At 40.4% G+C, this 56,997-nt stretch overlaps 1 protein-coding gene across 1 annotated transcript; it reads left to right on the top strand.

The window, feature by feature from the left end:
- Nucleotides 1-6,225: 6,225 nt before the first annotated feature.
- AADAT (aminoadipate aminotransferase) lies at nucleotides 6,226-32,095 on the top strand. Its single transcript, XM_088019499.1, has 13 exons — nucleotides 6,226-6,517; nucleotides 7,159-7,327; nucleotides 9,315-9,447; nucleotides 12,950-13,024; nucleotides 20,621-20,830; nucleotides 22,660-22,725; nucleotides 24,047-24,129; nucleotides 24,583-24,679; nucleotides 25,496-25,557; nucleotides 25,823-25,887; nucleotides 27,930-28,036; nucleotides 30,726-30,827; nucleotides 31,769-32,095. Exons 1-13 carry the CDS (start codon nucleotides 6,451-6,453, stop codon nucleotides 31,808-31,810), a joined length of 1,278 nt encoding a protein of 425 aa, XP_087875625.1. The 5' UTR covers nucleotides 6,226-6,450; the 3' UTR covers nucleotides 31,811-32,095.
- Nucleotides 32,096-56,997: the final 24,902 nt, after the last annotated feature.

Raw genomic sequence — 56,997 nt, forward strand, 5'->3', positions numbered from 1 at the left:
GTGGAGCCAAATGTAGGGCTTGAACTCACAGCCCTGAGATCAAGGGTTGGACGCTTAACCGACTGAGCCACCCAGGTGCCCCTGGATAACATTTTAATGCTATTTTACAAGCTAGGTGATCCAGAAATAAAGAGGTTAAGTAATTTGTGCAAGAACACACAGAATATAAGTGGCAAAGCTGAGATTTGAAACCAAGCAGTCTGATCCCAAGGCTGTAATCACTCACTGCACTATATTACATCCCCTCCTTTTAAAAGGGCTGCAGCCATAGGTTTCTACTTTGGAGATATATATATGTATGCTCCTATTCGACCCAAACCTCCTGAAGATAAATATAAGTTCTGCACAAAATGCGAGAAGGAAGGAAGGGAGGGAAAAAAAAAAAAACCCTGGAGTCTCGAGAGAGTGAAAAAAGCCTGCAGAATCTGGAGGAAATCTATACTTGAAAGAAGAGATTCCTATTTTTACAACTTCCTGTATAAGAACAGGCCAAAATCAACACCCCATGAGGCAGTTAGCTCCAGGGGAAAAACCGCAGTCTCTCTGGTCTAAAGAACAAAAGGATAGATTTCCCGGCAATCACAGGCACTAAAAGTGAAGGGCAAAATCCCAGGAAAGAGAGAGCTGGAGAAGGCATCCCAAATCCTGTCTATAAGTCTATGTATTCTCTGCCCCAAGTCCCTAACAGATCCTTGAACCATGCAGCATGTATGCACAGAAAAAACTCAAAACAGCCCCGCTAAAAGAGAAAAGAGCTGAACTGAGATTTGAACTGCTGCCAAGAGATAGAAATTATACTTTGATTTGAACCAAGTTAATTGCCTGCCTGCCTGCCTGCCTGCTAAAAGAAAAACCTCCATATTTTTAGAGGAATATAACAGAATCCAGAGTCTTTACAGCACAATGCCAAGGTGAATTCAAAAATATTCAACATATTAAGGACCAGAAGAATGTGAATTCATCTCAGGAAAAAAGACAAAGGAAATTAACTCTGAATGACCCAAATGTTTCAATTAGCAGACAAGGATTTGAGAGCAACAAGTATAACAACACTAAACCAACTATTAGTGTTTTCCTTGGCCTTAGAATGTTCCAGGAAAACATGTTTACAATGATGAACAATATAGTTGATCTTAACAGAAAAATAGAAACTTTATACAGGGCCAAATGGAAATTATAAAGCTGAAAAATACAGTATCTGAAATCAAAAAGGCAGCTTTGCAGGTACAACTTTCTTCCTCAAAAGAATTCTTTCTCTTTTTATATATAATAATCTCTTTTGTTTAGTCTCTCTGATAACTAATCTTAACTATCTAATTCCTCAGTTCCTCCTTCCTTGAGTGTTCAGGGCCTGACTCCAGTATTAATGACAGGTATAATCTCTCTGACTTGATTTCTGCCTTAGTTTTATTCCACTACCCTAACCAACATTTGTCTCTAATTTGACCTAACCCCGCATCCCATCTACAGTAGTTTTAAAAAATGTCCATGGGTCACCTGGCTGGCTCAGTCGGTATAGCATGTGACCCTTTGTCTTGGTGTTGTAAGTTTGAGTCCCATGTTGGGGCTTTAAAAATCCAAATTTCATGACATTTCCTCCTCCAAAAAGTAGACCAGGATTCTCCTCCCCTTGAGAGTGGACTGGACTCAAAGAATCACTTCTAATAAACAGAATAAGGCAAAAGTGACAGTGTGATTTCCAAGACTAGGTCATAGAAGGCACTGAAGCCTCTTCCTTTCTCTCTTGGGCTACTCAACCTGACGGAAGCCAGCTGTCCATGTCATGAAGACTTTCAAGCAACTCTATGGGTAGGTACATATGGAAAGCAACTGAGTTCTCCTACCGATAGCCCACAAGAGGTCTTCAGCCAAGAGTCATGTGTTATGGGTTAAATTGTGTCCCCCCTAAAAGATAAGCTGGAGTCTTAACTTAGGTCCACAGTACCTAAAAATATGACCTTATCTAAAATAGAGTTCTTACACAGGTAATCAAGTTAGAATAAAGTCATTAAGATGAGCCCTAATCCAATACGACTGATGTCCTTATGAAAGAGGGAAGAGACACGCACACAGGGAGAACACCATGTGGAGATGAATGCAGAGATCAGGACAATGCAAGTACAAGCCACGGAACACCAAAGACTGCCAGCAAACCACAGTAAGCTAGGAGAGAGGCATGGTATAGATTCTTCCTCCCAGCTCTCTGAAAGAACCACCCTGCCAATACCTTGATCTTTCACGTCTAGCCCCCAGAACAGAGACGGTACATTTCTGTTGCTCTAAGCCACCCAGTTTGGGGTACTTTGTTACTGCAGCCCTGGGAAACTAACACATCATGTGAATGAACTGCTTTGGAAGCAGATCATCTAGTTCCAGACAAGCTTTCAGATGACTGTAGCCCTAACCATTATCTTGACCTCCACTTCCCGAGACAACCCTAGCCGGAACTGACTGCTAAATGGCTACTGAATTCCCCACCCACAGAAATTATGAGATAATTGTTTGATGTTTTAACTGTTGTGATGGACGGAACTGTGTCGCCACCCTATATTCATATGTTGAAACCCTAACCCCTCAAGTGACTATATTTGGAGACAGAGCCTTTAAAGAGGTAATTAAGATTAAATGAAACTGCTAGGATGAGGCCCTAATCCAGTATGACTGGTGTCCTTATAAGAAGAGGAAGAAACACCAGGGATGGGCACATGCAAAGAAAATGCCTTGTGAGGACACAGGGAGAAGGTGGCCATCTGCAAGACAAGGAGAGAGGCCCCAAGAGAAACCCACCCTACTGACATCTTGACCTTGGACTTCCGGCCTCTAGAACTGTGAGAAAATAATGTTCTGTTGTTTAAGCCATTCAATCTGTGGTATTTTGTTATGGGAACCCCAGAAGAATAATATAGCTGGTAAGTTTGGGGATAACTTATCACACAACACAGATAATAATATACTTTCCCACACCAGCCCCCCAAACCCACACATTTTCCATCTCCATTTATCACCCCAAATTATCTTAACAGTCTAGCCCCAAAGTATGCAAATTAGAAACATCAGCAACATTTCTTTGAACAGGTTTGGCGTTTTGAAACTTGATTCCCTTGGAGCGCCTGGGTGGCTCAGTCCTTAAGCATCTGCCTTCAGCTCAGGTCATGATCCCAGGACCCTGGGATTGAGCCCCACAGTGGGCTCCCTGCTCAGCAGGGAGTCTGCTTCTCCCTCTGCCTGCCACCCCCCCCAGCTTGTTCTCTCTCTCCCCTCCCCCCTGTCAAATAAATAAATAAAATCTTAAAACAATAACAACAACAACAACAACAACAAAGAAACTTGCTTCCCTCACAGATTATGGGAAAGGCTCTGGGATAAATCTATCAAGTAAGGAACAAGTCTTCCTATTAGGACCTCTAACCTTTAAGAGAAAGGAGTAAAATATGACAATTAGCCTATGCGTGATCCTGTTTGATTTTAGACTATGAGTATGACCAAGATCATAATAGGAAGCTTATACTTCTAACTCAATGGGAAACTTGTGTCCATTGGAAATAACCACTACCTTCTCTCTGCTTTCCATAGCAGCTTGTATGTCTGCTAAGGATGTTGAATTATATGAAATTGTTAACCCCTCAACCAACAAACACTTGCTTTTCCAGACTTGTCTCAGTTATATTTTTAAATTCATTATAGTTCCTAGCACAGAGCAAACAATAAATGTTTAGAGAATGACCGGATCCAGAAGAACTGTCCCCTTTAATTCTATCCGCAGGCAGTCCTACGCCAAGACTTTAAAAAGGCAGCGCTGAGCTGCGAACCTTGCTCATTCATCTTACTCACCTTGCTCATTCATCTTACTCCTGTGGGAGAATTCCTTCTGCTGTCGCTCCTGACAAATTCAAAGTCTGGTCTGTTTGATTTCTCTGGTAATCAGTTTTCAGGTTCTGATTGTCAGGTAAGCTCTCTCTAACTTAACTCTTGCCTGTCCCTTTCCCATCACAGTGACCATTTTCTGCCTTGCATTTTCTGAACATAATCCTAAGGTCCCATGCATTCCATTTAGCCCTTCCTCAAGGGTCAATTCTCTGCCCTTATACCTGGCTTCACCCTGCTTATAACCAATCAGCACCCTCAGCCATCTCACCTATCCAGCTCCAGGGCAGGCCCAAAAGAAAATTCAGTAAAAGTTTTTAAGGTTGAGAACCTACATCTTATGACTTGGATGGCCTTAAATCTCTTTAGTTTTGGTTCCTGGAATTGTATTCTACTTATTTGTTGGGGGACGGGAGGCTAGTTCTGCACTATTTTAATGTCTATATAATAGATATTATAAGAATCATAGAACTGTGCATGAATGTGGTTGGAAAAGATCATCTTGAGTGTTTTCTTAGCCCAAAACTCGAAACTGCTTTCACCCTTTCCTACTACCAGAGGAATTTAGATTTCTGTTAAGTATCTGAGGGAACCACACTTATTGAAGCCAAAAAGAAGCTGCAGTCTCCAGTAACACCAATATTTCTAGTTACATTTCATACTTAACCCTGGTCTATACCTTATTTAGATGTATTTAGAGCTTCTTGAGCTAATTTCTAGAAACATTAAGGGGCAACCCTTTTTAAAATTGACAATCTCAAAAAGATCCTTAATGCGTTCTCGAATTAACTAAGGATACAACTTGCCTTGAGTGTTGCCAAGTAGTTTCTCCAGGCAAAAAAAAAACTTCTGGAGGCTGAGTATTTATGTAAAAACATTGTAACTACTCATAATAAGAGCTAACATTTTTTTAAAGATTTTATTTATTTATTCATGAGAGACAGAGAGAGAGAGAGGCAGAGGGAGAAGCAGGCTCCCAAGCAGCAGGGAGCCCGATGCGGGACTCGATCCCAGGACCCTGGGACCACGCTGTGAGAAAACTCATGCACAAAAAACGTAACTTGTCCAAAGACATGCAGCTGGTAAATCATCAAGTGGGATTTAAACCACTTGAAGTCTCTGAATCCAGAACCCCACTGCCTCTTGGGCTTCTAGCAGCTTTACTAATGAAATTCCCTTCTGGTATTCAGCTGCCAGCATAAAGATTTCACTGGGTTATCTCATCCTTTTGTTGCCAGGACCTGGATAAGGATAGAAGGGTCTCCTGGACTAATCTATTTCTGTCTAGAAGAGAGCCCTTTGACAATATGTCAGTACTCATCCAGGAAGTATTCAATAAGTGTTTACTGAATGAATGAGGCTAGTTTGGAATTTGTTCAAAATAAATGACTCTTTTATATCCACCTAGGAGTTAAAAAAAAAGAGGGACTGTCTCAAAATCTTCACTCATTAAGTGCTCACGCGGAAAACTGCATTCCATTTTGGTGACTCAGGAAGGTGAAATCACAGAGAAAACTGGGGGTAGAGGGGGATGCCAGTGGAAGGTGGAGGATGGGGAGAATTGCTCTGTAAGAAAAGAGGACCGGGTGCTAGACGCAAAGGGATGAATCTAAGTCCTAAGTCTAACCGAAGTCCATAATGAAAGGTCAGAAAATCCAAGGCGAGGGAAGATAGTAAAATTTGAGGAGACCCTCAGAGTGATTCTTCCAAAATTTGTTTCAACACTCCACCTTCACTCTAAAATGTTCAGATCTTGGAGAAAGTGACGTTGCAAATCATCTGGGTCGCCTGGGTGACTTCCTGGGATAGTGCCTATAGCTATACTACGAAAGGTCAGTATGAAACACAACAGTGACCGAGGGGGTGAAACGCGCCAGCTGCTTCGCCAGAGGCCAATGGGAACCGGTAACCACCAGCCACAAGGAATTGTCCGTACCAGACGAAAAGCAGTTTAGGAAGCCCGCTGCAATGGACCAAAGCAGCCACCAGATGGCACTCAAGGTTTAGGATCGTGGGGACTTCCGGCGCCCCCCGCCCCTCCCCCCCAGTGGCCCTCCGGCAAGGTCCCAGGCGGGCGCCCAGGCCAACCCGGCCTCTTTCTTGCGGCGACTCCCAGCTGCGAGGTCAAGAGTCGGACTCGCTCTGAATGGACTCAGGCACTGGCCCAGGACTGCAAGTGCCTCGCGGCCGGCCGTCACCCAGCCCGCCCCGCGCTGAGGGCGCTGATCCGGGATGGGGAGGCGCGCGCGGCGGGCGGCCATAGGCTGCGGCGCGGGGCGGGAGGGGGGCGAGGCACGGCCCGCGGCGAGGCGGGAATCTGCCCCGCCCCCCCCCGCCCCCCACCCCCCGCCCGGGGCCCGGGCCGGGAGCGGGAGCGACCCTGCGTCTGCGGCGCACTGTGCGGGTCAGCCACCGGCCCCGGGCCCGTTCGGGACCCAGACGCTGAGCGCAGCCTCCAGCCGGGGCGTTTCAGCGGCGGGGGGTACAACCGAGGCGGCGTTTCCGGGGTTCGGAGGCACTGCTTGACGCGGCTATTTGGTTTTTCTAGTTTTCAACTACCGAAGAAGGTGCTTGGGTATCAGAGACATGAATTACGCACGGTTCCTCACCGCCACGAGCGCAGCGAGAAAGCCTTCTCCCATCCGAGTCGTGAGTGAGTCCTGGGCGGGCGCCCCTCCTCCAGGGGTGGGGGTTTCTCGCGGAGCCTCCAGCCGCGGTGCCTACGGTCAACGCTGGCGTGGGTTCATTCATTCAACTGTGAAAGCTCCCAGTGAGCCAAGCTAAGCGTGCAAACCTGAAACAGGGACAGACTGTTTTCAGAGAACTTGGGCCGGAACGGGAGGCGGGGAATTGGGTATCTCAGCTGTTGTGGGACACGTCCTTGGAAGAGAGAGGGTGTGCTGTCCAGAAAGGCTCTTCCCTGCAGGATGAGTAGATGTTAGGCACATGTGCAGATGTGTGCGGAGTGGGGAGGGCCTGGTAAAGTGGAAAGGAGTGAGCCCTGAAGCCTGACGGACAGGTAGGCGCTAAAGGGAGGAGAGGACGGTTTTCTGTTATTGTGGCCCCTTGCTTAACTTGCTGGTTGCTCTGCCTTAGTTGGACGTCTCCATTCTTTAGTTCCTCCACCAGTGAAGTAGGTCCAGAAAAAGTAATTTTACGTGTTTATTTTAGTTTAGTATTCTGTCACTAGAAATTGTTCAGCTTTACAGTTTTATTGAATGCAATATATTGAGCAATCTCTGTTTATGAAAAGTCTTCAATGGAAACGTTTCTTCTCTTCCGTATGTATTGTAGCTGAGACTTGGAACAGGGCACCAAAATCAGTCATCTCCTTGGCTTCTGGATCACCAAACCCCAACACGTTCCCTTTTACGACTGCTGTTATCACCACAAAAAATGGAAAGCCCATCCAATTTGATGAAGAGATGATGAAGAGAGCACTTCAGTATTCTCAAAGTGCCGGGTAGTTATGGACAGATAACATAATTTTGTTCATTTTCATGAGCAATATTCTAATGCCCACTGATAAAGTAACGTGTCTTTTTTAACTGGGTATTCCACAGGCAGGAAGGTCTGGGGAAGAATTTTCAAAGAATAATTAAGAGCAACAGGTTTATTAAATGCTTAACCCTCCTCAGTGACTGCTCCTTGACCTTAAATAATGAGAGGCTTATTTCCCTGTAGAAGCCAAGAGAAGGCAAATACCATTGGAGCTGAGACTGGGGGGCAAAAAAGGAGTTAGGGGAAGAGAAGCGGTTAGGAGGAAGGAGAAAAGGACAATCCAGGAAGCAGCAAATTTTAAGTCCTGGGGGGGATGGATTTTGTAAAAATTGTGTTCCCTTAATAGTTGCAGACAGCTATGCAAATACTTTGCCCTCTGTTCAGATGTCTTTTATTTTTTTTAAGATTTTATTTACTTGAGAGAGAGAAAGAACAAGTGGGGGAAGGGGCAGAGAGAGAGGGAGAAGCAGACTCCCCACTGATCAGAGAGCCCAACCAGGGCTGGATCCCAGGACCCCAGGATCATGACCTGAGCCTAAGGCAGATGTTTAACCAACTGAGCCACCCAGGCACCCCCAGTTGTCTTTAATTTCTTTTTTTTAATGGTACATTTTATTATGCATATTTTATCAAAACAAAAAAGTAGGACTGAGATTTGTACTGAAATACGAAAGGTAGGCCACAAAACAAAACTAGCATAATTCGAGATCTACTTTGTAAAAGGTAACAGTAATCAGAGAAGCAGATCTTTTTTTCTGATTTTTTTATTGTTATGTTAGTCACCATACATTACATCATTCGTTTTTTTAAAAATTTTTATTGTTATGTTAATCACCACACATTACATCATTAGTTCTTGATGTAGTGTTCCATGATTCATTGTTTGCGTATAACACCCAGTGCTCCATGCAGAATGTGCCCTCTTTAATACCCATCACCAGGTTAACCCATCCCCCCACCCCCCTCCCCTCTAGAACCCTCAGTTTGTTTCTCAGAGTCCATCGTCTCTCATGGTTCGTCTCCCCCTCCGATTCCCCCCCTTCATTTTTCCCTTCCTACTATCTTCTTTTTTTTTTTAACATATAATGTATGATTTGTTTCAGGGGTACAGGTCTGTGATTCAACAGTCTTACACAATTCACAGCACTCACCATAGCACATACCCTCCCCAATATCTATCACCCAGCCACTCCATCCCTCCCAGCCCCCACCACTCCAGCAACCCTCAGTTTGTTTCCTGAGATTAAGAATTCCTCATATTGGTGAGATCATATGATACATGTCTTTCTCTGATTGACTTATTTCGCTTAGCATAATACCCTCTAGTTCCATCCACGTTGTTGCAAATGGCAAGATTTTGTTTTTTTGATGGCTGCATAATAGTCCATTGTATATATATACCACATCTTCTTTATCTAGTCATAAAAGCAAGCTGGAACACATGCTTTATGACTTTCCTAGCTGTTCTTCTTCCAGTGATAAAGGATAATTTATGGAGTGTCTACAAATTATACTTTATTAAAGTCTTCTTTGTTCTGTAATTGAAAAGTATATTGAAATATAACACGTTATGTATATATGAATTATATGTAATATATACTATAGGCTTTTCTTCCATGATACAAAGATCTTGAGACTGAACTTCTAGGCAGCCTAGGGAAATTTTCCTAGGAGAACAATCAATCATGCAGTGAGTGCTCTAATATAAAAGAAAAAGAATAGGCTTTGTAATAAGAAAGATGTAGATTCATAGCTCATTTAATCTGAGTCAATTCCTGTAAGTCTGTTGCATTGTCTTTTAAATAGGGTTATTAATATTGGCAAAAAAAGTTTGAGGATTTTTAAACTGAATGAATAAAGTGCTTGGCATAAAGTTACCATTTAACTATTGTCTAGTATTATTAGTGGTTTTTAATACTGTAAATTTGAAAATATGTTTTATGATTTAGAATCCCAGAGCTGTTGTCCTGGCTAAAACAGTTACAAGTAAAATTGCACAATCCTCCCACCATCAATTATCCAGCCAGCCAAGGACAGATGGACATATGCATAACATCTGGCAGCCAAGACGGTCTTTGCAAGGTAAGACAGAATGGAAAGGGAACCCCAAATTAAGAATCAAATACGTTCATAAATAGAGTCATCTCTCACCTGACCACGAGAGGGTCATGTTTTATGAGTTACTGGTAGTCTATCTTGTCTTTACCTAGAATTTTAAACAGGGAACTTAAAGACATTCACCAACCGGATTTTTCTTAAATGTCGATCATGTGGTTAATGTCCCAGAGCTATGAGTCATTACAACAAGATTCCCCTTAAGGAAGTACTCAACTCCTACCAGAAGCTTAATGAGCACTGCTTAATTTCATCTGGCTTAGAGATTCAGGTTACATTTTGATTTATGTAGTTACAAAGTTTCACTAGGATTTTTAAATTCTTTAGAAAACATAATCCTGATACTCCTGAGATGAAATGTTATTCCTTTGCCAGCCTGCTTAGGTCATCTGTGCTCAGCCCTGCTTACATCTGGTCTCCTTGGATGTGCTTCTGTAGATCTAGGTCTGTGTCCGTCCCTGACTTCTCCCTGGGTTAGTTCTCCTGTTACCTATCTCTCTCTCTCTCCCCCTCTCTCTCTTTCTCTCAGTTCTCTTTCTCTCCCTCTTTCAGTTATTCCACTGGCCTCTCTCCTGGGTTCCAGCAAGTCCACAGATGTAACCACTCCTGGGGAGTTCCCACAAGAGACTGCACCAGTGGTTCTCAGTCTCATGTGTTTCTTTTTTTCTTTTCTTTTTCACAAATAATTAGTCCTAGATAAAGATTCTCTATATTAAGTCTTCACATCTAGACTAAAAAGGGCTCTTATTTATCTTTTTTTTAAAGATTTTATTTTTATTTATTTGACAGAGAGTGAGAGAGCACATGCAGGGGGAACAGTAGAGGCAGAGGGAGAAGCAGGCTCCCAGCTGAGCAGGGAGCCAAATGCAGGGCTCGATCCCAGGACCCCGGGATCATGACCTGAGCTGAAGGCAGCCGCTTAGCCATCTGAGCCACCCAGGCGCCCCATAGACTAAAAAGGGCTCTTATGTGTCTTAAACCAGAGGAGCTTTGTTTTTCTTTTTAGGAAAATGTGAAAGCTGCAATCTAGTTAGCTTTAATGAATTTTAAATTATTGTGACAGAATAATGTATTTAAGTAATAAGAATATAATTTTTCCTCCCTCTTTGTATTTAATTTGGGAAAAAGGGAGAATTAGCTACTGTTTGAGTGTTTGCTTGAAGAGAAACATCTGTGATTCTGTAGATTAATATGGAAAAAGTTCTTTTTAATTAAATTCTTTTCTTAGGAGGGTATACTATGAACTTTTCTCCCAGAATGATGCTCAAGACAATTTCTTCATCATCTTTCACAACATCAGTCATAACAAAGGGAGATGGCAGAGACGGCCAGATACACCAATAACTCACTTATGACACGCTTATTACAGAGGCCTTCCTGGGGTCTGCTTTACTGTTCTTCCAGTTTGTTCTCCAAGACAGATGTTATGTTAGGCACCTTTGTCTCTGTCTACCTCTGTTGAACAGTGCTACCAGATAATAAACAGCCCTTCTTTTCATTTAGAAAATTTGGCATTTTCATGTTCCCTAATTGACATGGAAAATGTACGTGATTAGGTTTTCCTTTGATTTATTGGCAATACACATGCCACCCAAGTAACTTGTTTGGTCCTAGGATGTCCTCTAAAGCCTGAATCACCTAGAAACTTTTCGGAGGAAGATACTGTTTGTCATAACATGCCAAAAGCTCATAAGGAAAAGGTGAAGGGAACATTCTAGGCCAAACTGGGAAACAAAATCCAGAACGTCTATCTCAATTGATAATGGCCATACTGTTTGTCATGAGATACAGGTTGTTAAAATGATAGGAGAAGCTTGAACTGATGATTGTGACACACCACAAGGAGAGAAAAGATGATTCCATGAATTATGTAAGATTTTGTCATAATAGACCCCTTTGCTATCTATTGTCTAGATCATATTGTCTGCAGAATCTCTGAAGATTTGTCAAGCCTGTCCTTAAATATCCTTTCACATTGTTGATCTTCCCATCCTTCCTGAAACATTCTTCTCTGGTTCTCTCGATATCTCATTGGCCCAACTGTCCTGCCTTTGCAGTGCCCTCCTCCTCTACACATCCATCATTTGTCAAGAGTTCCTCAACGCTCAGTCCTCAGAAACTCTTCTCCCCTTAATCCACACACTCTCCCTGGGTACCTCCATTCACACCCATGCGCTTGATCATATGCTAATAACTTCCAAGCTCCTTCCAAATCCATGCGTCCCATCTGTCTACCTGGCGCCGTGATAGGATGTTTCAAAGGCATCTCAAACCAAAACACACTCATCACCTTGTCCCTCTCTCAGAGTTTGTGGTTCTGTTTTTTCAGTGAACAGCATCACTCCCTCCATCTGTCTAGCTCTGTGGCCAGAAATCTAGGAGTCATTCTTCATGCCTCCTCTTCCTCACTCCCCTATAATCCATGATTGTGTTCTGTTGGTTTGGATTTCCTAAATACATCTCAGTTCTCCTCTCCAATTCCATCATCAATGTCTGTCAGGCTACACCCATATCTCTCCCCAGAACTGCAGCAAAAACATTCCAGATAATCCTCCAACTTCCCAGACTTTCCACATATATTCTCACTCATCTTTCATTCTTTCATGCTGAAGGCAGAGTGATCTTCCCAACATGAATATCTGATAATGTGACTCCCCCTATCCAGCCTCTACCTGAAATTCTTACTTGCTTCATGTGGCTTAAATGTCTACATCGTATTTCTCTGCCTACTTGTCTGATCTCACTCCACCCTCCTTTTTATATTTCCCCTTCAAGCCACAGAATTCTTTCAGTTTCTCAAAGTGTACCTACTGTGATCCTCTATACCAACTCATCACTTCCTCAAGGAAGCTTTCCCTGATGCCCTGAATTCCCTGAATGCCCAAGTCCTCCTACAATGAGCCCTTATAACATTGTGCATCTATACTTAATAGCACTCACCACTGTTTTTAAATATACATTTATTTGCATAATTATTTGATTAGTGTCTAGCTTTCCCATTGGACTAGTAGTTCCATGAGGATAAGAACCGTGTTGCTATGCTCATCATTTTGTCTCCATACCATACACAGGCTTGGCTTATAGTAAATATTTAATGAATTTTCAAAGAAGGAATAAAAGGCATAAGTGAGTTTTAGGAGTCAAACCAGTTATCTTACTCTAGAACAGAGTTTGGGAAACTATGGCTTGAGAGCCAAATCCAGCCCTCATCTAACTTTGTAAATAGAGTTTTATAGGAACTCAGCCACACCCATTGGTTTATATAATGTCTTTGGCAACTTTCTCATTATAGAGGCAGAGATAAATAGTTGCAATGGAGATATTATGGCCCACAAAATATGTACCATCTGGTACTTCACAGAAAATTTACCAATTCCTACTCTAGAATCCTAGTGAGCTCAAACTATAAAAAAGGCATTCTAAGAATGGAAAGAATACTATCCAAACTAACCTATGCTTCTTTTGTTAGGTGTTTGAAATGATGGTTAATCCTGGAGATAATGTCCTCCTAAATGAACCTGTTTATTCAGGAACACTTCAAGCTGTGAGTACACATTTTTATGAAAGGCAACTCTCTTTCTTTTAATAAATAAGAAGAAAACATTACACTTTAGAATTACCTGTCTATGGAAAAATAAAATAGTATCTTCCATCTGTAAACAGGAGCATCTTAAATGATATATGCAAAATATATTAAATGTGCCCTCTGCTTTATACATTTCTTTTTACAAAGTCTAAATGTATAGGTGCTAAAATTAAGCTGTGCAAAATCACATCCAGCTTTCTTAATATTTCACTTGAAATGCAACTTCATTTATAAAACTTACTTTTTCATTACTATCTTTAATTACCACATGTCTAAATATAGTCATATGTCAATTTAATATAACTGTAAACCAATATGGTATAACTAGGACTTTCCACTCCAGTGTTAAATTAATGGGACTATAATGTCCAGGAGGAGGAAGCTGATCGTCTGTCTCTGCTGTGCCCTAGTCAGAGCACAGCACTGAAAAGTAGGTTTGTTTGGGGCACAATACTTTAGGATAGCCATGGACTGATTTGTGCAGGTCCTTAGGTTAAAAGACCTGGAACCAAAGGGTGGAAACTATAAGGAAACTATTTCAACTCAGTATAAGAACTTCCTAGCCGTGAGCCTTTACCTGACTCCTGACTCCCTAAGGAGGTAAAGCGCTGCCCATCACTTCAGGTGCTCAAAGTTACTCTCAACTGTCATCTAACACATTCTAGCTTAAAATAGGGGAATGAATGAGGGGACCTTTCTGCTCTGTTGATTCTAACTTCACAGATTCTTTTTTTTTTCAAGTTTAGTATTATCTTAATATATAAAGCTATTATCTAGTCTTAATGAAAGGCATATTTTCTCAAAACTCCTAAGAGATGAAATTGGTATTATAAAAAATGCTTTTCCAATGAACAATCTGGAAAGGAAATTAAGAAAGCAATTCCATTTATAATAACCGGCAAAAAAATAAAATATTGGAGATTAAACCTAAGAAAAGAGGTAAAAGAGTTGTACATTAAAAACTACAAAACGCTGCTGAAAGAAATTAAAGAAGACCCAAATAAATGGGAAAACATCACCTATCCATCAACTGGAAGACTTAGTATTGTTTAGATGTCAATACTACCAAAGCAAACGACAGATTCAAAACAATCCCTGTCAAATTCCAGTAGCCTTTTCTGCAGAAATAGAAAAGCCAGTTGTCAAATTCATATGGGATCGGAAGGAATCCAAATGGCCAAAACAATCTTGAAAAAGAAGAACAAAGTTGGAGGACTCCCACTTCCTGATTTCAAAACCAATTTCAAAGCTATACTAATCAAAACAGTGTGGTACTGGTATAAGGATGGTTGTATATACCAGTAGAATAGAATTGAGAGTCCAAAAGTAAACCCACAAATCTGGGGTCATTTTATTTCAACAAGGGTACCAAAACCATTTAGCAGAGAAAGAATAATCCCTTCAACATAATGTTCTGGGATAACTGGATTTTCACATGCAAAAGAAAGAAATTGGGCCCTTGGACCATATAAGAGTTTCACTCAAAATGGATCAAAGACCTAAATGTAAGAGCTAAAACTATAAAATCTTAGAAGAAAACATAAAGGCAAATCTTCGTGACTTTGGGTATGGCACTAAATTCTTAGATACGACACCAAAAACACAGGCAAAAAGAACGAAAAATAAATAGGACTTCATCAAAAATTAAAAACTTGTGTGCCTTGAAGGACATTATGAGGAAAGTGAAAAGACAGCCTACAGAATGGGAGAAAATATTTGCAAATCATATATCTGATAAGGACTTAATATCTAGAATATATAAAGACCTATAACTCAATAACAACAACAACAAAAACATCTAATTTAAAAATGGATAAAGGACTTGAATAGAAAATTCTCCAAAGAAGATATACAAGCAGCCAATAAGCACATGAAAAGATGCTCAACATCATCATTAGTCATTAGGGAAATGCAAATCAAAAACACAATGAGATACTCCCTTATACCTACTAGAATACCTATTTTTTTTATGTAAAATAACAAGGGTTACTGAATCTTGTACATTGCTGGTGGAGATGTAAAATGGTACAGCCACTGTGGAAAACAGCTTGTCAGTTTCTCAAAATAACCATAGAATTATCATGTGACTCATTAATTCAACTTCAAGTATATACCCAAAAAGAATTGAAAGCTGGAGCTCAAACAGATAATTGTACACAAATGTTCACGGCAGCATTATTCATACTAGCCAAAAGGTAGAAGCAACTCAAGTGTACATCAACAGATGAATGGATAAACAAAATGTGGCATATATATATGATGGAATATTATTCAGCCATAAAAAAGAACAAAGTTTTAACACATCCTACATAATATTGAAAACATTATGCCCACCCCCAGATTGAAAGTGAGGGGGTGGAAAACCATTTACCATGCTAATGGACACCAAAAGAAAGCTGGGGTGGCAATCCTTATATGAGACAAATTAGATTTTAAACCAAAGACTGTAATAAGAGATGAGGAAGGACACTATATCCTACTTAAAGGGTCTATCCAACAAGAAGATCTAACAATTGTAAATATCTATGCCCCTAACATGGGAGCAGCCAATTATATAAGGCAATTGATAACAAAAGCAAAAAACACATTGACAACAATACAATAATAGTGGGGGAATTTAACACCCCCCTGACTGAAATGGACAGATCATCTAAGCAAAAGATCAACAAGGAAATAAAGACTTTAAATGACACACTGGACCAAATGGACTTCACAGACATATTCAGAACATTCCATCCCAAAGCAAAGGAATACACATTCTTCTCTAGTGCCCATGGAACATTCTCCAGAATAGATCACATCCTAGGTCACAAATCAGGTCTCAACCGGTACCAAAAGATTGGGATTATTCCCTGCATATTTTCAGACCACAATGCTTTGACACTAGAACTCAATCACAAGAGGAAAGTCGGAAAGAACTCAAATACATGAAGGCTAAAGAGCATCCTACTAAAGAATGAATGGGTCAACCAGGAAATTTAAAGAAGAATTAAAAAAATTCATGGAAACCAATGAAAATGAAAACACAACTGTTCAAAAACTTTGAGACGCAGCAAAGGCCGTCCTAAGAGGAAGTATATAGCAATACAAGCCTTTCTCAAGAAACAAGAAAGGTCTCAAACACACAACCTAACCCTACACCTAAAGGAGCTGGAGAAAAAACAGCAAAGAAAGCCTAAACCCAGCAGGAGAAGAGAAATAATAAAGATCAGAGCAGAAATCAATGAAATAGAAACCAAAAGAACAGTAGAACAGATCAACAACACTAGGAGCTGGTTCTTTGAAAGAATTAACAAGATTGATAAACCCCTGACCAGACTTATCAAAAAGAAAAGAGAAATGACCCAAATCAACAAAATCATGAATGAAAGGGAGAGATCACAACCAACACCAAAGAAATACAAACAATTATAAGAACATATTATGAGCAACTCTATGCCAGCAAATTAGATAACCTGGAAGAAATGGATGCATTCCTAGAGATGTATCAACTACCAAAACCGAACCAGGAAGAAATAGAAAACCTGAACAGACCTATAACCACTAAGGAAACTGAAGCAGTCATCAAAAATCTCCCAACAAACAAAAGCTCAGGGCCAGATGGCTTCCCAGGGGAATTCTACCAAACATTTCAAGAAGAATTAATACCTATTCTTCTGAAACTGTTCCAAAAAATAGAAATGGAAGGAAAACTTCCAAACTCGTTTTATGAGGCCACCATTACCTTGATCCCCAAACCAGACAAAGACCCCATCAAAAAGGAGAATTACAGACCAATATCCTTGATGAACATGGATGCAAAAATTCTCACCAAAATACTAGCCAATAGGATCCAACAGTACATTAAAAGGATTATTCACCTCGATCAAGTGGGATTTATCCCTGGGCTGCAAGGTTGGTTCAACATCCGCAAATCAATCAACATGATACAATACTTTAACAAAAGAAAGAACAAGAATCATATGATCCTCTCAATAGATGCAGAAAAAGCATTTGACAAAGTACAGCATCCTTTCTTGATCAAAACTCTTCAGAGTATAGGGATAGAGGGTACATACCTCAATATCATAAAAGCCATCTATGAAAAACCTACAGCCAATATCATTCTCAATGGGGAAAAACTGAGAGCTTTCCCCCTAAGGTCCAGAACGCAGCAGGGATGTCCACTATCACCACTGTTATTCAACATAGTATTAGAAGTTCTAGCCACAGCAATCAGAAAACAAAAAGAAATCAAAGGCATCCAAATAGGCAAAGAGGAAGTCAAACTCTCACTCTTTGCAGATGATATGATACTTTATGTGGAAAACCCAAAAGATTCCACCCCAAAACTGCTAGAACTCATACAGGAATTCAGTAAAGTGGCAGGATAGAAAATCAATGCACAGAAATCAGTGGCTTCCTATACACCAACAACAAGACAGAAAAGGGAGAAATTAAGGAATTGAACCCATTTACAATGGTACCCAAAACCATAAGATACCTAGGAATAAATCTAACCAAAGAGGCAAAGGATCTGTACTCAGAAAACTATAAAATACTCATGAAAGAAATTGAGGAAGACACAAAGAAATGGAAAAACGTTCCATGCTCATGGATTGGAAGAACAAATATTGTTAAAATATCTAGGCTACCTAGAGCAATCGACACATTCAATGCAATCCCCATCAAAATACCATCCACTTTTTTCAAAGAAATGGAACAAATAATCCTAAAATTTGTATGGAACCAGAAAAGACCCCGAATAGCCAGAGTAATGTTGAAAAAGAAAAGCAAAGCTGGCGGCATCACAATTCCGGACTTCCAGCTCTATTACAAAGCTGTCAACATCAAGACAGTATGGTACTGGCACAAAAACAGACACATAGATCAGTGGAACAGAATAGCCCAGAAATGGACCCTCAACTCTATGGTCAACTAATCTTTGACAAAGCAGGAAAGAATGTCCAATGGAAAGAAGACAGTCTCTTCAACAAATGGCGTTGGGAAAATTGGACAGCTACATGCAGAAGAATGAAACTGGACCATTTCCTTACACCACACACAAAAATAGACTCCAAATGGTTGAAAGACCTAAATGTGAGACAGGAGTCCATCAAAATCCTAAAGGAGAACACAGGCAGCAACCTCTTCCTAGAAACATTGCCAAAGGCAAGGGAAGCAAGGGCAAAAATGAATTATTGGGACTTCATCAAGATAAAAAGCTTTTGCACAGCAAAAGAAACAGTCCACAAAACCAAAAGACAACCGACAGAATGGGAGAAGATAGTTGCAAATGACATATCAGATAAAGGCCTAGTATCCAAAATCTATAAAGAATTTATCAAACTCAACACCCAAAGAACAAATAATCCAATCAAGAAATGGGCAGAAGACATGAACAGACATTTTTCCAAAGAAGACATCCAGATGGCCAACAGACACATGAAAAAGTGCTCAACATCACTCGGCATCAGGGAAATCCAAATCAAAACCTCAAAAAGATACCACCTCACACCAGTCAGAATGGCTAAAATTAACAAGTCAGGAAACGACAGATGTTGGCAGGGATGTGGAAAAAGGGGAACCCTCCTACATTGTTGGTGGGAATGCAAGCTGGTGCAGCCACTCTGGAAAACAGTATGGAGTTTCCTCAAAAAGTTGAAAATAGAGCTACCATACGACCCAGCAATAGCACTACTGGGTATTTACCCCAAAGATACAAATGTAGGGATCCGAAGGGGTACATGGGCCCCAATGTTTATAGCAGCAATGTCCACAATAGCCAAACTGTGGAAAGAGCCAAGATGTCCATCAACAGATAAATGGATAAAGAAGAAGTGGTATATATATACAATGGAATATTATGCAGCCATCAAAAGGAATGAGATCTTGCCATTTGCAACGACGTGGATGGAACTGGAGGGTATTATGCTGAGCAAAATAAGTCAATCAGAGAAAGACATGTATCATATGACCTCACCGATATGAGGAATTCTTAATCTAAGGAAACAAACTGAGTTGCTGGAGTGGGGGGGCGGGATGGGGTGGCTTGGTGATAGACACTGGGGAGGGTATGTGCTATGGTGAGCACTGTGAATTGTGTAAGACTGTTGAATCACAGATCTGTACCTCTGAAACAAATAATGCAATATATGTTAAGAAAAAAAAAGAAGATGGCAGGAAGGGAAGAATGAAGGGAGTAAATCAGAGGGGGAGACGAACCATGAGAGACGATGGACCTTGAAAAACTGAGGGTTCTAGAGGGGAGGGGGGTGGGGGAATGGATGTGCTTATCCTTTGAAAAATTTTTCTTCTGAGACCCTCACTCAAATTACTGTTATTTCTAAAGTTCCAAATTTTTTCTTTACGTTCATCCAAGAATAAGATTCCCCAAGATTTTGGGTGCCTCGGTGGCTCAGTTGTTAAACGTCTGCCTTTGGCTCAGGTCATGATCCCAGGGTCCTGGGATCAAGCCCCACATCGGGCTCCCTGCTCAATGGGAAGTCTTCTTCTCCCTCTCCCACTCCCCCTGCTTGTGTTCCCTCTCTGGCTGTGTCTCTCTGTCAAATAAATAAATAAAAATCTTAAAAAAAAAAAAAAAAGATTCCCAAGATTTTTATAAAATTATGTCTATAAGCAAGGCCACTGCTTGTGATTTCAGGCTTAGCCTTTGGTAAATACGGACTACTTCCATACTCCTTGCTAAGCTGCTGCCCTGTTCCCTTCCATGCCCATCACCACCCTGGCCCCCCTGGCCCCTCTCCTAAGACCACCTGGAACTTCCCATGATACAGAATGCAGGGGGGGCCCAGGACTCTATTCCAGTCAGGTACTGTTTCTGATGTACCCATGTTCTACCACCTGTTAAATATTTTGAAGATCACCTCGGCTTGTAACTATTTTAGGTATTAGCATAAAAGATGCTTTCTGTGTTTAACTTTGTCAAGAAAAGCATTCGTTAATGAACATGTACTTTTTGAACCAGTTCTAATTATAATTCTAAAGCTAATTCAGTCAGAAGAGGCCAGGTTATGCAGTATAACAAACCACCCCAATATCCACGGCTTACGGCTAGAAAGTTTCTTGCTCTCACACTCTATGTATCGACCACACAGCTGCTCTGTTCCGGGTCATCTCCATCCCAAGCCCCAAGCTGAGAGAAGCAGCCTCTACCTGGAGCGTTGCCAGTCTTAGAGCGAAGGGAGATGGGAAATGGAGAGCCACAAGCTGGATTTTAAAGCTTCTGCTTGGACAAAACACGCATCACTTCTACTTACAGTTTACCGGCCAAAGCAAGACAATATGGCCAGTCCTGACATATCTGAGCAAGGGAACATATACTGTTTCCTCTGAGAACTGACAGGGCATATTTCTGAACAATAATGAAATCTACCCCAGGGCAACAATAAAATGAGAATGTACAACCTCAACCCTTGGAGTGTAGAGATGAGTACAGGTTTCTATGTTTAAGGGTATAAATGGTAACATTCTTGGTTAGTAGAAGAAGAACCAATGACACATTTTGTGATCATGTCTGAATCTTGGGCTTTTCTTTTTATTTGTGCTCAACAGCTGAAGCCATTGGGCTGCAACATTATTACTGTTGCCAGTGATGAATATGGGATTATTCCGAACTCCCTCAAAGAAGTACTTTCCAAATGGAAACCAGAAAACTCAAAGAACCCCAAGAAAAACACCCCCAAGTTTCTTTACACTGTCCCAAATGGCAACAACCCTACTGGAACCTCATTAACAAGTAACCGCAAGGAGGAAATCTATGAGGTATTTTAAAAGAATGTGTTCTGTGGCAATGTTCTTGTTTATTTTTGACTTTTGAGAAGAGTACTGTGCAAGTTCCCTTTCTTATTTATTATTATTACAAGGAAGATAATTTTTAATAAAAGGAAGTCATCTATGCCTGAGGGTCCTAATAAATTGTAACATAAGAAATTACTCCATCCTTGGTTAACTATGAGATTTTTCTTTTCCTTTAATTGATATTTTCATAAAAAAGAAATAGCATTTTGACCTAATGTTAAATTTTATGAGGTTATTTAATCAAACCCCATTTGATTGTCATTATTTTATATTTATATTTTCAACTTCTTTCTTCTCTTTCCTACTCCTTAGCATTTCAGGTTACAAAGAAATTATTTAAAAATAAGAGGCGCATGCTCCTTTTGTCAAGTCTCTTTTAGGTACCTGACTACGATGTCTAAACTTTTCACTATAAACATTTTTTTTAATATCAAACACATACATAGCGGTACAAAAATCTTTGAAAAATAAGAGAGAAATGTGCCTTTTGTATCTCTTTTATGTACCTGACTGTGCTCCATAGACTTTTGCTACAAATAGCTTTTTAATATAAGTACCAAAGCCATATTAAACTATATAGAATGTGCAGTGGAATCACAAAGAAAGATTTCAAGCAGTTTCTTTCACTCATTTATGTGTGTATGTGTCAAAATATTGTCTTATTTTTCACATACTCCAGAGTTCTGTCCTCAGTTCTCCTCTTATTTACATACTACCCCCAGATAGTCTCATCCAATTGTATGGCTATAAATTCCATTCTAAATTTCCCCTGAACTCCACACTTCTGTTTCCAGCTTCTCTATCCAACTTCTGTTTCCAACATCCACCATGAATGTCTAATGGGCATGTCCAACCTACCATGGCCAAATAGAACTCTTGATTTAGTCTAGCCACACCCACCCTCCAATCCACAACCCCTCACATTCTCCATCCCTGTAAATAGTGCCACTATGAACAGTCACCCTTTATTCTTCTCTTCCCCTTCTCTCCCCCTTCACCCCCTACATCCAGTCCATCCTGTGGACTCCACTACCAAATGGATCCAAATCCACCAGTTTCTCTCCTCTGCCCTTACTACCACCGTCTTCCCAGCCACCATCTTCCTCACTGGTCTACTAGGATAGTTTCCTCGCTGGACCTCTGCTGCATTCCACTCTCGATCTCCAACCAATCATTCTTCACACAGCAGCCAGTCATGTCCTTCCCTCCCTCCTCTGAAATATAAATGTAAAGCCAGTCTCATGGTCTTCCTGTTTACAGTCCTCCAGTGGCGCTTCCCTTTGCAATTAAAATAAAATCCAAATTCCTTCATCTGCCTCACAAAGCTATGTGACCTGGTAGTCTAGTCTCAGGCCTTATTGTCTCTTACCTCCTTCTTGCTGCAGGCCACTTTGTCATGCTGAGCTCTTGTGTTATCTTGTCAGGAAGGGCTTCCCAATGATTCAGCCTGAAACAGCGACCCTCTCTCTCTCTCCCTCAAATATCACCGTTTATCACCCTGCCTAGCCCCTAAAACCTCCTGTCTAATATTTCTTCTCTTCATTATCCATTGGCTTATGTCTATTGTCTTTCCCAGAACCTAGAATGTAAATTTCATGAGAACAATGAGTTCATTCAATTCCCTGAGAACAATCAGTGAGTGCCTCGTTCATCTCTGTATCCTCATTGTCTAGGAAAGAGGCACTCAGTAGTTTCTTGAATGAATAAATGAATACAAAGAATTATGCCTTCAAGTGATTTTTCAGCTTAGGTAGTTCTTAAGAGTTAAATATGCTACTTTAACCTTTTTTTAGCTTGCAAGAAAATATGATTTCCTCATCATAGAAGATGATCCTTACTATTTTCTCCAGTTTAGCAAGGTAAGTGATGATGGGAACTTATTTCACAATTAGAAGATAAATTGTAAGTGATTACCCTGACTTGACTTTAACCTGGCTGCTGAGTCAGAGCTAATCTATCTTTATATTGAAATTAAATAAAATTATTAGTAATTTGCTACCACTTCAATCTTTGGTCTTTCAGTTTTATCATGGAATTAATACTTCTCATGTCTGGTATTACTGCTTTTTCCAGAAATGACTTACCTTTTAAAATAGGAGCTAGCGCTCTATACCATGCATTTGGGCAAACAGAGTGAGTCGGGGCTGATGGTCTTCTTGAACTTCAGATCCTAGTTCATAGTTTTTTAAACATCATACCAGGGATATGAAGTAGGTGTCAACTATAATCTCTTGGCAATGGCTGACTGGAGTGATGTCTGAGAAGGATCTGAAAGAGAAAGATGGTTGTGCTCAGTTAGCAGTGCCCATTACAGACAGAGGGGAAAGCATTACTGGCAGAATGCCACGTATTTACCATCCCTGTCATTGAAGGCCTGGATCTTACCTGCAGAATAATGGATTTTTAGGTTCTTTTTCACTATATATGCATGCCACTTTCCATGATCACCGTCTCCTAATAGACAGCAGTAGTGGTACAGACTCCTAATGCCTGATTCTTCAAAATCAAACGCTTTCTTTATTTGCTCTCGCAGCTGCTGAGAACATCTACTTGGATTCAATGCTTCCTTTAAATCTACTGAAAAGAAACAAAAATTCTTGATTTTTCTGTATATTTTGCTGAATATCACGTCTACCTACCTACTCCCTACCCTCCACATGACCTGGCCTCTTTTCTTCTGTGCATCTACTTTTGAAGGAAATATTGAGGTCCATACTGCAGACTGACTACATTTCTCATCTTGTTTTATCTTTCTAGCTGTTCTAAGGATCAGCATTCTCTCTCAAAACAATCCTGAATGCTGCAGGCCCTCTTCATTTTGATCTAATCCAAATGAGTTTTTCTTGAACCCTTCTCTACATCTTTTAATCCTGGATCTCAACCTTTGAGCCTCAGAGGGCCCATTTGAGGTTTCCCTAAATTCATAATAATAGCATCTTAAGCAAATGAGTAAACTCTTCTGCATGTTTTTGGCAGAAAAGCTGTGAAGCTGGACCGGTACTCATAAAAGATCATGCATCTCCGTTTCTTATTCCATTTTAAGGGTTGAAACTAAGGTAACAGAAAAGATGGTTGTGTTACTGCTCTCAATCTACGCCCTCTCCATTCCCTACACAAAATAATTATACAGTCACTAAACAGAGTTCTCAAACCAACAATATGTGTTTTTTCCATTTCAAGTCCTGGGCACCAACGTTTCTTTCCATGGACATTGATGGGCGTGTCATCAGAGCTGACTCTTTTTCAAAAATCCTCTCTTCAGGGTAAGGTCTTGTGTCTTAATTTATGGCCAGATCTAAAAAAGACTGTACCTGAGTGTCCTTTAGTCCAAATAATTCTCATTTAAGATGCTAGTATTCCTACTTACCTTAAAACATCTGATTATTAGTAATAATATATGCCTTTTCTTTCTTTATTCATCTCTAGTAATCAAAGGTATTTGGGCATTAATCTAAAGTTGGAGTGGGACTGGTCAGGTTTTGGGTTTCATATATGAAAGAACACATTTCGAAATACTTGGTCAGACTTGCATTCTATTTTAAATGTACACTTAGATTTGAATTGTAAATAACAAGTAGCTAGTTTGATTAGAGTGTTTTAATCATCTAGGCCCATTTGTCCCCAGGTCACAACTGTCTTCGTAATGAAATCAGTAAAGTGACATGTATTCATTGTTAACCCAGGATTGGTCTTGTGCCTTTTCTCCTTTTGTGTAGGTTGAGAATAGGGTTTTTAACCGGTCCGAAACCCTTGATAGAGAGAGTTGTCTTACACACACAAGTTTCAACCGTGCACTCCAGCACTTTTACACAGGTAAGGACAATGTCAGAAATAGGAGGGGTTGGGGTTTTTTTTTAAGCAATCAGAATAGAAAATAGATGTTAGCAAGTAAGCCTGAGTGAAGGTGGCAGAGAGGGAAATCACTGATACAGAATCTCGAATTCCAATACAGACTGAATTAGAAGATCAGATGCCGCAGATGTTTACTCTAAAAGGCAGATGAGAATTGAATTAACCTAGTGATACTTTGCAGTGTACAGATGTCCCCATGTTTTTTCAAGTTGGGGGTTTTTTCCCATATTTTTTGTGTCTGTTATCAACAAAACTTCGTTATCCGTTTATAACATTTAGAACTTCCATTTTATATAGAAAAATCACTGAAAATATTACACAGCATATACCTATGCATTTTTTAATAAATCTAGAGAAGCGATATAGTATGGTAACTAATGGCATGGGTCTGGAGCTAGACAGTCTAACTTGAATCCCGGCTCTCTGTCTCACTGACGGGGTGACCTTGGGAAAGTTCATTTAACCCTTGTGCCTTGGTTTCCTCGTCAGTAAAATAGAAATAATAGCCTAATTAGGTTATTACAAAGATTAAATTATCTAAAATGTATTAATATATTACAGTAGTTTCTGGCACATAGCAAGTACTACATAAATATTTGTTATTTTATTGTCATTGTTATTAACATTATAAATCACTGTGTAAATCTTGGTTCAGCTTATTATATTTTCTTGTGGTGGTTTACAAGTAAGAGCGATTTGCTTTTTATGCTTCGCAAAAAAAAAACAAACATTTTAGAGGGTGAACCATGACGTGTGTTACTGTCTTATCTCTTCTAGCTTCTGATATCACAGCTTCTACACCAATGGGGAGAAGAGGGCTTCCTGGCTCATGTAGAGAGGTATTGCATGGTAGCTTCCATATTTTACATAGAAATAGGCTTCCCTTTATTAATTTTCATTAGAATTATTCCAAAATAAAGGAAAAAAACACATGGTCAAAAGTTTGCCACCAGACAGGTCAAATAAACATGCTCTATTCCTTTTTCAAGCATTCCACATTTTAATCAAGATAGAAAACAGATTCTTATAGACTGGACTCCAGAGCCTTCTGGTTTCTTCAGTCAATGAACCAAATGCATGCTTTTCGTTGTGTTCTTCTTCTAGGGTTACTGATTTCTATAGGAACCAGAAGGATGCATTACTGGCAGCTGCAGACAAATGGCTAAGTGGTGAGTGGAGCATCATCCTGTCCTGTGACAGACACCAGCATTTTCATGGGGGCGGGGGGTGGTAAGACTGCACAGTTACTGTTAATAATCTTGGGAGATGAGAAACAAGAGTCCAGGAGTATGCTTGTCAAGTAATGTGACCCTATAAGCAGTCTCAGAAGTAACAGTCTGCAAACCCTGGCACTGTTCTATCTCTGCTTTACCTGTTCACTGCAAAGAATTTGTGGCTTAAAGGGGGGAAAAAGACGTTTTATTTTTTTTTTAAGATTTTTTTATTTATTTATTTGACAGAGACACAGAGAGAGAGGGAACACAAGCAGGGGGAGTGAGAGAGGGAGAAGCAGGCTTCCCGCTGAGCAGGGAGCCCGATGTGGGGCTCTATCCCAGGACCCTGAAAATCAGCTAGCAATAACTTAAAGCCAAATGATGGCTATATTCAAAAGATTTTAGAGTTACTTCAAAATTTCCCCCAAACAGCAGAGGAATTGTCAAACAGTATGCTCCTTTTCTAATAAGACTATGTAAAAACAAAATAGTACAATCTAAGGCAGTTCTCTCATTACAAATTATTTGCATTCTAATCATTAGCATGATTTATCTGTCTAATAGTACCTATTGCTAATTTGATTGCAGGATGATTTAGATTTAATTTTATATTAATGAATTACATGGTTTTAATTATATCATTAAAAAAGCTTTTGGGGTGGGGCGCCTGGGTGGCTCAGTTGTTAAGCATCTGCCTTCGGCTCAGGTCATGATCCCAGCGTTTTGGGATCAAGCCCAGCATCAGGCTTCCTGCTCAGCGGAGAGCCTGCTTCTCCTTCTCCCTCTGCCCCTGCTTGTATTCCCTCTCGCTGTCTCTCTCTTTCAAATAAATAAATAAAATCTTAAAAAAAAAAAGTAAAAGCTTTTGGGGTGAATAATGGTAAACAAAAAAATCAGTTCCTTATTTCTGTCATATCTTGTTCCCTATAAATTTCTGGTAAATATAGAATTACCTTTTTAATAAGAGTACTATTCTACCACTTTGTACAGTGGAGTTAAAGAACAGGTTCTAGGGGCGCCTGGGTGGCTCAGTTGGTTAAGCGTCTGCCTTCAGCTCAGGTCATTATCCCAGGGTCCTGGGATGGAGTCCCGCCTCGGGCTCTCTGCTCAGCGGGGAGTCTGCTTCTCCCTCTCCCTCTGCCTGATGCTCCCCCTGCTTGTGCTCTCTCTGTCAAATAAATAAATAAAATCTTTAAAAAAAAATAACAGGTTCTCACCAACAGCAAGTTTTAAAAGATAATTAAAATAAAAATAATTGTCCTTCCTTCTTGGTTTCTCTATCCTAATACTCAATGAAACATAAAGCCTACAAATACTACTTCTGGAACTCTTGAATTTTAAGTACTTCTTTTCATAATCTATTACATTCTGATAAAAACTAATCCACTGGACTTCAAAACTATTGTATAAATGACAATTTATTGAAGCACTGGAAGAATCTAGGAGGAGTTGAAAAATCTTCTCCTATAATTGAAAGAGCCATAGTTGGCTTCGGTACAGTTCTAACTAAGGGAAGTAGACACAGGCCTTAGATTCCTTGTACTACCCTAAGACTGACTAAAATTGGAGATATATACTTGCGTCTCCCTCTCTCCCTTCACCCCAGTCTCTTATTTTTTTAAAAAGATTTTATTTATCTATTTGACAGAGAGACAGTGAGAGCAGAAACACAAGCAGGGGGAGTGAGAGAGAGAGAAGCAGGCTTCCTGCTGAGCCCCGCATCAGGCTCCATCCCAGGACCCTGAGATTATGACCTGAGCAGAAAGCAGACGCTTAACCAATTGAGCCACCCAGGTGCTGCCCCTGCTGTCTTATTTTTGAAATAAACTCAGAACCTCAATTTTCAGGACTCATTACATTCAATGTTTTAAAAATGCTATCCCCGAAGGAACTTTTTTGGATATACTAGTTGACAGTTACTGTGATTATGTCATTAATTGATATATTTGATATCATCAAAAATGACTTTAGCAGATATTCTCTTTCTTGGTTTGTAGGTTTGGCAGAATGGCATGTTCCTACTGCTGGAATGTTTTTATGGGTTAAAATTAAAGGCATTTCTGATGTAAAACAACTGATTGAAGAAAAAGCCGTTAAGAAAGAGGTAAAATGGGGGGGTTATACTTTTTCTTTAAAGTGATTTTTCACTTAAAAATGAAGAGAGATGTTTATCATTGCCCTCCATCCCAACCCATAATATTTTAATATCAGATGTTATCTGATATTTCTATATCTAATATTTCTAATAATATTGTCTCATTGTTAAAATCATAATAGATTTTTGAGTTACATAATTCTTCTACTGGTCTACATTAATGGAAATACAGTCATTCATCTCAGCTACTGGTTAGTTTAGCAGCTAAGAGCAGAAGGTTTTTTCCCTCTGATTTAAGAAAGTAAAGCATGCTAGCAAACTTGGGAAATTCGTAACAGTATAATGAAAAATGTTTAAGTAGCCCATCATTTCACCACCCCGATTTTGTGGCCATTTGTAGTATATTTTCTTGAAGAACTCATCTACATGTAGTATTTTGGCTGTGCAGTTATTTTCCATGGTTAAAATTACACAGAAAAGTTTGTATCCTATTATTTTCACTTAAAATTGGCCTGTAAGGATTTCTTCTAGGATTTTTTCTCCTTTTGTCCTTAAATCTACTTAGTTATCATTTGGGGGCATTAAGGTGGAAAATCTAAATATTTCTCTGTGTAGCTGTCCAATTTACCCAATAAATTATCCTTTCTCCATGAATTAATGCTTTTGGCACATTTGCCAGTCTTTTGTAAATACTAAGATCTGTTTCTAGGATCACTTTTGTTTTGAAGCAATAAGTACGAGGGAACAGATTGTGTTGATGCAGGCACAGGACCATGCTAGTACATTAAGCAATGAGGTAGTTTGGACGCTAGAAAATTGGTATCTAGAGGTTAGACCTGGGAGCTGACTACCTGGACTTTAAGTCATGCATCCTCTCTAACCATCTTACTTGAGGGCAAGACTCACACTTTATTCATTGTTCTAATCTTACTAATTCTACACAGCAGGTACTTAGTAAATACTGACTTATTTCAAAGAAATACATTTTAGTGTAATAAATCAATGTTGTGTTTTCTTTGCCTTTCTGTCAATGCCATTATCATCAGGATCATTTGATAAGTGGCTATTTGTATGTATCTCTGAGGTAGGTGCTGAGGACCTAGACCTCAGGCTTTCTCATAGTTTTTTTGGTGCTCTCCATCTATCGCATATATCCTGCTGCATGTAGCCTTTACTTTTTCTAAATAATCTCCAACTTTACAACTACAACCTTAGCCCAGTTGTTCTGGTCATCTTATAAAGAGATTATCACTACTCCCTCCTTCTCTTAACAGCTCCTCGCTTATAGTATACACCCCCAGTATTTTCCACTATATTGGGAGAAATGATGGTTTTCATTTGATCATTAATCAGAACAGAAACCCAGCTTCTGCCTTGAAATCTCTTCCCCAGGGTGCCCAAACCATTTCACTCCCAACTCACCTTACTTTAGTAGACAGTGCCCAGATGTATACTACATAACAACAGTGGAATGCTTTTGAATTGCATGATTGTACTACATAACAGTCTCAAAGACCTACCACAATCGAAGTTTATTTCTGACTCACATAAAACTTTCAAAGATGTGATGTGCAAGCCACCTCTGGTCCAACCAGCGATTCAGAGACTCTAGTTCCTTCCTTCTTGTTGCTCTTCAGTCTTCAATGCATGGAGGATTCCACAATGGCTACAAAATGGAAAGAGCATGATGGATCACACGTGGGGAGATTTTTATGGGCAAGGCCTAGAAGTGGCATGCATCACTTCACATCCATTGGCTAGCATTCGGTCATATGGCCACACATAACAAGAAAGAACCTGGGCAACAGGATATATTTGTACAGCCAGGAAACAGAGGGAAAGGAGTTTGCAGTTAGTGAACCATCTGCCACAGTGCTCACATCAAGAATAGCAGTTGTTCACACAACTCCGTCTTGACATACATAACATTTTTATTCATTCACTTTATGTATTAAAATTTTTACCTCCTTTTAGTTCTTTGACTGCAGCAATCTTCTTCCCATCTCAAGGCCTGTACACTGTCTTCTCCCTAATATTCTTCACCCACTTTTTGTTCGGCCATCACCTACTTATTGTCCAAGTCCCAGCTTAAAAGCCACTTCCAAATTTGGTAACTTAAAAATGGTCTCTCATTGTTTGAATTTATATAACTTGTTGGGCAACCATTTATTCATGTTTATTATCATTTCTGTTTCTTTTATAAGCTGTCCTTTGCCCGTCAAAGCAGGAATTTGAGTGTTTTTCTTCTCGGTTTCTGTGTATTCTTTAAATGGAGAAGAGGGAGCATTTGCCATATTTACTATAAACATTTTTTCAGGTTCTGTGCTTTTAGTTTTGTTTATTGTAGGACATACAGACTTTTTACATAAAATGATTTTTCTCATGATTTTTTTGTTTTTATTTTTTTTTTAAGATTTTATTTATTTATTTGAGAGAGAGAGAATGAGAGAGAGAGAGCACATGAGAGGGGGGAGGGTCAGAGGGAGAAGCAGATGCCCCGCCGAGCAGGGAGCCCGATGTGGGACTCAATCCCGAGACTCCAAGATTATGACCTGAGCCGAAGGCAGTCGCTTAACCAACTGAGCCACCCAGGCGCCCTAATTGTTTTTAAAAATATTAAAAGGCTTTCCCCTCTCTGAGATTGGATCTACCTATATTTTCTTTTAGTAATTCCCTTATTTTCCATAAACTCCCTTAGATATTGATGCTTCCCGGAAGTGTCTTCTACATTGATAGCTCAGCTCCCAGCCCCTACTTTAGAGCGTCCTTCTCTTCAGCTTCTCCAGAACAGATGGATATAGTGAGTACAATGTTCTCTTCAGAGTAACACTGGGTATCAATTCTGTTTTTTGGTGCATTTGTTCATTTTGTGAGTTATAACATTATTTAATGTCCTCTTGGGTTTCTGAAAAACAGATACCACTTGAAAAGTCATGAATTACTATTAAGTGACACACTTTAATGGCAACAAATAGACAAGGCATGAGACCAAGCTGGAGTTCAATTCCATCGTCTTCGTGAACTGTTTTCAGACTTCCTGAACTGTGCTGGCAGATTACTAGCATATTATGAAGAAAACTTTCCTTCCTTCATGGAATTAGTATGAGCTAAATTCAGTACAAATTCATGAAAGCCATCAGTCTCTTTCTCGGAAGAAAAATATATCAGCAAGGGTCAAATACAATAATATTCTTAAATTAATTACAAGTCTGGGTTCAGCCAAAATAACAAGAAGCAAAGAAACAAGTTCCTAAGGACTGCATGTCTGGGAGTCCGAATAGAAGAGTCATAAATCAAACAGTGCCATTAACCTTGAGAAGAGTCTGTACTTGCCCTCGCAGATGGATTGGTTCTTGGTGTTTTTTATTTACTTGCTTTCTCCTATCATTAAATATGCTTTTCATAAGTTACCTCTGCTTTTACATATGAATAGGCAATTGAAATAATATAGAATGCACATGCAGGTGGGAGATTATATGAAAGAATAACTTGTGTTGTGGGGAAAATGGAAAATAATGATCTTGAGGGCTATAAGAACAAACAGAAATCCTGGGAATCTGATATGCTTGTATCTACATATATTAGTGACCACTGATGGCATATAAAGCTGATGTTAAATTTGACTTTATTGCCTTATCTCAACCTAAGATGAATACTTTTTGTTTGAATTTTTTAAATTATCACAGACTTTTCCTAAGTAGCATCCTGATTTCATTAATTCTTGTCTCTTTTCTATTTCAGGCTTTCCAGAGATTAGCCCAGCTTATTAAAGAATCTTTATGAAGAAATCAAACTCTTTATGAAGAAATCAAAATCTTCCATGGGTTTTTCACATAAATCATTTTTAGCTTTTAGCAGGAAGAAATGATCATTGGCATTAGACTTACAGATTGGATTTCAACAAGCATGTCATATCTGCAGTAATTTAACTAGACAACTTTTAAAGTGCCCTTAAATTCATCAGATTGACAAAATATATTTATAATTCACTTATACCTTTTGATAAATTTTTACCCTGCAAAAATTATTTTTATCCTGGATTTTATTGTAAGGAACTCCAGTTGCTTTATGGTTTCCCATAAATTTTCCTTGAAGCTAACATCTTACAATAAATTATTTTGAAAATGTAAGAAAATAAATTCAAAATGATATATAATGTGAACTTTTTCTATTTTTAGGAAAATTTAATGAAAGCTTATTGCAAAAATTGTTCGAATTTGACTATTATAAATGATTTTCAGTAAGAGTACCACAGACATTGTGTTGTACTACAGAAATCCGTTTAAAATAAAATTCTGAAACTAAGCACATAGCCAAAGGCATCAGACCTATTCTTTTTTTTTTTTTTTTTTAAGATTTTATTTATTTGACAGAGAGAGACACAGCGAGAGAGGGAACACAAGTAGGGGGAGTGGGAGAGGGAGAAGCAGGCTTCCCGCGGAGCAGGGAGCCTGATGCGGGGCTCAATCCCAGGACCCTGGGATCATGACCTGAGCCGAAGGCAGATGCTTAACGACTAAGCCACCCAGGCACCCCAGGCCTATTAATTCTAAATAAGGAAGAGAGATCAGAGACTTAGAAAAATGTGCTACACTGTATTTTCATAATACTACACAATTCACAAAAACACATTCTTATCAATTATGTCATTTAAATCTACTACACCCCTTGGAGGTACTTAGGCTATACTTTCTCATGATTTTCTTTCTCACCTTTTCAGATCTTTATTTTTCCTATCTGATTATTAAAGTAATGTATGCTCATTAAAAATTTTTCCAACAGTAGCTTCTGAGCAATAAAGTAAAAGCTGCTTATTATCTCGCCCCAGTGATAACTGCCGTCAGAATTTAGCATCCACCCTCTTAGACGAGTTCCTATGCATGCGCCTGTTATGTGGAAAAGAATGGAATCCCATTACAACAGAGCATCATAAATACCCTGTATTTGCTTTCTCTTGCTGTGTAACAAACTACCACAGTGTTCCAAAATCCAGTAATCATAAAGTTATAAGTTCCTTTAAGGAATTAGGAAGTCCTTGTTGTTTATGACATCTTTTGTGTACACAGGCATACCTCAGAGGTATTATAGGTTTGGTTCCAGACCACTGCAGAAAAGCAAATACCGCTATAAAGCAAGTCAAATGGATTTTTTCGTTTCCCAGTGCATATACAAGTTATGTTTACTCTACACTGTAGTCTCCTAAGTGTCTAAAAAGCAATATACATGCCTTCATTTAAAAATACTTTCTTTCACAACTGATGAATTCCTGAACTCTACATCTGAAACTAAGAATGCACTACATATTAGCTAATTGAATTTAAATTAAAAAAAAATACTTCTAAAAAAATACCACCATCTGAGCTTTCAGCAAGTAGTAATCACTAATCACAGATATTAACAAACATAATAATGAAAAGTTTAAAATATTGCAAGAATGACCAAAACGTGACACACAGACACAAAGTGAGCAAATGCTATTGGAAAAATGGTACTGATAGACTTGCTTGACGCAGGGTTGCCTGCCATAAGCCTTCAATTTGTAAAAAAAAAAAACACATCATCTCAAAGCACAGTAAAGCAAAGCACAATACAATAAGGTATGCCCTTATAAATGTACCCACCATAGTTAGTATTTTTTTAACATGTGGATGAGATGTTATATCTTCCAACACCTAAAGTTTTTGAGCAAAACATCTCACCTCCGAGCTCACATTAGCTGGCTCCAAGCCCAAGTCCTGATTTTTAAGACAACCGGTGGGAGTTACGTAGGTGAGGCCGGGAAGCTACAGCGCCTGGAGGAACACTGAGATGAACCTGACGATTCCACTACCCAAAGAAGAAAGAGGAAAGTATACATTAGATTTATAAAAGTAAAAGTAAGCCTTCCGCTTACTTTATTCAGTAGTTTCAAAAGTAATCAAAACTTCTTAGCCAGCACTATATAAATTCTGCCTTGCATTTGTCTTCAAGTCACCAATACGGGGTAGTTGACTTGAGACTGATGTATAATCCCCAGCTTTCAAGGAAGGGATTACCCCTAACCACAATCTGTAGGAATCTGTTGCATCCAGGAAAAACGGAGTGAGAGCAAAGTAGAGAAAGAGCACAGGAATGATTAGGCTGCCCCTGATGACTCAATGTTTATTTCCATCCAGCAAGATTACTTTCCCCTCAAACTGTAAAGCACTAGAAGACTTGCTGCTGGAGCCACTGTCAATTTTTCCAACCTCTTGGGAAAGCTGTTTGGCAGTGGAGATCAAGAAACATTAAAATGTTTATATCCTTTAACACAAGATGTGAGATACTGTGGACTGGCTCACTTGCCATAAATGCTAACTTCCTTCTTGTGGCTTTGAGCACTGTGCAAGTGAACTTCCGCATTTCCAGATGCCCTTGCAGCTACGGTTCCTGGTGTGAGTTAAGTTCTGCCACTCAGATGCCTGGATTCAGAGCGGAGTTAAGAGGGCAGCAAGGCAAGATGCAAGGCACCCACTCTGCTGGCAGAGCCAAGGCAACAGGATTTTATCACAAGCAGCTTCTTGGTTTGGGGGGTTTCTTATTCTGGCAGAAGTGAAATCCGGGGACTAGAAGTTGTTTCTGGAAGCCCCATTTACTTTTACACCCATTCCAACAATTTTGGAAACCAGAAAATGCATAAAAAAGACTTTTTGCTTAAACCAGCTAGAGGAGTTCCTATTCTCTGTAACTGAATGCCAACCAGGCCAGGTGTCAGGGTCTCCAAGAGCACCTTCAGGCTTGCTGCTTCCCTAAAAGGACCCAGAGGATCCAGAAGTTGTTGTATTCACAGTTGCCATTTATTGCAGCAAAAAGGATAAAGTCTCCAAGGGGAAAGGTGCATGGGACAAAGTCTGGAGGAAGGCAGGCACGAGCCTCTAAGAGTCCCCTCCTAGCGGAGTGACACTGGATATGCTTAATTCATTCAGCAATGATGTGTGACAAGTGGGAAGTGTGGTCAACAAGGGAAGCTCCCCTGAGCCTGGTTGCCCCGGGTTTTTATGGGGTGGGGATTCAGTCACATAGACATACAGTGCCTGCATGAGGGACCTAAGTTACTAAGAAGCTGCACACCCACAGGGGAAAATCAGGTGCTCGCTATAAATCACATTGTTAGTATAAACTATCTAGAAAAACAGTGACCATGTGGCTCAAGACCCCAGACACGCAAAACACTCATCACTGAGAATATTCCAAGAGCTCAGTTCCCATGAGCCAGTCAGGGGCCAGTCACAAAAAAATGGCCCTTTCCTGGGAATGTGCCTTGTTTGAGTGACCCAGAGCTGCTGAGTTAACCCTTTCCCACCCACCAGGAACCCCACTTATGGACAATTTATAGTAAACAATTACCCAAAATATGGAAGTAAAAAAAAATATGAAGATAGTAATTGTAATTTAAAACGGCAAAAAGCCAGGGGTGGAGGGAGAGGTTTTGTGACTGAAGGTCTCAGGATAAGAAAATAGTTATGTCAGTTATGGTTCATCTGCTTAACTAACTTTTAGGCAACCACGAAAACACTATTATGAAGCAGTATCATTCATTTTATGAAGCATTATGGTAAAATGATTATATATAATACGGAATGAAAATTCAGGGCATGAAAGTGTCTGTATCCTCTAATTACAATTATGTAAAAACTGAGAAGACATCTACCAAAAAAGCAACAACCGGGTAATTTTTTTCTTTATTTTCAAATATTCTATAACATGGCTCTTTACTTTTATAATTTAAAAAAATTAATTTTTAATACTTCAAGCAAACTAGTCACAGTTTTGTTTTTTCAGTTGGATAAGCAGAGGTTCCTAAAGGCAATGGTAAAAAGATCTAGGGACAGCAAGGAGGGAAATCAAAATGAAAGTCACATCCATACCACCATAGTCAATTTGGATCTGGTCAAAAATTACATAGGTTTAATTTCCTAAGATTAGTTTATGGAGCTTCTGTGTGGAAACCATGGTGTCACCAAGCATGGTCCACAATGAATGGAAGCGGCTGGAACATCGGGTCTTGGTGGTAATCAATATGGGTATTTCAAGTTGGCCTAAAATGGAAGTTGTCACTTGGCATGGCTTCCTTTTGATTTAAATTTGAATATTTGTCAAGTAAAGTTGACAAATATTCAATTTCCTCTCCTCCATGTAAGAAAGTCTTCAATGCTTTCCATCTAATCCTCATACAGCATATGGTATATCTTCACATTCCTTTTCACCCAAACGCTAATTCAATCTCTAGTGGGGGAAATTATTAACTTTATCAAAAGTAGGTTTAATTACAGTTTTTAGAGAATCTAAAAATCTTAATAAAAATCAATATCAATGAAATTTTAACTGGTGATGTGTGTTTATTAAGGTTTTAAGTTACCCAAAATAAAAAATCACAACTCCTTTCTCCAGAACCCAATGGTAAGTATGAGAATGCCATTTTAAAAAAAAGGTATGTCTTGATGAGCATGACTTTACAGTTACCCTACTTTTATGCTTTAGGATTTAAAATTTCATTTATTCATTTTATTCATTCAGTGAGCAAATATTTATTGAGTGTCTACTTATTCCAGGCATTCAACATACAGCAGTGAACAAAACACAGAGCCTACAATTGGGGCAAGAGTTGGTGAGGGAAGACAGACAACAAAGAAACTGAGTAATAAAGTATTTTACATAGTGGTAAGTGCTTATAGGGTGGAAGGATAGGTAATGATTGAGTGGGGGTGCTATTTTTAAAAGAGGGCTCAGTGAAGCTGGGACAGGTCACAGTTGAGCAGAAAGCAGACTGCAATGGGCCAGGCAGCTATCTGTGAAAAGAACTCCTTGCGGGGGGAGCTGGAGGGTCAATGGCTATAAGAAGGGACAGCGCTTGATTTGTCTGAAGAACTATAAAGACCTCAGACAAGCTAAAGAGTAAACCAAGGTCCATTAGACTACTCGGCTGCCATGACCAAGTACTGCAGACTGGTGGCTTAAGAGAAATTTATATCCTCACAGTTCAATGTCCAAGATTGAGGTGTCAGCAGGGTTGGTTTCTTCTGAGGCTTCTCTCCTTGGCATATAGATGGACACCCTCTCCCTGTGTCTTCACCTGGCCTTTGCTCTGTATGTGGCTATGTCCTAATTTCTTCTCTTCTAAGGACATCTGTCACACTGGTCATATTGGATCAGGGCCCATCTTATGACCTCATTTTAACATAATTCCCTTTATCTCCAAATACAGTCTCATTCTGAGGTACTGGGGGTTTGGACTTCAATACAAGAATTTCAGCAGGACACAATTCAGCCCATAACAAGATGTAAGTGGTAAAGATAAAAAGTCAAAGAGGGGGTTCCTGGGTGGCTCAGTCGGTTGGGCGGCCAACTCTTGATTTTGGCTCAGGTCACGAGGTCCCGGGATCAAGCCCTGCATCAGGCTCCGTGCTCAGCGGGGAGTCTGCTTGAGATTCTCTCTCCCTCACCCTCTGCCCCTCCCCCTGCTCACACTTTCTCTCTCTGTAAAATAAATAAATCTTTAAAAAAAAAGTCAGAGGTATGGGAGGATGAGGGGAGAAGATTAGGTAGGGCCTTGAGTTTGAATTATTCTGATGGAAATGGGAAGCCACTAGGGGGTTTTAATCAGGAGAACAGCATAAGCTGTTCTTGGTTTTCAAAAGGTCACTCTGACCCTAGCATGGAAAATGGATGGGAATGGAGCAAGGGTAGAAGCTGGGAGATCACTTAGTAGTCTGGAGACAAGACCTTCTCTTTTGCTTAGGACAGTCAAGAAAGAACTCCCTGACAACAGAGCATTAAAGGGAAGTAAATGAATAAAGGGAAATTCATGGAAATACCTGAGGAAAGAGAGAAGCAAAACAATTTTTCAATAGAAATTGAATGTAAAGAGGCTACTTAATGAATTTTAGGTGAAATAAGTATTAGAGTATTCCTACTGTCACATGATTTCAATATGTAACTCATTTATTAATCTTACTAGCTTGACTTGTCTAATTTGCATTTCTTTCCTATTCCTGCTTTCAGATTTTTTTATTCCATTTTATTTCACTAATTTTGCAAGCTGTTTTGTATCTTCTTTTATTTGGAATTTATAACTGAAATTGAAAATTTAAGTACTAACTTGAAATATGGTCATAATTTCAGTAACAGTATTGAAATAGCTAGATTATCTGGATATTACAACCAAGTATTCATTAGAATCATTGAAAAAGCAATCAAAATTAGAACTTCATGAAGCTCTTAATAATTTTATGTGTAAGGAAGAAACTATATAAAGAGAAAACAAAAACATTTCTTACTACACTTCAGACATATTGGAAACTGCTTTGAAAGTTCAGATCGTTTGAGGCTCTCCGTGCTTATGGCATTTCAACCATCTGCCACCCTCAGCTCGCAGACCTGCCACAGGGTCTTCTTTTCCAAGACTCCTTGAGCCCCATCTGAACCCCATCTTGGGAAGGAAGCAGCAAAATAACAGGGGTCCTAGAATTCCCTAAACACCTAAACTTCCACCCTTCCAGCAACATAATATATGGAAAATTTTAAGAGAGGAAGAAGGAAGGAGGGATGGGAAGAAGACAGGGCAAACCTGCATACATTTTGACCTAGCAATTTTAGTTCTAAGAATTTACCATAAGGAAGTATTTTAAAGATCTCATCACCGCATCTACTCATGAAAGAATGAAACAGCCTAGAGGTCTAGTCATAACAACCTTCCTTCTAGTGCCCCTACTTAGCCCTACTTCCTTCACTTGCCTAATTCCTACTCATCCTATAAGCTCAGCTTAAATTCCACTTTCTGAGAGAACACTGCCCTGACCCGCAAGATGAGATTAGGGCATTCTGCTAGTGACTCATATAGCACCCTATGTCTTTGCCTTTGTAGCACTCACCACAATAGTAAGTAATATTTGTGCAGTGCTTAGTTAATATTTGCCTGTCCTCTTCTCGTCCCAGACCATAACCTCTGTGAGGACAGAAGCTACGCCCATTTTCTTCACAGCTATGTCCTCAGAGTGTATCACTGGGGGGCAGATAGCATGCTCTCAATAAATATGTGTTGGCACTGGATCCATTCTAAATGGATAAATTTTATGGTATGTGAATTACATCTCAATAAAGCTTTTTTAAAAAGATGTTACCATTAACACATTAATTAAGGGGTGCCTGGGTGGCTCAGTCGGTTAAGCATCCAACTCTTAATTTCAGCTCAGGTCATAATCTCAGGGTCATGAGATCAACTCTGGCATGGGTGTCCACCTCTGTGCTCAGCAGGGAGTCTGCTGGTGATTCTCTCTCCCTCTCCCTCTGCTCCTCTCCCCTGCATGCTCACTGTCCCTAAAATGAATAAATAAATATTTTTTTAAAAACATAAATTAGGGGTGCCTGTGTGGCTCAGTCATTGGGCATCTGCCTCTGGCTCAGGTTGTGATCCCAGGGTCCTGGGATCGAGCCCCGCATCGGGCTCCCTGCTCAGCGGGGGGCCTGCTTCTCCCTCTCCCACTCCCCCTGCTTGTGTTCCCTCTCTCACTGTCTCTCTCTCTGTCAAATAAATAAATAAAATCTTTTTAAAAATATATAAATTAATTAATTAAACAAACTAATGAAAATTGCCAGACAGTGACATCCAATGTAGATAAAAAAAGTATTTGAGCTATATGTCTATTGACATGGAAAGACCTTCAAGAAATATTGTGCAAAAAGAGTTTTATAAAACAGTTTATACAACATGATCTCACTGTTTTTGCTTGACAGAAGGATATACCCATATATGTAATATCTATATAATTAAATATATATATAAAACTAATATTTATATGTGCCCATATTTCTAGGCACAGTTCTAAGGGTTTGTGATACCAGTGAATAAAGATCCCCATTACTGTGGAGCTTACATTCCAGCATGGGAGATTGGCCATAAGTAATAAACATAATAAGAATATTTTACAGTATGTAAGAAGGTAAAAAGGGCCATGGTCAGGGGGTGCACGGGGTTGGCAGATGAGGATTTAAGAGTTCTGGGGAGAAGCATGCTGCAGTTGTTGTTTTTTTAAGATTTATTTATTTGAGAGAGAGAGAGAGAGAGAATGCAAGCAGTGGGGAGGGACAGAGGGAGACAGAGAATCCCAAGCAGACTCTTCAGTGAGTATGGAGCCAATGTGGGGCTCCTCCCGTGAGATCATCACCCCAGCCAAAACCAAGAGTTGATGCTCAACCAACTGAGACCCCTAGGCACCCCCATGCTGCAGTTTTAAATAGAGAGCTTAGCTTAATCCTTGGAGAAGGATTATCTGGATACTACAACCAGAGAATTAGCCAAGCAGGTATCTGACAAAGCTGCAAGCCCCCGAAGCATGTTGTAGCCTTTCCTCTTCAATGAACAGTGAGGAGACCAGTGTGGATGCAGCAAAGCAAACAAGAGGCAGTACATTAGGAGAGCAGGGTGTGGTAGCCATAGTCCCTGTTGCCATTGTGGGAACTTCAGCTTTCACTCCATGAGGGGTGGGGGCCATTGCGGGAAAGTGACCAAAGAGAGAGATGATCTCCTGTTTGAGAGGATGGCTCTGGGTGCTGAACTGGGGTGGCTGGGGGGAGAGTAGAGAGGCTGTTTAAAGGTTAGTGCAGTAATCCAGGCAAGAGAGGACGGTGGCTCAAACTCAAGAAAGAGCAGAATAGGTGGCTAGGAGAAGTTAGTGCCCAGATTTCCAAAGACAGAGCCAACAGGATTTCCTAATGGACTGAATATGAGGTGTGAAGAGAGGAATCAAAAACCAAAGTTTGGGGTCTAAGCAACTGGGAGATGGAGCTGACAATAACAAAAATGAAAACAGAGGATGAAGTCTGGTTTGAAAAGAAAGAATTGGAATTTAGCTTTGGATGTGTTATTTTTGAGCCGTTTACCAAACACTTGCGCTAGATTATTTTCAAATTATCATCACTGGCACCCTCTGCTAAAGTATCTGCCCAGAAGCCAGGACTACACTTCCCAGAATCCCCTTCTCCATCAGTTAGCCAATGAGAGATGTTCCAAGTGGCTTCCATTTGAGCTTTCTGAAAAATGCTCACCTGGGGATAGGTGCCTGTTATTCACAGTAGCTTCAGGACTTTACTGACTGTTGCCTGAAGGAGCTGGTGGGAGGATCCTGAAATCTGCTATAGCTTCCAAACCTATGCTTGTTGCAGGCTGAAACACAAGTGACAAATTTTTGTCTTCTTCTAACCAATGGCCTTCTAACCATCGTTTAAGCTTCCAATTTATAATCAGCATGCATAGTCTTCTGTTTTCCTGACTGATAAAACATGCAAATGGAGATGGGCAGTGGGCAGTTGGAAATGTCAGTCTGGAATTTGGTGGGGAAGTTGGGGCTGGAGATGAGATTTGGGGGTCATCAGCAAATGACAGCATTTAAACCTTGAGTTTGAATGATCACCGAATGAAGAGAGAGAAAAGTTCAAGAACCAAGCCTGAAGCAAAACAACCTGGACGGGCTGCAGGAAAGAAGGGGCCGTGTCAGCTGAGGAGGAACCAGTGAAGCAGAAACATCCAGGCCAGCCTCACACCCTGGAAGCCAGAAGACAAAGAGCAGCAAGGAGGAGAGAATGGGCCACCCCATGCCAAGCGCTGCGGACGGGTGGGTTAGCTGACAGCTGAGAACTGACCCACTGGATCACATAAAGTGGAGGTCATCAGTGACCTGGACAAAAGCAGTTCTGTGAGGTGGAAGGGGTTTTTTTTAAGCCTGACTGGAGTGGGTTTTGGAAAGAATTGCACACAGCTGTGTTCGTTGTAAAAAGCCTGGTGACTTACATGAAGAGGTGGACAAGCAATATCTCTGGGTCATGTAATTACAGGTGAGGTTTTGTCCCTTATATCTTTTTATTGATTAGCTGAAATGAACATGCACTCCTTCTCTAATAAATAAAAAATAAAATTATCAACATCTCATCTCCCTCTGTTTCAACTACCAACCTGCCGTGGCCTGGGGCTGACTCTGAGTTCCAAGGGGCTCAGGTCTAAGAAAAACAAACAGTAGACACATACAAGTTCTTGGGTGTCAGTCTCAGTTCCCAGACATTGCTCCACCTTCTCTTCACCCCAACACCACCAAATGATGCACATGCTGTCTGTTGTTCCCAACCTCCAATTACTGAGCATTTTCAAATTAAATAGTACCTTGACAACTTCAAAATTCTTTTCAATAATTAAAATAAATGTTTATGGAACACTTCCCATGTAGTAGGAACTTGCTAAACACTGCATTTAAAATTTAAGATGAACGTGATTGCCAAGGGCTTAACTTATACTGTGAGCACTGTTTACGCAGGAGAGCCAAAGACCCGTCTAGCAGATACACCTGTCAACTCTACTGAGGAGAGAAGGGAAAGATGGGAAATTTCAGGCACTTGAAGCCTGTAAGACCTAAAAAGGTAACAAAGAATCCTTGGGAAATCCAAATGTAACATTTTATAAAGAGTGTTAACCTGTTATTGGAATTAAAATGCTGAGAGATTTTTGTGAACTGCTTCTGATCTTCTGTACCCAGAAGCACTTAATTAACATTTATTGAACTAATTACCTCACTTGCTCTCCTTTACTGAAGTAGTCATAATGATTATTCCCTCTTTCTAACAAATACAAAGTTAGGTTTAATGAGTGCAGACTAATTAACATACAAGTAAAGCTAGACAATCTTCAAATGTTTGGAGGGCCCACGGGGGCATTTCTCTCCAGCCTCCAGATGATTTCTGCCATGGTAATGGTGATATGCTCAGTTTCTAGTCCCTGGGGTTGCAAAGTCCATCTGCCAAAGAAGGGGGTCTTCAAAGTACAAAAGGGAAGAAAACAAGGATAAAAAAATGGATATGACAATATAGCTGAGGTGAAAAGTCATAGTGTTAAATCTTGGTGAATCTCCTAACTACTGATAATAGACATACAGTAAAATCTTATCAGGTTAATGAATAATAATGATGAAGCCAAGTGCTTTTCACTAATTTAATGCTTTCACCTAATTTAATGTTCAAAACAACTGGAAGCAGAATTATTAGCCCTATTTTACAAACGAGGAAACTGAGTTTCTGGATGGCCTGAATGATGAATGACCCCAAGGCTGGCTCAGGGCCAGCCAGATGAATGGGGGCAGCTGCAGGCTGGGGTGCCACAAGGCAACACAGAAGCATTACCAGTATGTCTGTGCAAGAGTGATCAGAAAAAGAAGAGGCAGAGGAGTGCAATTCTGCAGGGGGCTTATCAGCATTTAGGGACCTCCCACCTACAGCTAGATTCTTGGCACACAATGGCTCAAGAGAAAGAAGCCAGAATTGAACTCAGATTATGTCAAAGACTCAGAAATAGACCGCTGCAGATTTATTATCAATGGTCAAGAGGGAAGAATCAACATCAAAGCCTCGTGGGGATGACAAATGTCAGAATGTATAGGCTTCAATAATTTGTGACAACCTAAGAAATCTCAAAAGTTGGTATGCAAAATTGCTTCATATTGTATTACATTCCTATGTTGTAATGAAAAATGCCAAATTTATTTGAAATGTAAAATGAAGTGACAAATCTTGACCAGCAGGTGGCAGGCTTACCTCATGATGCTGTCTTAAAAACCTTGCCCAAGGATTACAGTAAACTTTTGAATCTAGGTAATATCATTACAAAAATTCAAATATATCTCATACTTAGCAGGAATTAGGAATACAACATGATTTAATCATACTATGTCCTATAACTTCACGGCTAATGTTGACTAAATGTGTTCATTCAATTAACTGCAAGAACACAAGATAATATATGTAGGTATTAAGTGAATTCATCATCAAGACATTTCCACACACTAGACACAAAATACAATGTCTCGACCATTCTAAATTATAGTGGGGGAAATGATATATTTAATTATTGATTTCCCATTAAGATATTTAATATATTCTGTCTTTCTATGTGAGACCTGTACAATTTTATATTGCATACTCCTGTTTCACTTAATTTTTTAAAAAATGTTTCAAGTTTTCATTCATTCTACATTTATTTCTTTAAAAGATTTATTTATTTATTTATTCATGAGAGACAGAGAGAGAGAGAGAGAGACAGAGGCAGAGGGAGAAGCAGGCTCCCAAGGAGCAGGGAGCCCGATGCGGGACTTGATCCCAGGACCCTGGGATCATGACCTGAGCCGAAGGCAGACGCTTAACCATCTGAGCCACCCAGGCGCCCCATTCATTCTACATTTAAAAGTATATTTCACATACTATTCAAAATTAAAATGGCAAAGCCCATCAGATAACCATGATAAATTTATGTTTACTCTTAAAATATATGTTGAGTCTAGCAGAGTAAGATAACACATTTTGCTTTATTGAAAAGAATATTTCTTTCTCTACCTTATTTACATTATGACAACTTCTGGCTTCACTAACTAATGTAATAAGTTAACACGCATGCCTTCCCCCAGAAGTCTGTTGGGCACTAAGAAGGGAAAGAGAAGGTTCCTACCTTCGAGGAGCATATAACCATATTACAGAGACAAGACCAATGGAATCTTATGTTTCTGGGAACCTTCTAAAATTCCAAAATATATGATTGCATATACATTCCCTTCAAAAGGCTTACATTATCAAAGTGCAACACGGCAGCTGGTTTGACTTTTGAGTAAGGAATGATCAGCTAGGCACTCCTTAACTGAGTTACTCATTAGCACCTCACACCACAGCCCAACCCTCACACATTCACACAGCCACTCTTCAAAATTCGGGTGACTACAATTTGTATCTCAGAAAAGCTTCACAGGCCTAGGTATCCGAGTCCCCTTTACTTACGGAACCAGAAAATGTTCAATCTACAAATGCCAGGCGTCTAACAAACGCATGGCATGATAAAAACATAAGGGGGTACATACATTTCAAATGTTGGCTAAGAAAAGTCAGGAGACAGAATGGACCAAGTCATGGAAGGCTGGGGGTGCAGGTGACAAGTGCAGAGCTGGACGCGTGCGGGTGAGAATAGCTAAGGAGGATCTCCTGACAGTGATAAAGGTGAGCTGAAGCTGGGATGATGGCAGAGATTCAGAGAAAGAAGGGCCGTTTGGGTTGGGAGAGGGATATGAGAAAATATAAAAGAGCTTTAATTATTATACAACATTTGGGAGACACTTCACCTAATTTAATTTTTAAAATCATGTGCTCTTTACTGCTCACTAATCTTCTACAAAGTTTGTATCTAATAATTAATCTTCTAGGATCCTACTGTGCTAACCCTCCATAAGCTGATTTTCTTTATGCCAACTGCACTGTTATGGGCCAAACTGTGTCCCCCCTCCCCAAATTCATATGTTGGAAGTCCTAACTTCAGTTACCTCAGAATGTGACCTTATTTGGAAACTGGGTGGTTGCAGATGCAATTACTTAAGATGAGGTCACATTGGAGTAGCATGGCCACAATACGACTAGTGTGCTTATAAAAAAAGGGGATATTTAGACATAGACACACACCCAGGGAGAACACCATGTGAAGACTGGAGTGAGGCTGCCACAAGCAAGTGAACTACCAGAAGCCAGGACAGAGGGGCCTGGAACAGATCCCTCCCTAAGGCCTTCAGAGGGAGCATGGCTTGCTGACACCTTGATCTCAGACTTCTCGCCCCCAGAACTATGACACTAGTTTCTGTTTAAGCCACTCAATTTGTGGTACTTTGTTACAGCAACACTAGAGCAAACTAACCACACACATCAACCAGAATTTACTACCTTGACTCAGTATTGTACACATACAAATGGATACAGTGAAATCCAGTAGGAGTATCCAAATGTAGCAGTCTATTGGAATGTCAGAGCAGGAGACAAACTGTTTCATGCAGAGGCTGTATACATCCAAAGACTCTGGGTCAATCTTCTTTTGCCAACTTGAAATCAAGTGTGGCTGCTGGTAGAGGCCCGTGAAACAGCAAAAGGGGCTGGATAAGGTTCCTCTCTGGGTTCCCATCATGGGGAGGGCGGGCTCTGCCCCTGCTCTATCAACCATCCACTTGTTTGCAACATCAGCCAGATGCGAGGTATTCACACTGCGCTCCTTGAGTTACTCTTCTTGTTCTTGCTCTAATGGCTTATTGGTTGGCAGACAGACTACCTTGCATGGCAGAACTGAGCTTTCAGCTCCACTGCCAACCCGAAAAATGATCCAGAATGCTCCTGACCCTGATCCACACATCTATGACTCTCCACCTTTGATGGCAGTACTCTGCTGACTCTGAAAAACAAAACAAAACAAAACAAAACAAAAAACTGTCCATATCTCTCTGCTTATTTGGTGACTTATTTATTAATTGACATCCCCATTTCTGAAAAGGACTTGAGGTGACTTAAAACAAAAACACCTGGCCAACATGTACATTGAAACTATGATCTGAAATGGACAGGGTAGCTACCCATTCCATAAAGTCTATTTTTATGAAATTGTCAGGTCTTTCCAGATACCTAGTGGAAACATATGCCCATCTGTGCTATTAGAATGATGTGTGCTTTCAAACTCTGAAATAAGTTTTATCAGCTATCATGTTACCTTTTACAGATAGCAGATAACCAAAAGTAAATTGATCAGTGGGAATGGTAGAGAGAAGGGGGGAAAATGTTCCCGTTTCTCATTCTTATTATCTGCTGATTACATTTCCCTATAACAGACTCAGTAACACAATAAACTCCTCATGCAGGAAAATTCACTTGGTGGAAATGTTTTGTGTGTGTTTCTAACTTGTTATTGTATATACTAAAGATGACAGAACTTCTAAAAGAGACAGAAAAAACTGTAAGAGTCAAATATGTAACAGAAGAACAAGGAGAGGCTAGAAATAGGAGAAATAAAAATGAATTGAGTGAATCATTTTTTTCTATGAAATAAGCATTCAAGCACTACAACTCCTTACAGATTTTTTTACAAAGAGAACTGCAATTCCAGAAAAGAGGCAGGGGTGGGGGATGACTGACAACATTTAAAATTTGTAACAAATTGATTTTTTAGAAAATTTTTAAAGAAAACAAACAGAATCCAAGAATTTCAGTGAGAGCAAATGATCGTAGACCTTTTCTGTAAGAGATGTTTTGAATTATCTTAAAGAGTCTCAAAATAAACAAACAAAAAACCAGAACCATTTCTTCAAAAAACATACATGTGGTACAGCAGCATTCAAAACCCAATCCCATGCATACCACGTTCAAACTGCATGGCAACACAGCCACCCTCTCCCGAAAGATTCATTTAATTGCATCCTTACAAAAAATAAAACTTCTCAGGCCCTCATGCTAGCAGCACATTGCATTAGCATGACACTAATGTTGGCCGCCTCTGAAATTGTCACTCATTTGTCCTGCTGTAAGCTGATTCTTCCATATAAGGAGACATGAGTCAGCGTGAGACTATTACACTGAAGGATGACACAATGTTCTAGAGGAACGTTTTCTGGAAATACACGGTCTTAGTCAGCTCTGGCTACTCTAACAAAATATGATAGGCTAGACAATTTAAACAACAGACACTTATTGCTCACCATCTGGCAGCTACAAGTCTGAGACCAGGGTGCTAACACGGTCAGGTTCTGGTAAGAGTTTCTTCCTGGCTGCAGAAGGCTGCCTTCTGGCTGTGTCCTCCCATGGCAGGGAGAAAGATCTTCTTGAGTCTCTTCTTGTAAAAGCACTAATCCCAGTAGGACCCTACCCTTAGGACCTAACTACTTTCTAACCCCACTCCTAACGCCATCACGTTGGGGGTTAGGGTTTCAACATATGAATCTGGGGAGGACATAACTCAGTCCATAGCACACACATAGGATCTATCCAGTTCTGCTCCCCTTTTGGGGTCCTCTCTCACATAAATTACTCATCTGCACATAGCACCCAAACCCAGCAGAACTCACCCCAGTGGGTTTTGAGCCCGTACTTTGGGCTAAGACAGTAGGGCACCTGCCACCTCAATAGCGATGGGATGCTGTGCACATTTGTTATAGAGCTTCTCGGCAACAGGTAAACACCATAGGCAGTCAGCACTTTCACACACCAGATCGCAAGCACTCAAAGGAAGGATCAGTACACACATTTTGTAAATGAGGTGGAACTCACGTGGTAGGTAGGCTACACAGCTGGGAGGAAAGTAGCATTCGTGGCAGGCTGGCCAGAGAGGCAGTATATAGAAGACTCTTACTCCCGAGCAACTCCGTCTCTGGAGGTCCAGCTACTCTGCCCCATAGAACACCAGGCCTGTTGGAAAAGGCCTCATTACATTCCACTCTGGGCTGGAAATGTTAAGTGTAATTAAATGAGAGGAACACAAAGATTCGTGGAGCTAATAAACTCCATGCTCTCCATCATTCAGCTTTTATCAACAATATGCCTAGTATCAGTGCTCTTGTGACCATCTTAAAACACTGGACAGACTCCTCCAAAATCCAGAACAAGGTGAAATCAAATTCCAAACATAAATGATATCTTGGTTTTCCTGGCACGCTGTAGTATGTTGTGATCTGAGACCAGTAATCAGCCAATTAGGCCTTCATCAAACAGTCCAAACTGGATCAAAACCTCTCTGTGCAACCCCACTCCAGCGTGGCCACAGCAACTCTCAAGTAATTTGACTGAATCAAAGAACTGCCACGGACTCCCAGTGTCCCTTCACATCACAAAACCCCTACTTATAGGGCAAAAGGCAGTAGAGTCTCTGACTTCAGCACCCGATTCCTATAAGATACAGAATATATGAATCCTTATTATATTTAATCCTCATAGTATTATGCATTCCTTAGGCATTACAGTTATAGAGATTTAATATTAAACCAGAATGGAGCCAACCCTGTGGGCAAGCAGGAACCTTTGCAAGTCTCCCCGCAGGCTCCATTCACCTGGGACTTTGATAGGTATCTTCAAAACAGATGGATCTGATGCCCAGATATTTACACAGAGAATTTCCTTTCATCCCTCCCTTTGGAAATAGGTTATATACTCAAACAGGTACATTAAATTTTATGGTTAATGGGAGGGATTTTCTTTTTTCTTATTTAAATTCAATTATCCACATAGAGTACATCATTAGTTTCAGATGTAGTGTTCAATAATTTATCAGGTGCATATAATACTCAGTGCTCATCACATCACGTGCTGGAAGGCATTTTCTAGATTAAGTCTTACTATATACTAATTTTAGAACCCAACTCTACATGAGAAGCCACCTCCCCAAGTAGTAACTTGCTTCTAACTAAATAATCATTCTTTTTTTTTCTTAAGGCAAGCAACCATTCAAAATGAAGTCATTGCCTATTCTCCATATATCTCCTTTCCTAATATAGACTAGTTTATTTGAAAACTGTATAAGTCACTATTAAGCTCATATTTTATTCAACAGATATTTAGCAAACACCCACTATGTGCAGGATAATACCCTGGATACAGAGCCTGCAAGAACATGGGCCGTGGCCTCTATCCTCCAGAGTTTTAACTAGTTTGGGTGGATAAGAAATGCCTGTTAAATGTAGCTTGCACAATAAAGCAGTTTTAATGTTGTACCAGATAAAAATAAAATCACTTCATTTGATGTTTAGGAAAATTCTTTAGACTGATTAAAAATGAAAATTCATTATATTTTTATTGTTGCTGATATTTATTCTTGCTGTAGGCCTGTCACTGAAAATTCATTCATCATGCTTAATGGTTTTATTAATCTTCCACTATAAATAACTCATGGGATAAGAGTCACTCTCCAATTTGTTTTATAGCTGACCAAAAAAAAAGGCACCCTAGTTCTTTTGTAAATGAACTGTCACTATAAATTATGCAATGTTCCTGAATTGCAGACAAATCTGGCATATTTATTTTCTAATAAATTAAATGTATGCATTAGACTTGATTTTCCCTCTTAACTGCAATATTAGTTTCACTGATCCAAAATGTTACATCTAATTCATTCTCAAACTCATGAATTATATGGCTAATTTATCCTGATGACATTAAGAGCCAATCATACTGAAACTCATAAAACATTACTCAATTTACCATGTCCTCACAGGTATGCTGGTGGGCCACATCACCTTAATGTTTAGGATGACACAGCTTGACAGTTAATGCAACAAATAAAAAATAATCTCACTCTAAACCTATCAATATGCATTTAGAGATATTAAAGATAATTATTCCATTAAAAAGTCGCTTCCAGTTGATAAAGAGTATGAAGTGAAGATATACAGACCCCCTTCTTAAATTCCCATTTCCTATCACTCCATGGCCCCCACTCTAGACCTTCTAAGGAACTCACAGCTCTAACCACAACTCCAGATGGAGCTGTGGCTCTGAGAGTCCTACTGGCATTTGAGGAGCTCTGAGGAAATCCCTGGAGTGATCCATAGGATGCCAGATACCTTTACTAGGACTGGGTCAGGTGTAACAGTGCTTCAGCACTAAAAACCAGCAGGTCATCAGCCTATATGCTTGGTGAAGCAAAGATGATAAGAGCACAGAAGGAGAGTCATTTCAGCCCCAACACCAGGCTTCCAGCTGGTGCCACCATGAGGGATTGGGAGATTGGGGCGGGTAGCAAAGGGAAGTGGCAAAAGACTACTAACTATATTCTTTCATCATCCTCAACTCCGATGACAGAAGACAGGGGCCAAGAAAGAGCTGGAACATGAAGCAGGACACAACACTCCTGATCCAGGGTAACCCTGAGCACCCAGAAGACCCCCAGCACCCTGTGTTTGGACATGAGCCTCCTGGCACCTAAGCACTGCCTGATGAGAGGGCCACTTAGACTATGACCTTCTCCTATAGCAAGTGAGCCCCTGGTGGAGCTAGGGGCAGGCGGGGCTCTGGGGGAAGCTGGGGAGGTTGAGCAAGGGAAGCCCAAGAAGGGATCTGATAATGCAGCAGGCTCTCTGAAACTGCCAATACTACTTTCTCAGTGTGGTTTCTTAAAAACCCGAATGCCTTTGTAAGTAGATCTCACAAACTGAAAAAGGTGTGTTTTGGTACTACATGCTGACATCAAAGAGCCAGTGATCCTTGAATTGGGTAACTTCCACGTTCCTGATTTGCCTGTCATATCACATTTTTAATATTTTAGGCTAGAAAACAACTACTATTTACAAGAAGCCTATGCCTGAGCCCGAATCGTATAAGAAATAAATCAATCCAACCACTGAAGCATGTGGTCTTTGGGAACCGTCCTGGAAATCAGGCGAACAGGAATGGGATCTGGAGGGCTACAGCCTGGCTTGCATCCGAGAAGTCTCTCAGATTCTTCCCATAATGACTTTGGTTCCTCATTTCCCCATTAGTCTTCTCATGAGTCTTCCCATAATATTATGAAAGGGAGGCAAGTAACACTCTCAAGAAAAATAGTGTGAGGGTAAATACGGGCAAAGATAAAAGACAGAGACAGAAATCCAGATTAAGACCTTTAAAAGAAAACCATCCAAGTTCCAAAAAGAGTACACAGTGACTTCAAAATGCTGACCTTCAAGCTATAAAATGAGTGTGAGACAGGGGGAGAAGGAGTGTGATTTTCCTATGGATGCCTGTTTTGGGGCTCATTTGTAATACTACCATCTTCAGAAATCTCTTTGGTTCTCCTGCTCTTCAGGCACCCTGAGGAATGGGGGCCCAGTGCCAGATGAATTACAGGCTGGTAAAGGGCTAAGGGATGACAGGTAATTCTGCTCTGAGTGAACTTATTACCTACCATGTCTCTTATGAGCAATAAGCAATAGCGGGCTTTTAATGTAATTAAATGTAATATTCATGTAACAGATTCCTAAAGACGGGTGGGTACTCCCCTTTCAAGCTTAGTCCATTTTCAATAATTAGTCCTACAGGCCAAAGCACACACACAGAATTATAAATCACTGAAATCAATCACATCAAGACAGATGTGCAGAATCCTTTTATACTCCACTCTGTTTTCTCCCTGTCATTGCAAGCCAATGCCATTACGCTTATTAATGATTCTCAATTGTACCTCTGAGCCACCTCACCCTACATTCTATACTTGTGAGCACCAAATCATAATTTCTGCTCAGTTTAAGGAAACGGGTCCATTTAGTTCATAAATATAATCACATAATTCCTCAGGTTTTAGGGATGGTTAATTTCAAAATTAAGCCACCTTTAAAATTTCTACAAAAGTAAAAAGGAAGACTCGTTGAAATTAATAGTAGAAATGCTATTATATTCAATTAATAGCTGAAATTACAAGAGAGAATCCGTAAGCCATGATGCTAAAAAAATAGCCACAAACTATTTCTTAGGAACCTTCTTCAAAATGTTTCATGCTTTCGGCCCTACAGTGATCCACAATATTTTAGCAGCTTTCCCTTTGTGCCAACTGACCCAAATCAGGGAGAAACATGCTGGTAACAGATCTGAAACACTTCATCAGAAGAAAAAAAGCAGAATCAATGTCACACAGACTGAGGCCAAAGTCTGAATGGCGTTTCAGACCAGCCAAGCGACTGATGGTATTTGTGTTTTAAAATGCCTGCCTCCAAGATACTCCAACGCGTAGTTCTTAATACCAATATCCAGCATGTAGCTAAACAAAATTTATTGGCATCTACTATATGCTAGAAACGATACTAGATTAGATTGAAAAGACTACTAAAGAGAAGCTGCGAAGCTTATACATGCCTGAAAAGCAGGTGTGGCCCAAATGGGAGAGACCCTATTCCCTTAGCCGTATAACTGGAGTTATCTCAAACCCCCACACTGTGTCTAAGTGAAAACAACAATCCGTAAGCACACTCATCCATGGTGGAGAATGAACCAAACACTATGGTTCCCGTAATGACATGTAGAAATTGTATGTATTATTTGGGAGACGGAGGGCAGGGGGTCACACTAAAGGCTAGCGCACAGAACTGTGTCTTTTGCGATGGGAAAGAACAGAGTTTCAATCTGTTAGAAAAGTTCCTTCCTAGGGTTGGCTCAAACCACCACTGTAACATTGTCAAAAGTACATTTCAGTACCCTCTCAGCCCTCATCTGTGGTGACAATTCACTTGTAGATGTGCAGAGTGTTCATGCTCCCCACTATGAAGCCTCTCGGGGAAGGGCCTGGGCTTTGGACCACAACTTTATGGAAACCTAGCCTAGCAGAGGAGAAGGCCTCAGGAAAGGAAACTAGATCTCCATATAATGAGGGCCTTCTCAGCCTTCCAGTGTCCTTCAAATCCTACCAAACGAAAACCAGTTATTTCTACCTACTGCCGGGCAAGCATCTTATTCTCCCCATTCTTGCCTCTGTAAGTCCCCTAAGCCCCCAAAAGAGCTTGTGCTCCCCCATCATCCACCTCATCCTCTGTCCTCCCTGCCCCAGCCACACCTTGGGGCGCCTTCCCAGCCTCTGCCCTCACAGAAGCCTGTGTCCACACAGAGATTTCTGGTGTTACATTTAACTATAAGCTGAAAAGAAAAAACAATAGAATTTCCTTCCCTTCCCTCTCAACGCAAGTATATTTACTACTCAAAAGACAGAGGCATGAAAATCACCAGCAGAGAAATGGACAATTCACCTTTCCGAGTTTATTTTGGGTTTCTCACTGCACAGATTTACCAGGTTATTCCAGTTGAGGTCACAGTGATGCTGCATATGTTCACCTGGGCTTGAGAGCCCCTCGGGCCTGAGCACCCCTCAGGCCTGAGCAGCATTCTGACGTTGGTACTGTGACCTCCCTGTCAAGTGTCAGGGAGAAAGGACTGTCCTTGTGAGACTTCTGGAGAATATGTTGGCTTCCTGTGGATGTTCGCTTTCCCACTTGTCGGACAGTCATTTGTTTGTTTGATTACTTGGGTCCCCCAACACTGACCTCTGCCACCCTATGGTGGGAAAGTGGATGTTTGACCTTTCCTCCTTCCCAAGGAAATTATAAACTAAAACAAAACAAGCTATGTGCAAAACATAACTTTTGCAGAATCCAAGAGAGAAGCACCTGTGAAGTCAAGTTTTTATAAAGGGTTCCCTCTAGGACTCACCCCATCTCCCCGGGCAGCCTTTCCAGGGCTCTGTTCACACTTCTCTTACCAAGGGGTGACCTCTTCTCACCTTCCTCGGCAAATACCCATCCGCCATTCAGAAAGCCCCTACACACGGGTAAAGATTCTTGGATTCATCCCTTTTCCTGCCAATAATTCATTCCTAATTGTGACTCACTGTGTACACGGAAGCCCTGAGGGGTGGGAGGCTTGGCTGCAATGGTCATTAATGTCCCATACTGGCACAGTGTCCGGGAGGGCAGGGCTTTGGTGCCTTCTCACAGGGAGGGCCAGGAAGGGCTTGACTCTTTGAGCTGGAGCTTCTGCCCCACGTGAGTTGCAGGCACGCCACCTGGTCTCCGGATTATTGCCACTGGCTAACTGGTTAGACCACACACACATGCACACACACCTCCGAAGGACCAACACCAATGCTCAGTCTAAACCCATAACAAGGAAGGGAATATTTTTCTAAGACTGATTCATACTTCTCAAGATGCCTCACTCTCCTTGGCCAGAGCATCACAAGATCGTGGAGAGAAGTATTTTGTTTTCTTTCATTCCTCCCCCATGCCCCTTCCTAACTGTGTCCTTTCAGACTCCCAGAAAAGAAGAAAAAGCCTAATGTAGGGTCACAAGACCTCTTACGGCCCTCTTGCAGGAAGGGGGTAAGGTCAGAACTTCCACTGTCCCACCCACCCTTTGTCAAAGGAGGCTGAACTGAGGACAGAGGTGCTGGTGAATAACACGGGGCCTACATGGTCGCCGAGTAAAAACCCTTGGGTGCTTCAACAGAGAGAAAAACAAGAAGCTCCCTTACTATGGGCTCTTCCATATTCTCCACACTCTAAAATAAGTCAAGGCTATTTAATCAGCACAAACATGGATGACGCTTTTTGAAATGGACTGATACCCTTTCCACTCACATATATCTCTCTGCCAAAGAAAACCAATTATTGGGGCTACTAGAGGTTCTGGACTAACAGTTACTAGTGTTCCTTTCATTCATATGATATAGAGCGATGTTTCGCAAATACAGTGTGTGAAATCCCCTTGAGGGCTTGTTAAAATTGCTGCCCTGGAGACCATTCTATCCAGGAGGTCTGGAAGGCGTTCCTCATCCCCTGGGGGGTTCTAAAGCAGGTGGTCATTCCCCGCCATAGTTAGCTTTAGGTGCTCCAGGCAGACAATAGGAGCTGGAAGAACTGTAAAAATTATGTTCATTCCTAAAGGGTTAATCTGCTTTCCAGAGGTGCCATACTTTCAACAGAAAAAAATAAAATCTATTCTAAGGACTAACTATATAATTAGAGGATAATAACAACCCCTCTGGAAAAAAACACAGTGATAAAGAACAATGGAATTTGTGGATTAATTAGCAATACAATGCTGAGCTTTGTGCAGTTAGAGACTGATAATACAACAAGTATATCAGACTGGCTCACAACACACTTCCTGGATTTCTGAAGCTGAAGAAAATTCAGTGGGTTTAAGGTCAAATCTGAGATTTTGCTTATATTACTCAAAAAAGCATAACCATTCAGCAGGTTGTATGTGATGTGGCTTTGTTCTGGTGTTTTTTCTTTGCATTCTCTTTACAATACTCAGGAAGAATTTTTAAAAATTAAGGAGTTTTAAATATGGTATGCGTACAAATGTCGATCATTCATTTATTAAGTAAAATATTACTGAAAACTGAAAAACAAAGATACAAAGATGATTGAAACACGCCCTTGTCACATTGCCTACAATGCAAGGCAGGAGTTGGAAAAAAAATAATAAACCAAGGTTAGGTGTCAAAATGAAGAAAGTATATGGTACATAGGTGAAGTATTCGCGAGAAAGTCATCTTGAGGAGGTCGCAGGGGACCAAGCTTGAACTGGACCTTGAAGGCTTATCAGTTGCCAAGGGGTGAACAAGCGGAAAGAAAAAAACAAAAGAACTAAAGGAACATGGAGGCATGAATTTGCATAGCAAGTAGTTTGGGTTGGCTAGGATATGGGACACTAGGGGACACTGGCTGGAGACTCATCTGGAGAGGGAGACTGGCCAGTCCATGCTTAAAATTTGGACTTTATCCTGAAGGCACTATGAATCCATACACTAAGGGCTTAGCAAATATACTAAAATATAATTTGCTTAGAAAGAAAAGTCTGAGGAGGCATGGAGACTGGATTGGAGGAAACAGGGAGAGAGAGGACTCATTTGGAAGGGGTAATGGGCCTGGGAGGGCAGTGCAGGTGGAGGGTCCATATGCAGGGATGTCTAAGGGGAGGGTGGGCAGTGCCCAGTGGCTAGCTGGATGACAGACAAAAGGCAGATGGATGACTCGAGGATAGCATCCACATTTGTGGTATGCAGAGCTGAGAAGATGGGGGTTCCAGTAACCAAGCGAGGACACATAAGTAGGAGAGCGACTATAGCTCTTGAGTTGTGTTTGGGACATACAGAGCTCAAGTTTCCTAAGGGTCACAGGAATTAAGATATTGGTAGATTACATATAAGAGTCCAAACTCAGGGAGATTTGGAGAGGAATATAAAAATGTTTGGGGCAGAGATAATACTCAAAATATTGATAACCATTAGAGACCAATGGTCAGGCATAGACACTGACCAATGAGAATAGATGCCTGGTGGACCAGAAAGAACTGCAGCAATTAACTGCTAGCAAGACACCAACTGAACACCACCTTGGTACTGACAGTCATCGGATTGGAAGAGCAGAAGGGAAAGCAGAATGGAAGAGGACACGGGACAGAGCACTTACAATGGGGTGGTGCAAAGGAAAAGAACCTGGAGAACGAAGATGAGAAGGAACTGTCAGAAAGACAGGAAAACTAAGAAAGATTTATGTCATAGAAGACTGGGGACCAGGAAGCTTCAGATGGGAAGGAATGGCAGTATGGACTATTAAAGAGATGTCTTACCCATCTCTTCCCCAGCCAGACTATTTGTGGTGTGGATGTCT

The sequence above is a fragment of the Eumetopias jubatus genome, unplaced genomic scaffold (assembly GCF_037043125.1).
Source record: "Eumetopias jubatus isolate StellerSeaLion01/CBP00866 unplaced genomic scaffold, mEumJub1_p1.0 scaffold_2, whole genome shotgun sequence".
NCBI lineage: Eukaryota > Metazoa > Chordata > Mammalia > Carnivora > Otariidae > Eumetopias > Eumetopias jubatus.

Coding starts and splice junctions, on each gene's coding strand:
- AADAT (XM_088019499.1), top strand. CDS start 6,451: ATGAATTACGCACGGTTCCTCACCGCCACGAGCGCAGCGAGAAAGCCT. Junction 13,025..20,620: donor ATTCAGGAACACTTCAAGCT/GTGAGTACACAT, acceptor TGTGCTCAACAG/CTGAAGCCATTGGGCTGCAA. Junction 20,831..22,659: donor GCAAGGAGGAAATCTATGAG/GTATTTTAAAAG, acceptor ACCTTTTTTTAG/CTTGCAAGAAAATATGATTT.